The 70649-nt window shown below is 28.8% G+C and overlaps 2 protein-coding genes across 5 annotated transcripts; both read left to right on the top strand.

Annotated features, from left to right (window-relative positions):
* Nucleotides 1-10684: 10684 nt before the first annotated feature.
* Nucleotides 10685-30956, top strand: SmydA-9 (SET and MYND domain containing, arthropod-specific, member 9). 3 transcript variants are annotated; one of them, XM_065509120.1, is made up of 3 exons: nt 10685-10749; nt 14240-15178; nt 30314-30956. In XM_065509120.1, exons 2-3 carry the CDS (start codon nt 14327-14329, stop codon nt 30749-30751), a joined length of 1290 nt encoding a protein of 429 aa, XP_065365192.1. In that variant the 5' UTR covers nt 10685-10749; nt 14240-14326; the 3' UTR covers nt 30752-30956. The 3 variants fall into 3 exon arrangements, with proteins under 3 accessions (XP_065365192.1, XP_065365191.1, XP_065365193.1); XM_065509119.1 differs by having other exon boundaries at nt 10685-10817; XM_065509121.1 differs by lacking the exon at nt 10685-10749 and having other exon boundaries at nt 14225-15178.
* Nucleotides 30957-41437: 10481 nt separating this feature from the next.
* On the top strand, nt 41438-70093 carry SmydA-8 (SET and MYND domain containing, arthropod-specific, member 8). Of its 2 annotated transcripts, XM_065508970.1 has the most exons (3): nt 54218-54671; nt 54771-55298; nt 69535-70093. In XM_065508970.1, the coding sequence occupies exons 1-3, from the start codon at nt 54273-54275 to the stop codon at nt 69970-69972; spliced, it is 1365 nt and encodes a 454-aa protein (XP_065365042.1). In that variant the 5' UTR covers nt 54218-54272; the 3' UTR covers nt 69973-70093. The 2 variants fall into 2 exon arrangements, with proteins under 2 accessions (XP_065365041.1, XP_065365042.1); XM_065508969.1 differs by lacking the exons at nt 54218-54671; nt 54771-55298 and adding an exon at nt 41438-42454.
* Nucleotides 70094-70649: the final 556 nt, after the last annotated feature.

The following is a 70649-nucleotide window of genomic DNA, read 5'->3' as shown; positions in this document are numbered from 1 at the left end:
ACAAAATTATTTTTTTTCCAAAGTTTTTTGTAATTTTTTGTTAAAAATGTTTTTTGAATTGTTATTTTAAATATTTTTTTTTTAAATTTTAAAAAAAAATTTTTGTTTTTTAATCTTTTTTTGGTGAAATAAAAAATTCCGCTTAAAATTTTTTTTTCCAATTTTGACCCATTGTAGGTCCAACTTTGAAATATGAATCATTAGATATCCATATTGTCTATAATAATGACTTAGCCAAAAATAGGTCAAAAATCGAGGTTGTCCTGGTTTTTTGCTCATATCTCAGCCATTTGTGGACCGATTTTGCTGATTTTAAATAGCAAACTTCTCGAAAGCATGTCTGACAGAATTATTGAAGATTTTGATCCCGAAGATATCTGGGGTCTTCAGAAAATTGATTTAAACAGACAGACAGACGGGCGGATATGGCTATCTATAAGGATCCAGAACATATATAGTTTAGAGGGTCGGAAATGAAAAATATAGAAATTACAAACGGAATGACAAGGGTATAAGAAACAGCAGTTTCAAACAGTATAAACAAATCGTGAGACAACATTTGGGAGTAAGATCTAGTAAAACTACACCAAGACTTTAGAACAAGAGAGTTTTAGAACTATCCAAAATGACGTTCCAGTTGGTTATCAATAATCTAAAATTGGAAATTTGTTCTCGGACTTTTAGTCGCAGGGTAAATGTCCCAATATTTTATGGGATAGCAAAAAAATAATTAACACTCCATCAATAGTAAATAGTTTAATTCGCAAATTAGAGAGTTTGCAGGTTATAAAGTCTTGTGGAAAGAGCTGTAGAGTGCCTACAATTCGATACTTTTAATTTTTTCAAAAGAAAATAAATTTATTGTTTGTTTAAGAGATACAAACGATTATCGCAATAATAATTAAAAGTTCTTAAAAAACCCGTAAATTTTCCAGATTATTGGCTTAATTGTTCATTGGTGTTATTTATTTTATTTGAGCTAAAAGATTTGCAATATTAATGGCTGAAGTGTGTGTCATACACATCAAATACCCAAAAAAAACACAATTGAAATTTCTCACATATCTTCTTGTTTACTACTTTATTTTGTATAAGCAGACAAAAAATTGCATAAATAATTTACAATTTTTTTTTTTAAAATACTAATTAAATGTAAATAATGGAAAATTATTAATATTGACTTGGTTCAGCTTTGATCTTAAAATCTTTAATTTTTATAATTGTTTTTTTTTTTTGTAAAAAGTATTTAGCATTTTGTTTATAAACAATTCCAATACAATCAAACGAAAAGTAATTAAAACGCTTTTAATCAAATAAATACAATCTTAAAGAAATTTAAGAAAAACAATTTTCTATACAAGAAATCAATTCAACAAATTGCCCACAAAGACAAATACATGGATGGTTGGTTATTTTTAAAAATATGCCATTTTTTATGGCATATTTTTAGCATTCCCAAACGAACAAACAGACAAAAACAAAAACAAAAATATGCAATTAAAAATGACACATAAAAAACAGCAAATAAATTTGCCTTCGTGATGTTTTTGAAAATGAAATTCGGTGGCGCAGTCATGCCAATCCAACTTACAGATGCCTGACAAATGTCATGCAGTTTAAACATTGTCATGCTCATGTCAATATAAATTTCAATATAATGAGGCTAACAGCAACAAAAACAACAACATAATCACAATGATGCCCAACACACTCAAAACAATAATAAACATTTGTGTTTTTGCCATCATTTTGCGTTTCTCATTTACCGTTATAAAACGGAAATTGTATGTTTGTTCACACGAGTACTCAAACTAATGAGTGAGTGAGTACATACTCATGCACACCCACATGTCCTCACTCAACAATTTGTTTTTGTTGTTTTGCATATTTTTTGACATTTGATTGTTTGTTTTTGCTGTTGTTTTCTTTGTATAGCAATGTTTATTTGGAAAATAAATAAAATTATGAATGGAATAACAAATTGTATTTGGAAAATGAAACGATCATTAAGAAAATATTATTTTAATATTATTTGTTAAGCAGCAATTAATTGCTTTGATTGAGGGGTGGTAGTTTTTAATTTGTTTGAACAATTGCTGTAGAAATAATTCTAATTTAGAAGTAAAGTGCTAGATTTAAAAAAGTTATTTGTGATCTTGTTTAACTAACATTTAAATATCTTTAGGATTAACTTTACAATAATTACAGTAAATAAAAACATTGCAATTATTTTAAAAATTCCATTTTCAAATCAAATTTTAAACTACGAAATACATTCCATATTATTTCTAATTGTAACACAAACATTCTTTGATCTTTTAAAATAAATAAATTCAAATTAAATGTAAAATGCATCTAGAAGAAAAGTAAACAAAATTGTTTACTAAGTAGTTCTATTTTGATTAAAATTAATTATTAACAATGATCTTAATTGTCTGGTTTTACAAACATAAATCATGTGAATATGGGAATTTTATTTAGTAAATTAAATTTAGTAAATACATATTTGCATGGTGGCGCTGTTCGAAGGAGGACAGTGTCTGACCGCCTTTTGGGTGTAACACTTTATATGCTCAACCAAAAAAGATTTATGTTTTGTGGGAGTACATGATATAAATAGAAAAATGAAGAAGACTATTGTAATATGTAAACAAATAATAAATTTAAAAAAAAAAAATTTAAAAAGGAATGTAAAATTGCTCTTTATGTGTCAAAGTTATATAACATGCTTTTCAATTATTACTAAATATCGTCTACATTACATAAAATTAGTCTATTAGTGTTTTGGTCACGTCTCTTTCAAACCATTAAACTTATGTTAGATTTTATATCTGTACACATTTGTTTGGTACTTTTTCATAAAATGTTTTTCTATACACAGACATATGGATATTTTATTGCAAGCTCTCACGACGATCCTAACGGAATACAAATTTTATTACATATTGTTACGTTTTTACCTTTTAAAAATGGTGGTTTATTTATATAAAATAAACCGTATTCTTTTACTTGCAAATAAAAGCGATCAGTAGTTTAAAAATTGTAACAATTCTTTATTTATTCAAATTTAATACACAAACTTATATTACATACTTTAAAAACACACTGGTAATACCCAGCAACTCGAAGTTACTATTTATATACACAGTCCCAACTTCTAGTAGTATCATGAATTATATAACGGAAAAAACTAGAATGTTCTATTTCCACAATGATCATCTAGAGCTTTTAGCAGATTTAACAGTTAATATTCATATTTATAAACAATGTTAATAACAGCATGCTATCAATATTGTTGATAAGTAGAAGTTTCTACAGATATAAATATTTATTAACATGATGCATGGTGCAAGATGTCGTTACAAACAGTTAAATTCAAATTGATAATGTAATTTCGTTATAATATATCACAAAATACCAACAAATTTATAATATTCCCAATAAAATTTGAAATTGATTCCTTCAGTAATGTACAAAATAAACAACATGGTTTTAAGCCCGGGCCTTTTGAATGAAACACAAGTTTTTGGATAAAAATGTAAATGTAATGTGTAATTTGTTTATATATTAGATCAGGATTAAAATATTATCGTTAAAAAAACGCATAAAAACATACTTTTTAATTTTGTTTGTAGTTTTCTTCTTTGTTTTTTAAAATGGTTTTATATCAAACATCCTTAACATTTAATGTGGTGACTTATGGCAGTTAGATGTATCTATTGATAAGTAAGAAACTTGTTACCATTTCCTGGTTCGTGCAGTTTTTTAAGGGGGCAAAATAAATATAACTCATTTTCCCAAAAATTTGAAATGTGCGAAAAATTACCTTTTGTTCTGCGGCTCCTCATATGATATGCACATATGCGGGTTCTCCAAACCTCAAATGAGTGAAAATATTCACCATTTCTTTCAATGATTTTCCTAGAACTCGGGCCGCCAAATTTTCATTATTTTGAAATATTATTTAAATGTTCTTTCTGCTGCCATACAAATTTTTTTGAATGGCAACACTTTACTGTAGAAATGGCGACAATTTCAAATCTTCTGTTTATAACTTAAATACATTATTCATCAATATATCGGGAATTCTTCCGGCTCGATTGCTATTTAAAATTGACAAAATCGTTTCAAAAATGGCTGAGATATAAGGATAAAACCGGGACAACCTCGATTTTTGGATATTTTTTTTTATATATATCTATACTAAGTCATTAATATATACAATATGGATATCTAATGATATATATTTCAAAGCCTATTGCAACGATGTATATAATACTGTAGTAAGTTGGACCTACAATAGGTCAAAATCGGGAAAAATATTTTTAACCCGATATTTTTTTCATCCAAAAATTTTTTTCGTCTTATCTTCTTTTTCCAAAAACATTTTTAAAAAATTAAAAAAAACTTGGAAAAAACAATTTAAAAAAAAAAATTTTAAAAACAATTTTAAAGTATAATTTGGTGAAAATCAAGAATATTTAAAAAAAATATTTTAAAGCATAATTTGGTGAAGGGTATATAAGATTCGGCACAGCCGAATATAGCTCTTTTACTTGTTGTATATAAGTTTGACATTCTTTTTTGTAATTTCTACAAAATTTATTTGCAACCCTATAAGGTATTTATTATATATGCTCGATCTTTATAGATATCGAAGTCTGTCCGTGTGTTGTTTGAAATAGGTATCCCTTAGACTCCAGGATTCCTAAAAACTTAATCATGGTTGCCAATTTAGCCATTTTCCAGCTAGATCTAGTGATTTTATTTTCATTTAGCCATAAAAAATGGCTAGATTTAATCTAGCCGGAAGATTTAGCCATTTTATTTTAGCCTAGCCTTTTTTTATTTTAAACTTTTCTTGAAATTTTTTAAAAAATATACCAATATTTTTAATTAAATGACAAAGAAATAGTCTTTTTTAAAAAAATTCTTACGTAGTGGAGTTGATGAGAAATCATATTCAAAAATCAATTTTGCATTTATTTAATGGATCCGATTTTGTTTATAAGTGCCCAGAAATTAGTTTAATTTATCAAAAAGGAACAAATTTATATTGATATTACGATTTTTTAAGCTGCTAAGAAATGTAATATTTTATATACTAGTAAAGTCGATCTCACTAAATAGAAAGACAATATTTATGAATTTGTATTCAGTCATTTTGGGTTTTCTGAGCTGAAGAGTTGGCAACCTTGAACCTAATACTGCTCTTATCATCTCAAAGAATTCTGACATTCTTTGAAACGATTTTCTTAGCAACATGTTGCTGCAAGAAAAAAAGTTACTGAAACAATATTTCTAGCAAAAAGCACATAAATATTGACAGTTACATTAATTTGCTTTATTTTATTGGGTGTATGACTTAAAAATGTGAGATTTACAATAGATGGCGTATCTTTGTTTTCAATAACTTATATCTGTGTAATTTTGAAGGGTGAAAACTTCAGCCAGATAGCTCCTTTCGTTTGGGCCCAATTCTGTTTTCAACAGACTGACAGACAGACGGACGGACATAGCTAGATCGTCTTTGAATTTTATGAGGACTTATAATATACATATATACATATATGTACAAATGTGAGTCTGCCACAAATATTTTGATGTGTTACAAACTGAATGACAAAATTAATATACAGCTCATCTTTTTTGATGGTGGGTATAAAAATATGTTGATGGTGGGTATAAACCAAATCGGGTGTTGCAGATAAATACAAAATATACAAAAATCTGTATTATATAGTCTTAATTCCATTTTATACTGCTTCCCAAAACAAACTTCTCCTTTAGACGACTTGAATTAAAAATCTATGTTTATTATAAATTTTTTAAAGGCGCCATATTTATTTTAAATATATGTTTTTTTAATAATATATATGCAATTCTAATGTTTGTATTTAGACATTTAGTTGTGACACCTACATTAATTGGCAACGTAACCATAAAACTACTACAAATTAAAATCATGCAAAAAAAAATTTAAATTTATTTAAACATTTGTTTAACATTACCTTACTACGTAGGATTTTAAAAATAAATTTTTATTTTTTTTACTAAACTATCTCTATAAAATATAAAAAAATTAAGATAAACTAAATTTTATTCATTTTTAAAGAGAATGATTTTATATTAATAAAACTTAGAACAAACATAACTATGTATTTCTAAATACCTTTTTATACTCAAAATATGTGTATCTAGTTGTTGATGTTGTTCTCTGAAAATATTTTGAAAATAAGAAAAATTTTAATTTCTGTTTTTTCGCTTGGTAATAAAATAAATCAAACTGGTTGGCCCATACAGATTTGCATATAAAATTTAATTAATTACGAATGAAAATTCATTTTAAATATAAAAAGTTAAATATTTTTTTCGTGTTGTGGCTAAAATTTCCAATACGAAGAATACAGTTTTCAAGAAAAATTTTGCGTCAACAAAAATGTTTCTGAAAAATAATTTCTTATGTTCAATCAAGCGTTTTTTGTTTAGTGAATTAGAAATGTGGAATAATTATATGTATGTGTGTGTATATTTGTGTGAAAATTGTAGTTTATTTCTTTTTCGCTTTTGAGGCCAAAATTTAGAGTGTTACCTACGATATACATCCGTTGTTGTTTGCGATTTTTACACGCAATTTCCATTACAAAGTGTTGTTAAATTTTAATTTAAAATGATTCGTGTAATTATAAGAAATACAGGGTGGTGTAACAAGATTAGTTAAATAAATATTTATCGTTTTAATTGTTAATCCCGAATTTAAAAATAATAACTTCAACAATCAGAAGATCAGAGCAATTAAAAAAATGGAAATTAATTTATAACTTCTAAGCAGATAGTCCATTTTTAATAAGACTCCAACTTTATGTCATGGATTTGGATCTAATAAACTAACGGCGAGCAGAACCATAAGGCCAGTTTATTTAATAACACCATTTGCTTTAATACTCTGTACTATTGTAATTAACATAATCATTATCACCCACATAATGATCATCAGCCATTTTGTTAAAAAATCCTCTTGTGGGGTGCACTCGTGTGTACTCGTTCATTTGTAAGTGGTTGTTGTTTTACAAATTTACATTTTGTTTTTTTTTGTTTTTCTCTCATTTCATTTTATTAGTGTGGTTGTTTTTGTGTTTGTTTATATTTAAAACACAAGCAAGCACCTGTCTGTTGTGATGTTTTCTCTCCCACTGGGTTAATTACTCGCCGAGTGCTAAAAGATGTGGGAAGAAGATGTTGGTGATAAATTTTACCTCAAAAAATCTAGTTGAGACTTTTCAATATTTTATACTTGGTAAGCAGGAAAGTAAAAAAGAATGCAGTGAAATTTCTTTTATTTATAATATTTAGTTTTAGAAATTATGTATGTGCCAGTCTTTTGGCAGTTTGTTTCTCTGCAATTTAGAGAAATAGAAGTAAAATAAGCATATAAAATAGCAATTTATATTATATTTTCTTTATTATTTATTATAATTGAAAAATTAATTTTATTTTCTCATAATTTATAGTTGAATAATTTAATATTTATGGTTTACATTTATTTACTTCCTGTAGCCATTACAAGTTTATTGCCAAAGGAAATTATAATATTGCCTGTTAACTGTGCATTTTCTTAGGAATTTTAGAATTTATTTAAAATTTTAAATATTTAAATAGACTATTTATAAGTACTACATAAATTACTTAACATGTCTAGAGAATACGAGTGTCCCCTTTGAAACTCTTCCGAATGTATGACTTAAAAATGAGGGATTTACAATAGATTTTTAATAATTTAAATGTCATTTTGAAGGGTACATTTCTCTCATTTATTCTCACTTAGTTATTGAACAAAGTTTTCTTAGCTTCGAAAATGTCGAATTTTGTAGCAACAAAGCGTTTTATGCGGGAAGTTTTGCTTTACTTCTTCAATTTGAAATAAAAAGTGCCGATGAAGTACACCAATTGGTCGCCAAAGCTTATGTTGAATGTGTACCATCGCGATGGATTGGTTTCAACGTGCGAGAGATAGTTTGTTCCGTTCAGAAGTGGTGATTTTGACACGGAAGATCAAAGATCTCACAGATCAGCCAAAAAAGATTGAAGACCTAGAATTGGAGGCATTTGTCAATGAAGATTGTTATAAAACTCAACCAGAATCTAGCAAAATTTTTGGGAGCTACTCAATCACCAATTTCAAAACGTTTGCAAGCAGCAGAATTCATCCAAAACCAGGAAAATTGGGTAATGTACGAGTTGAAGCCGAGAGAACTTGAATGTCCGAAATGATGTTAGATATCTATAAAAGAAAATTATTTTTGCATCAAATCATTAATTGCTATGAAAAATGGATCCATTACGATAAACCGAAGCGTAAGAGATCGTGAAGACCGGCCAACCAGCCGAATCGACACTAAAGCCAAATATCAATGGGGCTAAGGTAATGCTATGTATTTGGTGGCCCTAAATAGGATCCTATCTATTATGAGCTGCTGAAATCTGAATAGACCATCACAGGGAACCTGAACCGAACGCAACTGATTCGTTTGAATCCATCATTGGATGAAATTCTCCCAGAATATGCTGTCAGACATGAATCCGTAATATTCTTTGTGGACAACGCTAGGCCACATGTAGCTATACTTGTTTAAAGTATTTAGAATGAAGAAGTTTGGAAGTTTTACCACATTCCCCTTATAGTCCAGTCCTTGCTCCGTCCGACTATTATTTGTTTCGATCGATGCAGAATGCTCTAAAATCTTTCAAAATAAAAGCTGAAGATTTCATAAAATCCCGCATTTTTAAGTCATACTCCCAATTTTGTATTGGAATTTATATTTTAGTTGTTCATTTCTTTTTAAATATTGTTATTTTAAACCAAAACTTGAAACTTCAGCATTTTGTTTTCGATAACGCAGAACAATTTTATACATTGGATGCATTGAAGTAAACCAGATACTTTTGATTACAAACAAAAGCAGTTTGGAAATTCAAAATTGTAACATTTATTCAAATTTACACAACAACAGTTGAAATATTACTGTGTTTTTAATACACACATACTTAAAATACACTTAATAATGTGCAAGAATACAGTTGATGTTATCTCTAACAGCGCCAAGACAAACTGACTAAAGACTGCAACCGCAGCCATTATTTATACGCTGCGTTATCTACCTTCGAGTAGTTTCATGAAAGAACTTAACAGACAAAACTAGAATATTCGAATTCTAAAGCTTTTATCAGTTTCAATGTTAATGTTAGCAGCTTACATTGTTGATAAGTAAAAGATTCTACTGATGGACATGTTTATAAACATAATGAATGTTGCAGGCAGCCGTTACAGACCATTAAATTCAAATCGATAATGTAAATTCGTAACAGTATATTTTTAGGAAAATTAACCACAACTCTGGCCATTAACAATCGATTAAAACGAATGATAGCTTATGCCATTCAGAATAAATCGATTTTTAAAACACTGCACTTAGTCCTTTATTCTTCTACTGTAGCACAGTGTTATTAAACAAAATTAAATACGAATATTTCAACTAAATCTTACAACATTAAAACATAAATTTAAAGTAGATGTATTTAATAAAACTAAAAGATTTTTATTTTAGCAAACATTTTCAAATAACAAAAACAACAAGAAAAAAATGTTAATTGTTATTACTCACAGAGAAGAATCGCCGGCGATGTTAAAATAGACAACCCAGCAGTTAAGCAAGTATTCATTGAATCCCTTTATAGACAGTAATTGTCATTAGTATCTGATAACTTGGCTGACTTCAATTTATATTTTTTTGGGTAAGTTGACACGTATGTTATATTTGTAGTACGGAGAATCTCTCGTGAAGATAATTGTCACTTAAGTGTCTCCAAGTAATCTAGAGTGTAGTCACTGTTAAAGTTTACTATACTTCAATTGTTTGTAATTGCTGGTTTTATACAAATTGTGTTTATATAATTCTGATAAAGTTTATTTTCTTTTTGCTTAAATCCCATGTAAACTAGCGTGAAGTCAATTGTCACTTTAGTGTCTCTAAGTAACCTAAAGTGTAGTCACTTGAAGCATTTATATTGTACTGCATTTTAGAAAGTAGTTTTGTTACCCACCAGAAGTAATATATTGTAGAGTTTTCGGAGGAAAGTTTGTTTACAAGCAATCGGTTATTGGACTGCCTTTTTAACTGACTATTTGAGGTAAATTAGCACCGGTACTTGTTAAAATTACTAGTTATGTAGCAGATCAAGTAACCAATTAGGTAGCTAGTAAGATAACTGACTCTATATAACCTGTATGTCAAGCTTATGCGTTGACTACTTTGGATCAGCATTCAGATGCACGTGTTTAAATAACTAGTCACGTAACTACTCCTAAGTGATGTGTAAAATCACTAGTTCAAGACAGTCACCAAGAACTGCTGGGAAATCAAAAAGAATGTTAATGTATATAATGAAATCAAAAACAACAACATTTATTTAATATGTGTATAAATTTATTAAACACATACACACTATCGGTGAGCGTTTTATAAAGATTGAAAATCAAAAACGAAAAGAATTTTTGCCAAACACAAAATTTTTCTTTTCTTGTTTTTTGCGCAAAATTTTCAGCAGACTTTTCGTGAAGAAAAACAATTTCTTTTCGAAAAATGTTTAAATATAAGTCTTGTAAGCTGGAAAAAGGCGACAGTTAGTCAGCGATCGCGTAGTGCATAAGAACAACAAAAATTTTGAAGAAAATCGAGAAAACGAAAAAAAGTGAATTTTTGAAATACTTATTAAATTAAAAAAATAATAATTTTAATAATATTGAAATATTTAATAGAGTAATGAAACTTATAAAAAATTTAAACTAAGGATAAAACTAAAAACTATTTGAAAACTTAAAAAATAATAATTTAAAATAATATTGTGTTTTAATTGATAATTGCTATTTAAAAATTAATTTAATTGAATTTTATTGAGCCAAAAGGATATTACTTCGATTGTGAACTAAAAAAGATCAATAAATTTAAATAAAAAACAAACAAATTAAACATATAAAACAAGGATTACAAATTAAATTTTAAAGGACATTTTAAACATTTTAATATTGATAATAAATAATATTCAAATAAATAGAACGACAAAACAATGGAACCTTAAAAGAAAATATTGTTCAATGAAAATTAGCAATTGTGATCTATAAAAATTTTAACCTAAAAAGAAAACTGTTTTTAAAAAATGGCAACTTTATAAGCTGAGTGACAATACAATGGAAACTTTTACGAAAATTATAAAAAAATAATATTTTTTTGAATAAAAATTTAGTTTCAGAAATTAAATTAAATGGTTTTAGAAAAAGATGAATAAAAAGATAACTCTATAAAAATTTGATAAAATTATCAGTCGATATGATTTTCTAATATGTATAATATGTTGAGCAAATGTGAGATAAAATTATGTACTTTGATCTAAATCATTAACTGGTTTTTCTCGGTTTTTGTAACGATTACAAAATAATAAGAAAAATAAAACTCCTTGTTAATTTCAAACAATAGAGGAAAACAATTCTATACGGATAGACTGATATTATTAAAACTTCCCACGGTGCTATCGATTCTAAGTGTTGAAAGGGGCGTGGTCGCAAGGTTTACAAAAAAAACTTACAGATTATCTCTTATAGTTTAGAAAATAGTATAAAGTTTATAGTTTATTAGCCGTATTTTAAAATATATATTAAATTCTTTAGGTTTTTAACTAATACTAGATCCAAATCTTTCCGAATTTCCTTGCATTTTTCTTTATGGATTAACACAAAGAATTATTGAAAATCGGTACTGAGTCCAATTTTATGTGCATTGATTTTTCGATATTTTTGGATATTTGTGGAAAAAAATAAATTATTTTTTAATTATACGAAACATTTTTAAAAACAGATAACTTTATAAAAAATATTAAAAACTAGCTGATCGCCCTGGCTTCGCCCGGTAGCATTTACTAATGTTAGTTCTTCAAGTTTCTCCAACCCACAAACACCAGTCTGTTCTTATTTATTTGCAAATAAAATATCTAAATTTGTACTACATACTTTAGGGAGGAGCTTGTTTTTACAGTTTTGACTGGACTCACAAAAAAAGAATAACCGAGTTTAACCCGGAATTTTTGAATTTTTTTCTTTACAAACCATCTCCTGAAAATTTCGAATCGAATAAAAAAAAATCAGCCAAATCGCTCCAGCCGTTCTCACGTGATGACATTACATACATGGACCATTTCATTTTTATATACATATATAGATTACTGGGAGGACCACAGTTCGCCAAATTAGACATACTTTTTATATAAATTTGTATAAATATGAATTTTGAGCCAATAGAACTTTTCATCTTTTGAGGCAGAGAGCGTTCTGCATCTATCGAAACATATAGTAGTCGCAAGGGGCAAGGTCTGGAATATTCTAAATAGTCCACTATTCTAAATAGTTTTTAACAGGCAGAGTCTTAGGTAGAAGTCTTAGGTTTCACATATTCTGGGCGTTATTTCGGCCAATCCTCTCTTCAAACGAATCAGTTCTTGGGTGAATCCTACCACTCGCAAACGTTTTGAAATTGCTGATTGAGTATATCCCAATGACTTTGCAAGCTCTTCACGGAGTAATGCCTCCAATTCTTGGCACTAATAATAAATAGTCGACGTTTTAACTTTGTTGGAATAACGAAATCGATTGTTTGATTTTTTCGACCAAAAAGTCTTTTAAAATTTGTACATTCATTTGCGATCCCATAAAGAATATTCTGGATCTAGCGGAGTCGATATAGACATGTCCGTATGTATGTTTAAATCAACTTTTCGAAGTCCCCTAATAACTCACATACATGATTAATGAGTCAATATATCCGCTATAGCCCAACTTAGGTTACTATATTAAATTGAGAAAATCGGACCACACGCAGAGAAAAAATATAGTTGGGCATGGTTACTGTAACCATTTCAATATTGTTACAAGTTTTTTAACTATATTATAGTCACAGTAACCATTTACATGATTGTGGTAACCATAATATGGTTAATTTACGATTCAGATGATTGTATCAACCATATATATGGTTACAATAAACAAATATATGTTTGTGACAACCATTTATATGATGAAGGATTTATCATATTATGGTGCTCTCGGCTTAAGGCTTATCATAATCTGAGAACAACATATTATGATAAAATTATTCATCATAAATATGGTTGCCACAAACATATATTTGTTTACTGTAACCATATATATGGTTGATACAATCATGTGAATCGTAAATTAACCATATTATGGTTACCACAATCATGTAAATAGTTACTGTGACTATAATATTGTTAAAAATCTTGTAACACTATATAAATGGTTACAGTAACCATGCCCAATTATATTTTTTCTCTGCGTGCACCCATGAAGACATAAACAAAAAACCTGGTCAATATAAGGAAAAAACTTCATCAATATAATTTCCCGACCCTATAAAGTATATATATTCTGTATCCTTATAGATAGCGGAGTCGATTAAGCCATGTCCGTCTGTCTGTTGAAATCAATTTTCTGAAGACCCCAGATATCTTCGGGATCCAAATCTTCAATAATTCTGTCAGACATGCTTTCGAGAAGTTTGCTATTTAAAATCAGCAAAATCAGTCCACAAATGGCTGAGATATGAGAAAAAACCAGGACAACCTCGATTTTTGACCTATTTTTTACCTTTATCTGGATTACTAAGTCATTAATATAGACAATATGGATATCTAATGATAGATATTTCAAAGACCTTTGCAACGACGTATATAAGACCTACAATGGGTTAAAATCAGAAAAAATATTTTTAACCCGAATTTTTTTTCACAAAAAAAAAAAAAAAAATTAAAAAAAAATTTTAAATTTTATAATAACAATTCGAAACAAAATTTTTTAATCTGATATTTTTTTTTGTTTGTCATAAAATTTAAAAAAAAAAATTTCAAAAATATTTTCATTAAAACAAATTTTTAAAATTTTTTTTCTTCATGTTGAAATAAAATGAATTCCTGTTATAATTTGAAACATTTTAAAAACAGATTAAAAAAAAACAAATATTGAAATTTATTGAATGCTTCCATAGTATTGTCCCTCAAAGAGTTTCAAAAAACTTAAGACAATAAAAATACAAAATTATAATCACAAAATAAAATAATCTAACTAAATCTATTAAAAAATAGTTAAAAAGTGTTTAAATTTTATTTCTTACAGCCTAAAAATATCGCAATAGATTTATGAAATAAAAAACAATTTAATATAAAAAATTTATAAAATCAACTTAAGAACTTTGCCCTCAAAATGATTTGTCCCAAACGCACTACCGAACTAATAGAACTCCATCTAGAGCCCTTAAAGGACAAAGATCCGGCATGGGAAATAACCGTCTCAAAAATTGCCGGTCGCGGTGTATTCGCTAGTCGCAAATTGAAACGTGGTGATGTTATTTTTCGCGATATTCCCTTGTTGATCGGGCCGTCGGCGCGTCAAGAGGAAAATTTAAATTCCTGTTCGGTGTGTTACAAAATGTTGCCCGACACCAAGTTCATGTGTCGTAATGGTTGCGGTCTACCCGTCTGCTCGTTGTGCGGTAAAAAGAAACAACATAAACAGGACTGCACGCTGTTCAAGTCCTGGGAGCCCTGTGAACCAGATGTGGCCAATTCGCTACTTATACGTCTGCTGTGCGTAGCCAGAGCTATTAATTGCACTAAGGAACAAAGAGATTTAATCTATTGTCTCCAGGCTAATTTAGATAACAATCATCGCACTGAGGTGCGTAATGGAGCCAAGGGCTTTAAGAAATTCCCCAACGACAAGAAGATAATTGAGATTATGAATCGTACTGTGGCCGTTTTGCGAACGAATGGCTTTGATGAGACCGCTGATCGTACCAATGATAATCAGGAGTTTTACTATCGTGCTTTGTTTCCTTTGTTTGCTTTGATGAATCATGATTGTGTGCCAAATTCGTATTATACTTTTGATGAGAAAACCCAACATATGATTGTAAAGGCGTCGGTGGATATAGCAGCGGGCGAAGAGATTACCACCACTTATACGAAATTGTTTACCACCAATATTGCACGTCATTTGTTTTTGAAAATGAAGAAGACTTTCACTTGCAAGTGTCCCAGATGCTCGGATCCAACTGTAAGTAATTTTTGAATTTCTTTACTTAAATTTTGAGAAACAATTAAAATGTATTGTATTGTTTCACATGACTCACAAAACATTGTCGTGCTATGCTTTTCAAACATGCTGGACAGGACTTAGTATGAAAGCCATGTCAAACTCAACTTTTACATAAATTCTTACAAAAACATATTAAGATTTCTTACTCTCTGCTACACTATTTGCAATTGTATTTCAGAAAATTCTAATAAAAATACAAATAGAAATTTCTGAAATATAATTCAAATATTCTAAAATACAAACGAAAAATTCCTTAAATTCAATTAGAAATTCCTGAATTACAAGTAGAAACTTCTAAAATACAATGGGAAATGGTGTAGTGTTTTTATTTCAATTATTTTATTAGCACATTTCATTAATTCATTCATTTCTTGCCAAAAAAATATTTCATTAACCGTTGAATGCAAAAATGCAATTATATTTTATTGACATTTTTACTGCATTTTCATTACACATATAATTAAAAATGTAATTACAATTAAACATTAAAATTTGGTCTGTGACCACGTTTTGACAATAAATTATTAATATGTTTAAAGAAAAACAATATTAACAAGTAGAAAAATTATGAATGTTCAAATCATTTTATGAGGGGGACCTTGAAGGGGGATCAGGGCAAATTTTTGCGAATTTTCGCTAAAGTTTACAGTATAATTTCAGAGTACTTAGAACTAATTTGTGCAAGATCTCCTCAGAATTGCCGCATAATCAAAATATTTATTACTGATCATACAGTATTCCGGGGGGACATTTGTATGGGAGCTAGGTAAAATCTAGACCGAGACTCGAAAGAGTCCAATAGCAATTTGTTCTGCACTTTCCAAAGTTATAGAAAGTATTGTAAACTACCATCTGCATAAATATTTGAAGTACAACAATTTATTTAACAAACGCCAGTATGGCTTTCCTATCGGAAAAATAGTGTCATTCCATTCACCGTTTTGGCGAAAGTAAAGTGGTGGCTCTAGATATTTCCAAGACGTCCGATAGAGTGTGGCATGGTTGTTTTTTATCAAAACTTATTGCTTTTGGTGTCGGTATTAACTTCTCTCGATTTATATCGAGCTTTCTCAGAGATCGCACTATACGAGTTGTTATAAGTAGTTGAGAACTCATCAAACGTTCTGCAAGGCTTCATTCTTTCGCCTACTCTATTCCTTATTTTTCTAAACGACCTTCAACGTCAAACTTCCAATCCTATCCATTCTTTGGCAGATGTCAGCAATATTTGCCATTCACATTCATTCAGTTACGGGACAAGCCTGTTTGATTGGGGTAATGAGCAAAACTTGACTGATTCCCTTAATCGTGATCGTGAGAAGACAAGACTCAGTGTTGCACGTTGACACAAAAACGAACGATAGACCATGTCGCTGCATCCGTGTTTATGGGTGGTGTAAATATTTAGGAATGAGACGATCTTGATGCTCTGGGCATGAGAGTTCAATGATATGTCCGCTTGTCTAAACACATTTTTCAAGTTTCGAAAGAAGCATTCAAGTTTCTGGGTTTTCTGAAACGGTGTAGGAATTATTTCACTCCTTCTGATCTCCTTACTATTTAAACCACCGAAAATGGAATACAACTCTCATGTATGGACTGGTGATTCAAACTCTATTTTGTTTGTTGTTGTTAAAATTTTTGTTACAATAACAAAACACATGTAAAATTTACACTCAAAGTACACGCTTATAAGCACTTACAATTTTCTGAAAATGAGCGAATTCACTTAATTGTAAATAAAGTCGAAAATAATCCATCGATTTTAATGGTCGATATCTCATTTTATTTCTATTATATGTGGCTTTACGATAACGTAATAAATCTAGACAATTTCTGACGTTTTGGATTTTTCATGATTTTTTTAAAACAAAAAAATTTGCAATTTTCACGTAAAAAAATATTTTTTTTCTTCAATTTGTTGTTATAACTCCGAAACTACTGAGCCGATTGAAACGCAATATATATATGAAAATTTGTACATAGCATGGGGAAAATGTTTTCAAAATTCAATCAATCGAAAAAAGAACACTAATTACTCAATTTTATGTATATCAAACAAAAAAATAAAATTTTGTGAAAATGGGCGAATTCACTTAATTGTAAATAAATTCGAAAAGGATCAATTGATTCTTATGAGCGATATCTCATTTTGTTGCTATTATATGTGGTTTTGCGATAAAGTAATAAACCTGAACAATTTATGTCGTTTTCGATTTTTCATGAGTTTTTTAAAACATAAAAATTTGCTGTTTTCAAGTAAAAAATATATTTTTTGCTTCAATTTGTTATTATAACTCCGAAACTACTGAGCCGCTTAAAACGGAATTTATAAACGGATTAAAGGCTATGTAAATCTTAACTTTCCTAAGTTTAGTTTAATAATATCGGACTAACGCTTTTTGAGTTATCATAAATTATGTGGAGAAACGTCTAAAAAAATTCACAATTTTACAAAAAATAAAAAAAAACTTCTCCATAGAATTTAAAATTTGAACCATATTTGTACTACTGGAAAATACATCAAAATTGTGTAGTGATTTAAAAATCCTCTAAAATTTTTTCGATTCTGTTGGCCTGTTTAATCTAAAGAAAAAAAAGTTTTTTCTATTTAATTAAAATGTTGACTAAATTTCGGGACACCATTTAAGAACATTTTTTGTAAGAATAATTTTCCAGGAACTATTTATAAGATTTGTACAATATAAAATTATTCAAAATATTGACCATTGTTAGCAATGACCTTTTCCCACCTTTCTGGCAACATATGGATTTCGAACCAATAGAGCTGCTCATCTTTTGAGGCCAAAAACGAATCAAGCCAATATCGGATACTGTGTTCTGAAGTGAAGCGTATCCCAGAGAGTGCGTTCCGCGTCAATCGAAACAAATAGTATTCGGATGGGGCAAGGTCTGGACTATAAAGCGGGTGAGGCAAAACTTCCCAATCACTTCATTGTAAATACTTATTAATAGGTATCAAATGAATCAGTTGCGTTCTGTGCAGGTTCCCTGTGATGATCTGGTCAGATTTCAGCAGCCCATAATAGATAGGACCCTTTTGCTCCCACCAAATGCAGATAATTATATTTAGGGCCATGGATATTTGGCGTTGGTGTCAATTCGGCTGGTTGGCCGGGCTTCACATTCGATCTCTTACGCTTCGGCTTATCGTAATGTATCCATTTTTCATCACAAGTAATTATTCGGTGCAAAAATTATTTTCTTTTATAGTGATCAAGTAGTATTTCAGACATACAAAATCGTCTTTCAAGATCTCTCAGCTTCAATTCGTATGGTATCCAATTTCGCCTGCAAACATTTTGAAATTACTGATTCAGTAGCTGCCAAGCTACTGAATCAGTAATTTTTGCAAGCTCTTGTTGAGTTTGACAAAAATCTTCATGGAGTAATGCCCATCTCTTTCTGGGAACTAGTTCCAAGCATTACAAGATCAAATACTAAATCCGTTATAAAGAAGTAGTGGCTGTTATTTGATTCCGCAGAACTAGTTTAGAAGGAGCAAGATTCAAGCAAAAAAACTATTTCTGGGAACTTCTTCCAAGTATGACAAGTTGTTGCAAACGTTAACGGAAGAACTTATTCTAGATCCTTTATAAAGAAGTAATGCTTGTTATTTAACGATTCCGCAGAGCTAGTTTGGAAAGTGCCAATTTCAAGCAAAAATCTTCGAGAATGACTTTCCATTGCAAATATGGGATGCTGTCGCAATGATTTCGTATAACTTATTTCAAAGATGATAATTTCAAATAAAGATCATTGATCGTAAGGCCAAACTATTTGTGGAACTAATACCAAATGTCATTTAAATGGTCGCAAATTTAAATGCCACAGTAAAATAAGATTTGAATTCTTTTTATTTTTTTTACTTGTTCTATGTTTTGAATGAGAAATATTTCTAAAATAGAGTTCAAGTTTTTGTTGTTATAAATGATAAATGGAAATATTAAAAGAAACAGTTTACTAATAAATCAAATAAATGTGAACATAAGTTAAATTTGGAATTTTAGTTCCAATGATTAATTACCTCTACAAAAAACAGTCCAAAGGGTGTCATGCTGCACAGTGGGAGAATTTGAAAAAAAAACTAGTAATTAACATGAAGATACAATTAGTTCAATCATTAAAAGAATAACGAACGATAGATAAGAAGTCATAAAATGAGCTAATAAGCTGTCAAAAATGTTCAAGCTAAATAGATCAAAGAAAATATTGAAAAATATAAAAAAAATTTGCAGATGTTGATTTAACATTTTATGACATACATATCTTGCTACAATACCCTGTTGTTTTTAAAAAAACTTTATTATTGTTGTTTTTTTTTAAATAAATTAAAAACAAATAAAAATGTTCACCCACTAAAAAAAATACCAACTGTTTTTATAACATGCCGAGATTTATTTATATTTTCAGAGATTTTTCAAAATAAACAAAACATTTTCTTAAATATAATACGGATTTCCGAATAATAAAATAAAATCAAACAATCGAATCTAATAAAGAAAAACAGCAGCAATATGAATTGTTTAAACATAAAAAATCAAGAGAGACAGAAAAAAAAACACAAATTAGCCAAGCGATCTGTTTAAATAAATCAAACAAAAATTCAATTATCAATAAGAAAAATAAATAAAAAAACATTAAATCTAAACATTAATGGCTTAAAAAAACATTAATTTAACAATTAACACACTTTCTTTTTTTATTAGCAAGATTTTTTAAAATTTTTAAGAAATCAAAAGGCGCCTTTTGAAATAAGAATAATTTCTTTAAAATAAACAAAATATATTTTGCACAAAATGAAAGCTAGAAATGTTTTATGTCAAAAAATACCATAGAAACTATTAAATACTTGAACTTGAAAAAGCTTTTAAAATTTATACATGCTGGCATTTCTTTTCATTAAAAGAATTTGTGATCTATTTTGTTTGAAAAAAATGCCTAAGAATTGTTAAAATTTAAAAGATTTGGAAGAAAATAATAATTTTTTAAACAACACAAGGCAACAAAAAAGTGGTTTTTAGTAAAACAATTTAAAGAAAATGATTCATGAAGTTGAAAACAAATGGGATCAAACTTGGCACACTTACTATTTGGGGGTTAAAACAATTTGGCTAACGAAATTTAAGTTATTTTAAAGGTCGTTTATAATATTTAATATGATTTTTTTATAACTAAATACATACTTTGAGGATTTAAATTTTGATTTATATTTCGCAATTTAATAGATGTGACAAAATTTGTGGTTTTATTTAAGATTTTAAATTTTAATTGACTTGACCTTACCTATAAAGTTTTCGGGATTATTTAAAACATTTAATTTCTTTTCTGCTACAGATATTCTAAATTATATATCTATACAAATATAAAATAACAAGTAAGAAAGTATGGTCGGTCAAGCCCGACAATATAATACCCTACACTAAGTAAAAGAGCAAAAACATTTTTCTTTTAAAATTTCAATAATTTATATTTTTGAGTGATTCTTGGAAGCGGGTCTATATGGGAGCTATGACTAATTATGGACTGATCACCATGACATTAGGTCGTGTGATTTATGTCTATATGAAAGTTATTTATGTTGAATTTTGTGTGTTTGCCAACATTTTTAAGAGATTTATGCACTATGAAGTGATTTTTGGAAGCGGGTCTATATGGGAGCTATGACTAATTATTGACCGATCCTAACAAAATTTGATGACATGAATTTCGTATATATAAAACTTATTTCGAGCGAAATCTGTGAAGATACATATATAAATTAAACATTTATGACCAATAAAGTCCAATTTCGGGAGGACATTGTATGGGGGCTTTATGAAATAATGGACCGATTTCAGCCAATTTCAATAGGCTCCGTCCTTGGGCCGAAAAAATTATATGGACCAAATTTGATCGAAATAACTTCAAAATTACGACCAGTACTTTGCGCACAAGGTTTACATGGACAGACAACCAGCCAGCCAGGCGGACGGATGGACATCGTTTAATCGATTCAGAAAGCGATTCTAAGTCGATCTACCACTATGGTGGTGTAGGGAATAATAACGTTACTGAGAGACTGACTGAAGCTAGAGACATGAAATTGGGACTATAGGTTTCCTTCTGCCTATGTATATCCACCAAGAAGGGATTTATGAAACTTTACAGGGTAAAAAGGGTAACCTTACATCTTCTAAACTAATACAGATACAAACAAAAAGTTTAAAATACATCTTCATCTAAATAAAAAAGTATACAGGTGTTTGGTACTTTGATTGCAATTTGAAGCCTTTAGGGGAGAAGACGGTAAAAACAAGGTTTTGGTATTTTTTTTTAAACCAATAAAAATATAAATACATTTTTAATCGATTTATTTACTTACCAAAAAATACCTAATACAAAGTTGGTACTTTTTTAAAATTCGAACCCTTTAGAGGTAAAAATTGTTAATCCTATTTTGTTAAAATTTTAAACATTTGTTCCTATAGTCATGAAAAAATAACTAAAATCTGGTTGGTACTTTTGAAAAAGTAAACAAACAATTTTGTCAGAATGGAGTACTTTGAAATTAGAAACAGGGAAAAATTAAATTGGTACTTTTTTAATGTAGTAAAGTATTTAACTTATATATAGTTAGCTGAAAGAATTAAGACTTAATAGGAGAACTAATGGTACTTTTTGAATTTCCTACAGTAAAGGACATAAAATCTAGGAAATTAAACAGATACGATCGTCACTGAGTTATAAACTACAGTAAAGGGAATTACATGTGAAAATGAGAAAATTCACTTAACTATGAATAAATTCGAAAAAATCCATCGATTTTTATGATCGATATCTCATTTTGTTTCTACTACATGTGGCTTTACGATAAAGCAATAAACCTGAACAATTTCTGGCGTTTTCGATTTTTAATGATTTTTTTAAAACAAAAAAATTTTCTATTTTCACTTAAAAAATATATTTTTTAATTCAATTTGTTATTATAACTCCGATACTACTGAGCCGATTGAAATGCAATATATATGTGAAAATTTGTACATAACATGGCAAAAATGTTTTCAAAATTCAATCAATCGAAAGAAGAACATTACTCAATTTTAGGTACTATATCAAATAAAAAAGTAAAATTTTGTGAAAATGAGCGAATTCACTTAATTGTGAAAGTATGGATGGATTTTTATGATTGATATCTCATTTGGTTCCTACTACATGTGGCTTTGTGATAAAGCAATAAACTTGAACAATTTCTGCCGTTTCTGATTTTTCATGAGTTTTTTAAAACACAAAAATGTGCTATTTTCACGTAAAAAATATATTTTTTACTTCAATTTGTTATTATATCTCCGAAACTACTAAGCCGATTGAAACGCTATTTATATGTGAAAATTTGTACATATCATGGGAAAAATGTTTTCAAAATTCAATCAATCAAAAGAAGAACATTAACTACTCAATTTTATGTATATTAAACAAAAAAGTAAAATTTTGTGAAAATGAGCGAATTCACTTAATTGTGAATAAATTCGAAAAGTATTGATCGATTTTTACGATTGATATCTCATTTTGTTCCTATTACATGTGGCTTTGCGATAAAGCAATAAATCTGAACAATTTCTGCCATTTCAGATTTTTTTAAAACAAAAAAATTTTCTATTTTCACGTAAAAAATATATTTTTTACTTCAATTTGTTCAATTTGGAAAATGTAGTGTTTTAGTGTAATTTTACTTATCAAAATAAAAATTCTATATTTTTTGCTATAAATTCTTATGACATTATTAAGATATTTTTAAAAATTGTATTAATAATTTGTTTGTTAATGCAATACATATATTTTTTTGGTTTGTTTTTGTTGAATGCTTTTGGTGGTTTTGTTATTTTATGTTTTTTCCGCAGACATGAGAAATGTGTCAATAAATTTCTGATATTGAATATTTCATGTTGGAAAATAAAATAAAAAACGTATTTTTATTGTTGTCGCTATCTGTTTCTAAATTTTTCAGACAGTGACAAAAATGTTGTTTACATTCGAGGTGACCAACATATCGAGGGTTTATATTCAAATAGTGCTATACGACATTTTCTCGAAAATGCGTTTTTTATAGCAAAGTATTCCCTGACTAATTTGTCATCTGTCATTTTAATGTAACAAAAAAAAATATTTCCAATGGTTTTTTTTCATAAAATTTGTATTCTGCTATCTAACATACAATTGCTATATTCATATGAAATATTCGTGTATATAAAAAAATATTAAAAGATTTTTTATAAAATCTATATCTATATATCTATATAAATACTAGGGTATTCATTCGACTAATGATCGTTCGATTAATCGAATAATTTCTTACGAATAATTATTCGAACAATTTAAAAATGTCCATTTTCGAATAACGAATAATTCGAACAATTTTATGTAGAATAATCGAATAAAACGAATAAATGTTCATATATATTTAAATTTATTAAGTTGCTTAAAATTTTTCATAATTTCAAATTTAAATAATAATGACTCACAAAAATTGAATTGTTTCTGAAATTCGACAAATAACTAAAGACAAAGGGACTTTGGATGACTGTAGATGAGTGTTCCGATAGCTCCTTCTATAAATATATAAATATTACTGCAAGAAGTTACAATTCTAAAAACAAATCTTTAAAAATTTTTAACTTAGGACTTGAACCAATGAAACTAAAAGGTACGGAATAAAATATTTGTTATTTAGCTGGCGAAATATTAGAAGAATCGCAATTAATAATCAAAATATTAACTTAGATTAAAGTAGAGTTGAATGTGATGGAGAATGTGATTTGGAAACGGTCATCGAAAGTGATATTGAGGATGAAGGCCATGATCTTAAAATATATGTATATAAGTGATATTATTAATCGCGTACGTAAGTGTTGCAAAATATTTAATAAATCAAATGATAAACACAAATATTGCAAACTAACGTTTTGTTGCAAGAAAATCATGGAGTTCGTATTATACATGATTTTGAACATCGTTCAACATCTTTGTCTAACATGGTAATATACTTTTTGCGTATTTGTAAATGCGTCAATCATGCACTGCCTGACTTCAAATTAGCCACGTTCACTGACAATGATATCAAACTTTGGACAGATTCCCTTTATTGTGTAATTCCCCAAGACCACTTTATTAAGCAAAGATTCGGCAACGTTGATAGAGCTTGATGTATAATACAATTTATTATAAATAATTTAGAAATAGTGAATAATTAATTTACTAAAGAATTAGTTACTCAATTTAAAACCCGAATTAATGAACGACATAAAAAAGTTTTTAATACGTATATATTGTATTTGAATTCAGGTAGTTAATCTGATCAGAATATTTCTGTTGAAAATTTAATGATGGACTTTGTTTTCGAATGTTTTTAACATTATCAATACTTAAATTGGTTACTTTAACGTTAGTTTTTGTTTTTCTTTAACAATAAAATATTAAAAAACCGACATCAAAACTTCATGCTTTACATTTTTAAAAAAAATTTAAATTATTCGAATAATTCGATTAATTTTAAACGTGTGATCGAATTATTCGAACAAGTTAAAATCTCTTATTCGAATTATTCGTTTTATTCGAACAAGAGAAAAATCGAATAATTCGAATACCCTAATAAATACATATATAAATGTCTTTGTAAGTTTGTTTGTTGGTTTGTTTGAGCATCACGCCTAAACGGCTGAACCGATTTTATTTAAATTTGGAGCATAGATAGATTCTTACTTGGAAGCGTCAATAGGCTATATCTTTTTTTAATACTTGGACCAAGAAGAGATTTAAAGGGGGAAAACCGGTCAAAATTGGTACCTTTAGTTCTTAAACAATCAAGAGTAAACGACTGCACCGATTTGATTGAAATTTGGAACATAGATATTCCATTACTTGGAAGCAATAATAGACTATATAGTTTTTCTTAGCTTGGACCACAAAGGGATAAAAGAGGGAAAAATTTGTACCAGCCATACAAAGTAAATAGTTATTTTCGAATATCTGCAGAATTAAAATTGAGACTATCTTCAAATTTTACACGAATCAATTTCGTATCACTGTTTGAAGTTTAACTGAAAATGGGACGGGTCGGAACAGGGGGTGTGACACCTCCCATACAAAGTAAATAGTTATTTTCAAATATATGGTGGACTATAATTGTGGAAGTCTTATCTTATCATTCTACATGGTTTGGCTGAAAATGGCCGGTATTAAATTAGTGGGCGTGGCACCTACCATACAAAGTAAATTGTTATTTTCGAATATCTGGAGAACTGTAAATGTGAAAGGCTTCAAACTTCATATGAGTTAATTTCTTATCAGTGCAAGAAGTTAATAAAAAAAAATGGGAAGGACCGGAACTCGGGGTGAGTCACCTCCCATACAAAGTAATTAGTTATTTCTAAATATCTTGAGATCTAAAATTACTAGATTCTTCCAACTTTGTCCGAATAGCTCTTTTATCATTTTACATAGAATAGCTGAAAATGGGCGGGAGTGGATAAACGCCCGTAACTTCCCATGCAAAGTATATAGTATTTTCAAATATCTGCGGAACTATTATTGCGACAGCCTTCAAACTTTATACGAATCAATTTCTTACCAGTACATGAAGTTTATCCAAAATTGGGACGGATGGGAACAAGGGGTGTGGCACCCCTTCTTAATTTCTGGCATAAAAGGACACTGGCATCAACGTAATTTACACAAAGTTTAAAGACTCTTACAATTAGATTCACTTGATATTCGAATATTTATATATTTTATCTACAATGGTAACAAAATAACTCATTTGAAGCATTAATTTAACTATTATAATAAATAGCTTTCATATCATTATAAGGAGTCTGACTAAAAATAGGCGAATGTCTTAAAAAAAGCTTCAACATTTTTTAAAATCACAGGATATTTTTAATACCTTCAACGGCTAATATGCAATTAATCACAATCAAGAAATTTCGGTATTAATTATATTAATTTATTTGCTTATAAAATCTTTTCACATTTTTTTATTTTACTTCGACAGGGGTAGCGAAGCGCACCGGGTCAAGCTAGTAATCATATATTTTTCTTTAACACCGCGTATGAGCAATAATTTAATTCATAAATTTTATATCACTCATACGTTCTGTATTTTAAACAACTCGACCCTTTTGCGCGAAATTATCGTATGTTACATTTTTACGTAATAAAATATTATACCGATATTCGCTATATTTATGGAAATATTACTACTTAAGTTAATTTTAATTATGTGAAATTTAATTTACTAAATCGGTTATTGTATCGCATGTAAAATTTGGTATTTGGTTTTTGTAACATACGATAATTTCACGCAAAGGGGTGGAACTATATATAGTCAATGATATTTCTAAACGAAAATATTTATAAAATATCATTAAAATTCCTTAAACACAAACTTTTTACATTTTCTATATACAAACATACATAAATCTTTTAATAAATTGTTGAATTAAAATATTTATTATTGTTTTACACCTTTGCCACTTAATATCAAAACGTTTTCCATCTTTTTTTTTTGAAACATAAACAAATTTAACAAATATCTTCTATAAAGCATTAAATAATTTAAATTTAAATGTTTGCTAATCCCCCCTAAAATAAATATATATTTAGCTAAAAATTCTTTTGAAAAATTTTTAAAATTCAAAAAATGATCTAGTCATTTAATAAAATACCTTTCTTTTTGTTTTGTTTGTGTTGTTATTTATAAACTGTGGAGCAAAATTAGAAATATATTTATACACACTTAAATATTTTTGCAGATATGTATATGTAGTTATTTTGTATATGTCATATTTTAACTTAATTTTGTATTTTATTGTATTAACATGCATAATTCAATCATACATACTACTTATTCAAATTGAGAAAAATAACAAACTCGTAAAATTCATAAAATATCGTATAAAATAGAAAATAAGTAAAAGTATATTAGTCGGCTGTAACGAATTTAATATACTCTTTTCTGTATCTCACCTTGAATTTAAACAGGATGCTCACAAATTTCATTTTTTGAAATTTGGAAGAAACGGTAAATTTTAAATATTGAAAAAAAAGTAAACAAATATTATATAATAAAGGTGTTAAAACAGATATCAAAGCTATATTATAAGAATATATTTATTAACCCTCTAACCCGCAAGAGTGTCTCAAGGCATGCATTACTAAATACCAATTAGCTCAAAAAGTAATTATATTTATACCCTACAACACCATAGTGGGGAGGGTATAATGCGTTTGTGCAGATGTTTGTAACGCCCAAAAATATTAGTCTTAAAGTATACCGATCGACTTAGAATCACTTTCTGAGTCGATTAAACGATGTCCGTCCGTCCGTCTGGCTGGCTGGTCGGCTGGCTGTCCATATAAACCATGTGCGCAGAGTACAGGTCGCAATATATTTCGATCAAATTTGGTACATATAATTTTTTCGGCTCAAGGACCAAGCCTATTGAAACTGGCTGAAATCGGTCACCTAGCCCCCATACAAATGTCCTCCCGAAATTGGGCTTTATCGGTCATACATTTTTAATTTATATATGTATCTACACAAATTCCACTCCAAATCAGTTTTATATATACAAAATTCATGTCACCAAATTTTGTTACGATCGGTCCATAATTAGTCATAGCTCCCATATAGACCCGCATCCAAAAATCGCTTTAACGTGCATAAATCGCTTAAAAATTTTGGTATATACACAAAATTCAACATAGTTAACTTTGATATTGATATAAATCACACTACCTAATTTCATGGTGATCGGTCCATTATTGGTTATAGCTGCCATATAAGGCCCACTTCCGAAAGTCACTCAAAAATATAAATTATTGAAATTTTAAAATAAAAACTTTTTGCTCTTTTACTTAGTGTAGGGTATTATATGGTCGGGCTTGACCGACCATACTTTATTACTTGTTTTTTTTTAAATTTAACTGTGACTTTAGTTACAGATTTGTTAACATTTCCCTCGAATGTCAAAATGCATTCTGACTTTTAGTTTTTGTTCTGTCAGCTGTTTTGTGAGTGATGTCATAATTTTAGCACGTGAAAATTTGTTTGAGATTTTTTTTTTTTTAAATCAAAATTTTACTAACTTTTTGTCGCCCGATATATCCAAAATATTTTTTATTTGTTCTGTTTCATTAGTTTTGCAATAAAATAATTTTAAAAATATTTTTTTTCACCTAAACCGGCAACAATGCCCTGAGGCACTCTTCACCTTTTTGCACATGGTTCCTAAACTAAATTTGGAAATTAGTTTCTGATGGCTGCTCTGAGTTTATTGGGTCATAATTATCCCAAAATAAATTATTCGAACACTTTTCTTAGCTTTCTAAAGTTTGCGGGTTAGAGGTTTAAAAAATAAAATATTTTTCAATCAAAAAAACATGTGGCTTGAATTTATGTTTCCATTTTACTGGAGAATGTTATTGATAAAGGTTGTTTTTTAAGCTCGATATAAATTCCGAAAAGGTTAACTGTCAAATGAACTGTCATACTCCGCTCACTTTTTGACATTTCTAATCAGTAGAATCTGGCAAATCATCATGTATATAATTGAGCTTGAACAACGCTACCTAATTATCCAAATTTAGTTTTAAAATCAGATAGTTCAGCGAAGAGACTCATTTTTGGCTTAAAGGGTTTGTTAATAAACTAATTTGCCGAATCTGGAGTGAGACTAATCCACAACAGACCCTACTGATTCAATTAGGTGGAACAGGCGCGGATCCTGGTCAACCAATTGGGGGGGGGGATGTTAAATTAAAATTTGTTCTACATTTTTCTTTTTATTCCTTTATTTATATGAAACATTAACGGTTTTGGTGGGGGGGGGGGAATTTCCTATTTCACCCCCTCTAGATCCGCGCCTGAGGTGGAATCATCAGACCTTATTTCTTTAAGTATTAAGCCGGAGCTCGTGTTTCGGTCATTGGAGATTCTTATGGCACCTTGATCAATGATTTTTTCTTTGAAAATATCGATGTGATTTCATCAGGCGATAACTTGATTTCGAGAAATGGCCCCCAAGGTCATGTGATTTGACACCTCTCGATTATTTCCTGCGGAGCCTCGTGTATTCACTGGTATATGCTGATAAACCAGCAACAATTGACTCTTTGGAGTCCAACATTGTTCGTGTTATTCGTGAAAAATTGGTCCAAAATTGAAATTCAACATGAATTTCAGAAAAAATGCTTATTGGGAATATAAAAATCTTAACCCCCTGTCTATACTTGCCAAATATTTATCATGACAATAAATGACATTTGTTGTCAAGACAAAGTTGTCTTAGCAAAAGCACTAACAATTTTATTATAACGAAGCAATAATACTAATAAATGGGGACTATACCCGATAATTTTTTATCTAGACAACAATTTTGAAGTTTATCATGATAAAAATATGTCAGGTATAGACAGGGGGTAAAATACTTAGGCAATATATTACAATTAAATTGTGAATGAGAACTGAAAGAATAAAAACATGGAATGAAATGTCAATAAAAAAAATTAAATAAAATTGCTCACTTTTCACACATGTAGTTGTAACCATATAGAGAATAGACATAGAGCGGAAACTCTCTTGTCAAAGACCTAACTCAGTTGGCAGAAACCTAAGTGTTGAGAATTATTAGTAGAAAAAAAAACTATGTGAAAACAAAAACAACAGTCGTTTGAGTTTTTTTTTTCTAGTTTCACATACTTTTTCTTACTAATACATTTTCACCACTTAGTTTTTTGACAACTGAGTTAGGTTCTTAATAGGAGAGTTTCCGCTCTATGGTTGCAACAATAATAAAATACATAGAAATACACTATCATAATTTAGGCTTTTGGCTCTCAGTTACCTATTTAGTTGTCTACTATAACTGAGAGTTTTCTCAACAATTTAGTAATAATGTTTAAAATTTATTAAATATTTTACAATTTTTTATATGATTCATAATTTGGCTGCTAAATATACGCCTTTAATTATTATATTATTATTGCTAAATGCAATTTGTTTCAAAACTTTTCCTTTTCTTCTTATAATTGCAGGAAAGAGGCTCTTTTATTTCTGCCGTCTATTGTCGCGACACCAATTGCACCGGCCTGGCCGTGCCCGAAGTCACTGGTATGCCACATCCCAACTGGAATTGCTTGGAATGCAAACAAAAGTCCACACATGCCCAAATGGTGAAAGCTCAAGATTTTGCTTCCGGTGCCATTAATGCCAAAGTCAATTCACATTCATTGAAAACGCTCATCGAATATTTGAACGAGAAATGCACCAGTTTTATACCCGAAAGTAATTACGTAGTCATTGAGGCCAAACTGCAGGTCATAGCACGTCTCAGCAAGAGTGTAGAGGATTGCGGTGAGGAGTCAGTGGGCACCAAGGCCAAATATTGCCAGGATATATTGGATATAATGGATAAATTGGGTTTGGGTGATTGTGTAATGCGCACATATCTGGAAATAGAGAAAGCCAAATGAATTTAATAATTAATAATTATATGAAAATAATATAAAACAAGTATTTATTAATTAAAGAAAAATAAAATGTTCTAAATTTTGTTAAAAAATGTTATTGTATAAAACAATTACCAACAATTGTTTTATTTTGTATTAAATTTTATTTATTATATTTTAAAAAAGAAAACCTTAAATTAATAAATTATTTATGTATTTATTATACAAATTGTTTTAAACATTGTTGAAATTTTACACAAATTTGTGTTTTTCTTTTCTTACATTTTGTTAAGAGTGCCAACTATAATAAATAATTATTAAAAGGAATTTAAATTAAAATTAACAACAAATAAATAAATATTTTTCTTGTTTTTAAGAGGGTGCTTTCAATGCAATTTAAAAATGATTTTCTAATTGTTTAAATATTCTGTGTGTCAATTTTAATACGATATTTTGTTAAGCTGCCACTTGCTATAAATTTTTAAATTTGTTCAACAACATGTGTTTCCTCAGGGCTTACTTACGGTGGCATCGAAGATGTTTTTATGATGTCAGATTTTTAAAAAATACTTTTAGTATATTAAAATAGAATAGTATAAGAATTTTATATTAATTTCATTAAAACTCATAAATACTTTTTACCTCCATTATCTTTAATACCCATCGACATGAGGATATTATGATATAATTTTTCTATTTTATTATATCCACCATCTGTCTGTCTGTTGAAACACGATAGAGCCCAGATGAAAGGAGCTAGCGCACTGTGGTTCCAAATCAAAATCTAGGTGGACAAAATTATTTGGCGCTCTTTTATATAGAATTGATATCTCCGATTCCAAAAAAAATAGGTTTCATTAATAAAAAATTAAAAAAATCTGTATTTGCTATATTTGAAGTTACAGTAGGGTCTAGATTAGGGTTTTTAATTTCCCAACCTTTTTTGATTCCCGAGAATCGGGAAGTTGTTTTCTACATTCCCGGGTACCCGGCTATTCCCGAAATATATAATGATTTAGTAAATTAGGAATATTATAGCCAAATTTCATACAAAAACTTAGTGTTATAATTATTAAATATCAGATCATCGAATTAATTAGTAAAATTTTAGCTTAATTCACTAAAATCTTAATCGCTAATTAAAAAATATCAGCCTTTTATTCCATAAATCCCTTCCTAATATTTAATTTTTTAGTTTCATGCCAAAGCCTTTGTTTAAACTGAATAAATTTTTGAGAATTTATTCAAACTTTGAATGATTAAATTTTTGTTAAATCATTTCCAAAATTAATTGAAAAAAATTGTCTTAAACCTTTTTGTACTAGATTTTAATTGAAGAACAATTTAATCATTTAATAAATTTTTGAATCTATTTTATTATGGATTTGAAGAAGAAATTTAAAGAAATTAGAATGATTCAATAAGAAATAAATTCTATAAATAATGAATTAACTTTTTAAATTTTCATACGAAAAACCCCAGATAAATAATAATAATAAGCGGTCTATTTTTGCCAAGATATAAGCAAAAAACTTTTCACTGTTTTTTGGTAAAAAAAAACAGAGTTCTAACTTGTTTTCTATGTATTTTCGTCAGTTTTTAAATCCCGGGATTACCGACAAAAAATCCCGGGAATTGGGTAGTGAAAAATTGGCAAAATTCCCGGGAAATTTGTACCGGGAATTCCCGGGATAAAAACCCTAGAAATATTTCTAAAAATTCCATTCCGTAAAAATTAAAAAAAAGTATTTAGAGTAACTTCGGGTATTGTGGACTATGCGTCTAATGTGGACCAGTGTCTTTTTTCAGAAACTATTGAAGGTATGATAAAACTGATTTGTCGTACATTTTACAATTTGTTTGAAACGACAATTGCACATTTGCTTTCATGTGTTATTGATATGTTGACTTTTTATTCTTGTATTGAAATTAATGCGCCTGCTCAACATTTTTTTCGGCTCAAGTAAGAAACAAAATTTGGTACAGTTACTTGGTAGAATTTAATGTTTGGTTGTTTTATATAGTTAAAGTGGACACGTAGTTTTGCATATATTTGGTAAGAATTTAAGCACATTTAGATAATTAGGTAAAAATAACTTTTTACCACTGTAACCCAAGTTCGTGTAATGTGGACCACTTAAATTACTTGATTATGTACTAGTGGTCCATATTACCCGACAATAACTATGTACTTTGTAAGCAATCTATCTAAGCCAAGAACGCGACTTTTTAGTTTGTATTAATAAAAATATATTGAAATTAAATTTTTTAATCATTCATGATTAGCTGGTTCATGAATTTTATGTATTAAATACTAGTCCACATTACCCTCATATAGTGGTCCATATTACCCTCCAATTTTTTTAATGCTGATTTTTGGGTTCCTTAAAATATTTTCACATAAATTTTTTATCCTTTAACGGAAAAAATTTTCAACTGCAAAAACCATTAGAGAATACATTAGCTAATTTATTGCTTCACAACTCTTTTAATATCCATATATATTGTGGCCAAAATTTAGAAAAAACAAAACGGTAGTCCACATTACCCGAAGTTACTCTATATTTTTACAAAGACATTCCCCAGAAGTTTCTTTAAATGATGTATTAGTCATTGGACGGGCTTCGACGGTCTTTTTTTGGCAAGCTATATAATAAAAAAATTAGAAAAAAAATATCAGTATATTTGAGACCCGAGTTTAAAGCACTATAACAGGAAAATGGAGAGGCCCATAAATATAAGATATACACTTAATAAAAGCCTATACCAATGTTTATCTATGTTTTGAAGTATGAATTTCTATATGGTAAAACAATTGAGATATATATAATTTAGTAAAGCAGTAAAATATTAAAAAAAATTAACGAAAATATGATTCAAATACTGGCGCTTCTGTCGAGAAAACGAAATGTCCAATTGAAAAACCCATTTGTATTGGAGGAGAGCAGATTATTAGCTTTCGAAAAAACTTAGTTTTTCCAAATTCTGAAGATACCGATTTTCATAATTTTGTCCACCTAGATTTTGATTTGGAACCACAGTGTAGCGGGTGAAATTTACTTTCTGTTGAGAAGGTTTATTGCTATTGAAAATGGGCAAGTCCACATACAAATGTTCCCCCGGAACACTGTTTGAGTAATGTCCGTCTGTCTGTTTTTCGTATAAACTTTCGGAATCACCAAAATAACTTGCAAACTTTAGTGTCATATCTATATATATCAAGTATAGTCTTGATTCGTTTGCTCGGGAAAATTGTCCCACAAATAGCTAAGATATAATCAAAAAACAAAGACTACATCAATTTGGAGACCTACATAGACAACAGATTCGTAATATTAACCGAATTTGTTGACAATCGCATGATTCTGCCTTAGTAATCGAATTTTTTTATTGTAGCTACGAAATTTTATAAGTGGTAACCATAGTTTGGTTGCTTCAACCAAAATTCTTCTTTATTAACTGATTTTCTGTTACTAGAATCGAAAAATTCAATGTGTGCAACCGAATCATTCGATTCGCAACAAATTCGGTTGCTATTACGAAACTGTTTTATCTGTTTATGAATGATATATGGAATGAAAGTCATTTCCAACGATGAAAATATTTCAAAACTTTAATACAGATTAGTCGATTCTTGATATTTGATTGATCATTCTTGTGACATTTAAGGCGTTTAGTTCTAACTAGGTGAAGTCAAAATGTTTTCCTTAGGTTGGTCTCCATAATGTCGATCTAAGATATTTCACGGGACCTGAAGAAATTCGTGAGAACGATAGCCCACTTTGGCATGGGAGAGGATGAAGACAGTCTTGGTAAGTACTCGAGCCTACACGCAGAGAAAAATATAGTTGGGCATGGTTACTGTAACCATTTCAATATTGTTACAAGTTTTTTAACTATATTATAGTCACAGTAACCAATTACATGATTGTGGTAACCATAATATGGTTAATTTACGAATCACGTGATTGTATCAACCATATATATGGTTACTGTAAACAAATATATGTTTGTGACAACCATTCATATGATGAAGGACTTATCATATTATGTTGCTCTCGGCTTAAGGCTATCATAATCTGAGAACAACATATTATGATAAAATTATTCATCATAAATATGGTTGTCACAAACATATATTTGTTTACTGTAAACCAGTGACTTCAAGTGGCCTCACAAGAAATAATCGAGAGGAGTCAAATTGCAAGACCTTGAAGACCAATTGACAGGTTCATTTCTCGAAATCGTCAAATTTTGATTCCAATAAATCAATGGTTGCGGCATGTAGCGTCACCACATCTCGGCCGGATCAATGTCATCTATATTTTCAAACAAGAGATCATTGATCAAGGTAAGGTAACGATCTCCATTGACAGTAATGTGAGCTCCGGCTTAATTATTGAAGAAATTATGCCACCAGCATGTAAACCGCACTAAACAGTGCATTCTGGATGTAAAGCGAGTTTGCTTTGGATAATTTGGATAATTTTTTAGCGTTTTTTAAGCATCAATATATTCATGATGATTTCCCACAGTATACCTATCATAAATGTCAAAAAGTGAGCTCAGTATGATAGTTCGTTTGATAGTTAACGCTTTCGTAAGTACTATTGGGCTTAAAAAAACACTCTTAATCGTGATATGTAGTGACTCAGAGAAGTGTGGCTTCTAGATCTATTTAGATTTCTCTAGGAATCGCATGAATTGAAATTGAAACTTGTGTGTGACACAAACATTTACAAGAGATCAATGATCGTTAGGGGAGCCAAGATCGATTTTCATAGAATTAGTTTAGCTTGAGTTGATTTTGAAATTGATACTAACGTATTGAAGAGATCTATGAATGTTAAATGGACTTTCGGAAGTGATCTTGTATCGGAATATTACTGGGTCTGTCAATTAATTAACTCAGAGGAACCATTATTATCATTATAGCATAAAACTATTACGAATAACATTGTTATCATTGGTAGCAGTTATGATAATTTCATATCCCTTAAGAGACAGGTTTTCTCAATACGAATTTCTTGACTAAACATTCTGCGTTATAAGTCTCCAAATGTGGAATATTGAAGAGGTTTAGTTGTCCCCTCTTATTCCTCGTTGTTACAGCTTCTACAAAAGTTATTGTCAGGAATTCTCAGTCATATTAGGCCAGAGTTTTCTGTTCTCCTTCTCTGTCTCTCCTATCATTCTCAAAAGAGGAATGCCAATATCAGGACTGAGGGTCTCATTTTATAAAACGAAACGTTTGGAAGCGTAAGCAATTTGTATGAAGAATACTGGGAAAAGGTTTGAAACTTGAATATTTTCCATACAAAATTTTGCTAACGTTTGTCGTTTCGTTTTATAAAATTATATATAAAATGTCGTTTCGTTTTATAAAATTCAACTGGTCCAAATATATACCAAATCCATGATACATATCAAGATTTGATCATGATCAATCAGTGAATATTTGGATGAAGTTCTTGAGTGGTGCAGCCCATTATCATAGTTAGATCTATAAATAAACCCAATCTAAAATCGAATATCAATTGTATGCAACAATTAAATATTCAATATTTACTTAATACAAAATTCAAGTTCATTATCAACAACTTAAACAACCATTTTTTTCTTGCCAATTTAAACAAATCAGCAAAACTCATTAAATTACGTGCGATCATTCACAATATCAGCAAAAACTAAAATGATCTGCTTTACATCAGTTCGCTTACAAAACCATTTAAAATTATTTAAACAAAATAAATAGACAAGAAAAATAAATAAGAAAACCTGGGAAAAGAAAACAAATCCAAAATAATGCAAAATATATAAAAGTATTTTTACAATTAAAACCCTCAAAAAAAAAAAACAACAAGAAAATTCTCTAAATTCATTTCACACACGCTCAAATTTAAGAAATTTTGAATGGAAGAAAATCTTTACGTCTAATTAAAAATATTATTTATTACATGCTCTGGTTAAAATCTTTTTGAATATCGCAAAAAAATCAGCAAAACTAACCACTAGAAAATAGATGTTTAATACAGCCAAAAATATGTTTTTTTTTTGCTTAAAAGCTGAGAAAGGCGAGATAAATCGCATTAAAATATTAAAAATACGTATGTAAATAGAATTTTCACTTTCAATTTATGACAAGTTAGCAAATAAATTGCAACAAATAGTTTTGTGTGGTTTTGGTTTTTTGAAAATTTAATTTGTTTTGTTTGTTTTCCTCAACATTATTTAACGCATGAAGTATAATTTTAACGCATTGTCAAAATAATTTTACAAAATTTGGCAACAACAAAATTTTTTTTATAATTAACTAATATGCGACAAATTAAAAATAATATTTTTAAGAAAATTTAGAAAACGAAAAATTTAATAAACAAATATTTTAATTACAAATGACTACAATTTGTTTACAAAGTTAAATGTTGCGGTTGTATATTTTAATGAATTTACTACAATTGTAGGTGTTTCGAAAATAAATATAAGTTTACCTCAAGCCGAAATATATACACTACACATAAATGTCTATAAACACAAAAACAGCAAACTTTACTTGACCCAAAACGCTACATTTACACAAATCCAGTGTTTTGCTATATGTTTTTCCTAACATTTTACGTGAGCAAAACTCTTTAAATTATTTAATTTGCTGCAAAGTAAATATACTACTTTTTTAAATATTAGTAAAACTACTACTTTTTTCAGCAAAGTAGTAAAAATTAATACAACTCTAAAAAGTATTACTTCTTTCTTAAGAAGTGGTAAAATTACTACTTTTCTAAAAAGTAGTAAAATTCTAATTTTTTAAAAAGTAGTAAAATTCAAATTTTTTAAAAGGTAGTAAAAATACTACTTTTTAAATAGTAGTAAAAATACTACTTTTTTGAAATGTACTGAAAATGCTACTTTCTTTAAAAGTATTAAAAATGCTACTTTTTTAGTATTTTTACTACTTTTTAAAAAAGTAGTATTTTTAATACTTTTCGAAAATACTACTTTTTAAAAATAGTAAAAATACTACTTGTTTGAAAAAAGTTTTTAATACTTTTAAAGAAAGTAGAATTTTTAGTACATTTCAAAAAGTAGTATTTTTACTACTATTTAAAAAGTAGTATTTTTACTACTATTTAAAAAGTAGTATTTTTACTACTATTTAAAAAGTAGTATTTTTACTACTATTTAAAAAGTAGTATTTTTACTACTATTTAAAAAGTAGTATTTTTACTACTATTTAAAAATACTTCTTTTTAAATAGTAGTATTTTTAATACTTTTAAAGAAAGTAGAATTTTTAGTACATTTCAAAAAAGTAGTATTTTTACTACTATTTAAAAAGTAGTATTTTTACTGCTGTTTAAAAAGTTGTATTTTTAAAAATACTACTTTTTAAATAGTAGTAAAAATACTACTTTTTTTACTACTTTCCAAAAGAGTAGTATTTTTAGTACATTTCAAAAAAGTAGTATTTTTACTACTACTTAAAAAGTAGTATTTTTACTACTATTTAAAAAGTAGTATTTTTACTACTATTTAAAAAGTAGTATTTTTACTACCTTTTAAGAAATTAGAATTTTACTAGTATTTGTAGTACTTTTCAAAAAAGTAGTATTTTAACTATTTTTACTTAGTGTACTTAGTATAGTATTACATACTACTAGTGAAAATACTACTTTTTTGAAAAGTACTAAAAATACTACTCTTTTGGAAAGTAGTAAAAAAAGTAGTATTTTTACTAAAAGAATTTTACTACTTTTTTAAAAAGTATTACTTTTTAAAAAAATTGTATTTTTATTAAAAGCATTTTACTACTTTTTTTAGTATTTTTAGTAAATACTTTTTAATAAAGTAGTGTTTTTACTACTTTTTAAAAAATTAGTATTTTTAATACTTTTTAAAAAAGTTGTATTTTTATTACATTTCAAAAGAGTAGTATTTTTAGTACTTTTCAAAAGTATTTTTACTATTATTAAAAAGTAGTATTTTCAATAGTTTTTTGAAAAGTATTACAAATACTACTTTTTTAAAAATAGTAAAAATACTACTTTATTGAAAAGTGTTTACTAAAAATACTAAAAAAAAGTAGTAAAATACTTTCAGTAAAAATAATACTTTTTTAATAAGTAGTATTTTTACTACATTCTAAAAAAATAGTATTTATATTATTTTTAAAAAAAGTATTAAAAATACTAATTTTTACTACTTTTAAAAAAAGTATTTTTACGACTTTTCAAAAAAGTAGTATTTTTACTACTTTTCAAAAAAGTAGTATTTTTACTACTTTTTAAAAAAATTATATACGATTTCAAAAAGTAGTACTTTTAAAAAAAAGTACTTTCACTACATTTTCACTATGTTTAATAAGTTTTTAAAAAATTGGTATGTTATAGAAAAAAAAAAATTAATACATTAATTAGTATTTAGAACTTTTATTTTTTATTTTTAGACTTCACCAGGAGTGGTAAGGATAAGTTTGTCATTCCGTTTGTAATTTCAACATTTGTCATTTACCATAAAGAATATACATATATAGTATTCTAGATCATTATAGAGTGCGGAGGCCATATAGACAATATGAATACCTACTAATAGACATTTCAAATACCTTTAAAACGACGTATACTAATTCCGGCCGACATTGGGTCAAAATCGGGAAAATTATTTTTTTAACCCAAGAAAGTAGAGTTTTAACAATTAGTAATTTTGGTCCTTTTTTTAGTAGTACTACTGTTTCTTGTTGTTATCAAACAAATTTTTGAAACGAATTTATTTTGAATTTATATATGAATATTTATAGACCACAAAAAGTTTAGTGTAATTCAAAAAGCTCTCAAGCTATTTCAAAAAGCTTAATTAAAAAGCAATCATGATCTTTGCTAAAAAAAACTTTCTCTACAATACCATAATTCCATAAAGCTTTAAGAAAAGTTTCTTTCTTCTTTTTTAAAAATAAAGTAAAGCATATTTTTAGGTGATTTTATTTAAAATATTAGATCTAAATGATAAATTTTTAAAAACAATTTGTCGCCGCATTTCTCTTTGATTATTTGATTAATTGTTTGCATAAATGACAATGTCATGTGTAGTATTTTGTGTTGGCGAATGGTAAGACATATTTTAACAAAATGTGTTGAATGTTGTACTTGTTAGACAGTTTATAAATGTTTTTCTTTTTTTTTGATTTTTCTCTATTCTATGTCGTGTGTTAAACAGTTGTTCAATTAACTAAAATGGCATTTAAATTGATTAACCCCTAAGTTATGTTTACTATAGAGAATACTATCACTATCAATATTTTCATAATATATTTACAATATATTGCTGTAGTACTGATGCTACTACTGCTATTAATATAACAGCTCCTTACTTCATGTATATATGGCACCGCAAGGGCACGTTTGCTATTTGGTCACAATCGCCACTAAGCTTTTAGAAAATAAAATTGTGACCATCCTGTTAAAACTCAAAGTGAAATACAGAGTGTCAAAGTCGATCACCTCTGGTTTGAAAAACTTTGTACAGCTCGCAACATAATTTTGCAATCGTAACTATAGTTTAGAAGATACAGAGTTATTATGACTTTTTTCTGATTACCCCATTCTAATATGATCATGAGATTCTAATACATGCCTTGTTCCACTGTCTACTCTGCTTAATCACTGCCTACGATCATTTGAAATAAGCGTGCAGCTAAGAGTTACATAACAAAGTTATTTTGTGACTTTAAAAATACAAATCCATCTAAAACAATTCTTATTCAACGTAAAAATAAAAGTTCGCATGAAACTCAAAAAAAAAGTTTTAAATTGCCTTCATAATAAAAAACTCATTTGAGGAGTTTTATTTTTCCCGTCAGAATATAAAACTCAATTGAGGAGTTTTATTTTTTCCGTCATAAAATAAAAGTAATTTTATTTAAATTGACACCTAAAGTGGGAATTTAATTTGTTATTGTTGCATTCCTATACTCAAATTGTTGTTGTTCTTTTTTTTTAAACAAACAAATAAATTACTACAAACATTATATCAGATAGGCTCAATAAAGACAGATACTGAAAAAAGTAGAAAATAAACGAAAACTGTTTTATTTTCTGATGGGAAAAATAAAACTCGTCAAATGACTTTTATTTTATGAAGGAAAAAATAAAACTCCTCAAATGAATTTTTTTTCTAACTGGAAAAATAAAACTCCTGAAATGAGTTTTTTTTTATGACGGCTATTTAAAACTCTTTTTTTAAGGGTTTCATGCGAACTTTAGTTCTCCGTTGACTCTAACATAGATAGTTATTAAAGTACTATTTTATAAATTGTATTTAAGAATATTTTTTGCAATCGGAAATTCACCGTTTCTTAATGGGTTAATTTTAATTGTTGAATATCAGTTTTTCCACACATTTTTCCTAAAATCAAAACAATTTTTGAGAGCATTCATATAATCTAAATACTAAACACATAATTCCTCCCACCATTTCCAAATTTTAGATAGTTTTCCACACAATTTAATGCATTTAAAACAGCTTTGATTTTGTTGTTGTTTGTTTCTTTTTTTTATTTATTTTGGCTGATAAAAATGTAGTATAAGTTGAATCTTTTTTATTAGCTGAGCATGTAGCGAGAGATTTGCTTTTCTGATTTTGATTTTCTAAATAAAAATTAACGTGTTTTTTTGGTATTGTGGTGCTTTCTTTTTAGTTGGCAATATAATTTAAACGGAATCGGTAGTCGGGGAAATGTGATTAAGTTAAAGATCTAATTTAAAAAAAAAAATAAAAAAAAATTTAAAACAGAAAAAAAGAAATACAAAACTATTACGCAAAGCTTTTATAAATAAAATTCCAATAAAAATAAAATATTTAAAAAAACAAAATGTCCATGCCCATAAGTGTCTCCACCCAGGAATTGGCCGAGTTAATAAATGTGCATTTAGCTGAATTTTTAGAAAAAGATCCAGCCTGGCAGGTTTTAGATTCTCCCATCTCAGGCAGAGGTATATTTGCCAGGCGAGATATAGCCGCGGGAGAAACTATTTTAAGGGAACATGCTTTATTGGCAGGACCCACGGCCAATCTATCCTCCAAACTTAATACCTGCTGTGTGTGTTATTGTCGCCTGGAGGGCAGTGATCAGGAAATGATGTGTAAAAATGGTTGCACTATGCCGGTATGTGATAATTGCATTACCTCCGAAAGACATGCCATGGAGTGCCATTTATTCCGCAAATGGCGTCCCAAAGATACCACCAAAGTTAATCGCCATTCTTTGCGCATAGTCTCCGTAATACGTTGTTTCTTCCTAAACGAATTGCAGCGTAAACTTTTGTATGCCCTGCAAGCCAATCCCGATAAATACTATATGATCGAGATTCAAAGGGCCTCTGAATGTTTTGAATATTTTCCCAAAGAATCCGATATGTTGGATTATTTCTATCGTACTGTTTGTGCATTTAATACAAATGCATTTGAGGGCAGAAGTTGTGTGGGTGGCCATGAGGTTCAGGTGCGTGCTTTGTTTCCATTGGCTGGTTTGTTAAATCATCAGTGCACACCGAATGCAAATCATCATTTTGAAAATGGTGAAACTATTGTAATAACTGCAGCGCGGCCCATAGCCCAGGGTGAGGAAATTGTCTCTACCTATGTGAAGTTGCTGTGGAGCACCTTGGTTAGAAAGACGTTTTTGGCAATGACAAAACAATTTATTTGTACGTGCAAGAGATGTTGTGATCCAACGGTGAGTGTAGATAATGAATTAATTTAGAACATTTTGTATTCATCTAAAAATCAGAATTTTACTTTTATCTATATAAATAAAAATTAAATGTTGTTCGTTGATAATTGCATCAGTAGAGAACGGCCGGACCGATTTAGACAATTTTTTTTTTAAAATGTTGGTCATAGCCCAACATAGGTTTTTACGGAATGAAACATTGACACGCGCTCTTTTACGCCCACTTCTTTCGATTTATCTAAAATCGCAAAACGGCTTTTTTGGCTAATTTTTTGTTTAAATGATCATAGTAATCCAATTTAAGTTTTTACTGAAAGAAAAATTGACCACGCCAATTTTTTTTTTCGATATATCTAAGATCGCAGGACCGATTTAACAAATTTTTTTTTAATGTTCGCAATACATAGTCCGCAAAAGTTTTTACATAAATAAAAATTGTCCACGTCCACTAATATGCCCACTTATTAAATACATCTGCAAAATACATCTGTGTGTGATCAATCATATTTCAAAATATTTAAATTCGCTAATATCACCTCGATCTGTGATCACTCATATTTGCAAATTTCGATTTCTTATAACTTGGAGAAAAGGTGCTCGATCTGTGATCACTCATATTTCTTAACTAAAATCGATTTTTTATATAAAAACTCAAAATATCTAAATTCGCTAATAACTTGGCCAGTAAGCGTTTAATCAAGAAGATGAGCTCGATCTGTGATCACTCATATTTCTTAACAAAAATCGATTTTTTTATACTAAAACTCAAAATATCTAAATTCGCTAATAACCATACCCTATGTTCAACTTAAAGTATCTGCTGTGTGCCAAATACTACATAAGTATCTAGTACATATGTCTATCAAAGTAATAGTCAAAATTAAACAATTAAATACGAAATTATCAAACAAATTTCATTCACATTTTCACAATTGTTAGCCACTCAATTATCTGTTTTTCGCATGAAATCAACAAGTAAACGTGACAGAAAGGGCGCGTGGCAGAAATATATAAAATTTTGAATTCTATTTGATAAATCTATCAACGAATATCAAACAAATTTGATGAAATTTTAATTTAAGAGCAAAAGTGATTTTTTAAAAGAGAAAAAGCTCGTAAAATAAAAGTTTTTAGGAGAAAAGTTTTTTTTTGCTAACATCTATAGCATGGGATATATTTTTTCATTTGGTTGTTTGCCAATATTTTTCACATGAATGAATAATAAAATTAATGATATTTGAGAAAAAAATTAAGTCTATTATTATAATAAATTGATCAACATAGTAATAGGTATTTATGAAGTGATTGAAAATAAATTTAAAACTAATTTTAAGGCAAAGATTTTAATTTGCAATACCGATTCAGAAGTGATGGACGAAAGACAGAGATCTCTCAGGCCAGCCAAAAATGTTTGAAGAACAAAAAAAATACATGGAGTAATGACTCCAAAATTTCTCTGGTTTGTAAAACCCAACAAGAGCTTGCAAAATCATTGGGAGCTACTCAATCAGCAATTTAAAAATATTTGCAAGCAGCAGGATTCATTAAAAAGCTGGGAAATTGGGTACCATACGAATTGAAAGACGATTCTGTATATTTGAATTGCTTCAACGCTATTAAAGAAAATAATTTTTGAAACCGAATCATTATTTGAGATGAAAAATGGATCCAAACCGAAGCGTAAGAGATCGATACGATAGTGTATGTCTGAAATGTTGCTTCAACGCTATAAGAGAAAATCATTTTTGCACCGAATCATTACATGCAATGAAAAATTGATCCATTACGATACCCGAATCATAAGAGATCGTATTGCAACATTAACTGTCATAGCTGCTAACATGAACATTAAAGCAGCCGAAAGCTCTAGAAATAGAGCATTCTAGTTTTGTCCGTTAGATAATTCATGAAGCTTGTAGAATATGTAACTGTGTATATAAATAGGTAACAAAAACAAAACACATGCAAAATGTCCACTCAAAGTACACGCATGTAAGCATATACAATTTTGTGAAAATGAGCGAATTCACTTAATTGTGAATATATTCCAAATGAATCCATCGATTTTTATGATCGATATCTCATATTGTTCCCAGTACATGTGGCTTTGCGATAAAGCAATAAATTTGAACAATTGCAGCCGTTTTCAATTTTTCATAATTTTTTTAAAACAAAAAAATTTGCTATTTTTACGTAAAAAATATATTTTTTGATTCAATTTGTTATATAACTTCGTAACTACTGAGCCGATTAAAACGCAATATATAAGTGAAAATTTCTACATGCTATGGGAAAAATGTTTTCAAAATTTAATCATTCAAAAGAAGAACATTAACTACTCAATTTTATGTATATCAAACAAAAAACTAAAATTTTGTGAAAATGAGCGTATTCACTTAATTGTAAATAAATTCGAAAACAATTAATGGATTTTTATGGTCGATATCTCATTTTATTGCTATTATATGTGGCTTTGCGATAAAGCAATAAATATAAACACTTTCTGCCGTTATCGATTTTTCATGATTTTTTAAACAAACATTTTTTTTATTTTCATGTAAAAAATATATTTTTTGCTTCAATTTATTATTATAACTCCGAAACTACTGAGCCGATTAAAACGCAATATATATGTGAAAATTTGTAAATAGTATGGAGAAAATAGTTTTAAAATTCAATCATTCAAAAGAAGAACACTAACTACTAAATTTTATGTATATGAAACAAAAAACTAAAATTTTGTGAAAATGAGCGAATTCACTTAATTGTAAATAAATTCGAAAGTAATTAATCAATTTTTATGATCGATATCTCTATTTGTTGCTATTATATTTGGCTTTGCGATAAAGCAATAAATCTGAACAATTTCTGCCGTTATCGACTATTCATGATTTTTTTAAAACGCAAAAATTTTATATTTTCACAAAAAAAATATATTTTTAGCTTCAATTTGTTAGTATAACTCCGAAACTACTGAGTCGATTAAAACGCAATATATATGTAGAAATTTGTAAATAGCATGGGGAAATGTTTTTAAAATTCAATCATTTAAAAGAAGAACAATAACTACTCAATTTTATTTATATTAAACAAAAAACTAAAATATTGTGAAAATGAGCGAATTCACTTAATTGTAAATAAATTCGAAAGGAATTAATAAATTTTTATGGTCTATATCTCGTTTTGTTGCTATTATATGTGGCCTTGTGATAAAGTAATAAACCTGAACAATTTCTGCCGTTTTCGATTTTTCATGAGTTTTTTAAAACGCAAAATTTTTTTATTTTCACGTAAAAAGTATATTTTTTGCTTCAATTAGTTATTATAACTCCAAAACTACTGAGCCTATTAAAACGCAGTATATAAACGGATTAAAGTTTATGTAAATTTGAACTTTTCTAAGTTTTTTTGAATTATATCGGACTAACCGTTTTTGAGTTCTCATTAATTATGTGGAGAAAAGCCTACAAAAAAAACTTCTCCATAGAATTTAAAATTTGAACAATATTTGTACTACTGGAACCACAATACATTGTGTAGTGGTATAAAAAGCCTCTAAAACTGTTTTGTTGGCCTGTGTTATTGGCTTTTTTCCATTTGCACCACTATCTACTGACTTATAGCGCTTATGTACCAGTTAATTTTAGTATGAAAAATCGATTTTGTATTGAAAATACAAGTGATCACAGATTATTGTCCTTATTCTATTTGGACCACTATTTAGCGCCTTATGGCCACGTTTAGTTTCGGTTAAATTTCATATAAAAATTAATTTTTGGTTGAAAATATAAGTGATCACAGTGTTGATTGTCCTTCTTTCATTTGGACCACTATATGTTTCAGTTAATTTGCATTTGAAAAATAAATTATGGATATTATCTTCCTTTTTCCATTTATCAACTTATATCCAAGACTATATTTCAGTTAAATTTGGTTTAAAAAATCGATTTTGGATTAAAAATATAAGTGATCACAGATTATCATCCTTTTTCAATTTGGAACACTATTTATCGATTCGAATGAAAAATCGATTTTGTTTCTGTTAAATTTCATATGAAAAATAGATTTTTGGTTGAAATAATAAGTGATCATAGATTATTGTCCTTTTTTTCATTTGGAGAACTATTTACAGACTTATAGTCACTTTAATGTTTCAATTAATTTTCGAATGAAAAATCGATTTTGGGTTGAAAATATAATTGATCATAGATTATTGTTATTTTTCCATTTGGATAACTATTTATAAACTTTATGTTTCAGTTAATTTTAATTTAAAAAATCGATTTTGGGTTGAAAATATAAATGATCACAGATTATCGTTCTTTTTGCATTTGAACCACTATTTATCAATTTATATTCTCGATTATATCTCAGTTGAAAATATAAGTGATTACAGATTATCGAACTTTAGCCCATTTTAAGCCCATTTATATTTCAATTCATTTACAAATGAAAAATCGATTTTGCGTTGAAAATATAAGTGATCACAGATTATCGTTCTTTTTCCATTTGGACAACTATTTACAGACTTATAGCAACGTTTATGTTTCAGTTCACTTCCATTTGAAAAATTGATTTTGAATTGAAAATATAAATGATCACAGATTATCGTCCTTTTTTTCATTTGGAACACTATTTTTCAACATATAACCACAATTATATTTCACTTAAATTTTATTTCAAAAATTGATTTTGGGTCGGAGAATATCGTCCTATTTCCATTTGTACAACTATTTAGCGACTTATAAGCTATTTTATGTTTCACTTAATTTTCATTTGAAAAATTGATTGAAAGTACAAGTGATCACAGATTAATGACCATTTCTCATTTGCCCCACTATTTATCGACTTATAGCCTGGTTTAGTTTCAGTTCTACTTTGAATTCTTAAAAAAATATAAAACAAGTTCATTTTATAAAAACTTGTTTTTCATTTCCTTTGGTTGTTTTTCTAAGTGCATTTGGTTTTTTTCTTTATTATTTACAAATGCAATTTATATTGTAAAATTTTATTAATTTGACAAAAATCATTATTAATGAAGTGCATTGTAATTAAATGTGTATATTTTAAGTGTAAAAGTGTGTAAAGATGTGTGTGCAATTAAATATTTGAATGTGAATTATTTCGTATTTACATAAATTCATATACATAAACGTGTACATACATTTTAGCTGCACTCTGAAACAATGTAATGAAAGAAATTTATTAAATTATTTAAACTGACACAAACAAATTGAATTTTTAGTGAAAAATAAATAAATAATAAATGAAGAATGAAAGAAAATTTAATTAACAAGTTCATTGCAATGAAACTGAAACAAATGACAATGAAATGTTAAGTGTTGAGAGAGAGTATGTATGAAATATTCATATAAATAGGAGGACAATTAAAAGATCTACATATTTATTAAACTTTATACATATCCCTTACTAAAAAGGTTTTTGTAAAATATTTCAATTAATCCTACTTTAAAAATATTTTTTTTAAATAAATTATTAATGTTAGTGATACAATTTGTATCCATTGTAATAATTAAGTTTTTTTTTTGTAAATCACTACTCCTCATTTTGAGAAATTTTTGTAAAAATAGTTTTCGTCTGTCAAAAATTTATATTTTCAAATTTATGTATATGGAAATATTTTAAATTTTTTTTATACATTTTATTTGTTTAAAATATTTTTTTATTAAATCTATGGAATCCCCCATAGTTGTAGTCATTGGCATGCACACATGCAGACCTGTCTATCATGATGTATGAATTTTCCGCTGTGACGTTTTACTCTTTTCTAATTTATTATTGTATTTGTTGTTTTGTTCTTTTTTGCTTTTCGTTTGCCTTCAATAAATTAGTCTAGACAACAACCCAAACATAGTAGGCATAACAACAACGTGTTGGCTCAGTTAGCATTGGCTAAAAGAGCGCAGTAGCAGAATTTGTAGCAAGATTTGGTCGGTCAGTCAGCCAGTCTAAGGGTAGACAAACACAAATACACATATAATAGCGCACAATGGTTTAATATTGGTTTTTTTTGTGATATTAAAACAATTTTTGAATTATTAATTTAGTTTTTTCTCTTCCAATTGATAAATTCTAAAATAATGTTTCATACCTCAATTTTATGCATTTGATTTTCTTTTTTCCCCCGGGGCCATAAAGGACCTTCCGACCCATTTTGTTCTGCTTATTGTCAGCATTGGGCATTCGCATAGAAAATGTTCAGAGGTTTCAGCTTGAAGTTCACAAGCTGAAACCTCGGGCTCGTATGTATTTTGTATATAATCTAAAATATATACAAATATTGGGTATTATTGAAAACCTTAGGAGCTTAGGGTATATTGATTTTGTCAATCCGTTTGTAACACATCGAAATATTCATCGCAGATCCATAAAAGTACATATTCTGCGTCATTATGAAATTCTAAGACGATTTAGCTATGCTCTCTGTTGATAAAGTTTATTTGGTATTGAAAATGGTCCATATCGGTCCATGATTTCACCTAGTCCCCATAATTAAAGAATGTCAGTCATTCATTCCATAAATCCATTCATAATATTGAATTAGATTCATTCCAAAGCCAATTTTTGATAAATCAAATCATTTACAAAATTAATTGTAAACATTTTCTTAAGCCTTTTTGTACTAGATTTGAATTGAAGAAAAATTTAATGATTTAATAAACTTTTGAAGCTATTTTGTTATGGCTTTGAAGAAGAAATTTAAAGAAATTAGAATGATTCAATATGAATAATGAATTCACTATTTAAATTTTCATACGAAAAACCCCAAATAAATAATAATAATAATAATAAGCGATCTATTATTACCGAGATATAAGCAAAAAACTGTAAGAAACTTTTTACTGTTTTTTTGGTGAAAAAATAGAGTTCTAACTTGTTTTCTATGTATTTTTGTCAGTTTTTAATTCCCGGGATTCCCCACTAAAATCCCGGTAATCGGGTAGTGAAAAATTGGCAAAATTCCCGGGAAATTTATACCGAGAATTCCCGGGATAAAAACCCTAATTACAAGGTCCCCTTTAGAAAATTACTTGAACTTTCATAATTGTCTAATAATAATCAACATCGTATTGAAAATGAAATAAACAAGTTTTATAAACCTAAATCATTCTACCAAATTTTGTGAGGATCGGTCCATAATTGAATCTTTCCCCCATATAACCTGCATATCAGAAAAATATTTTATTGTCACATAAAGAGTGTGTCAGAGAAAATTTGTACATACTATTCAAGACAAAACTTATCCTTGCTCCAACAAATTATTATTATACCCTTCACCATGAGTGGCAAGGGTATATATAAGTTTGTAATTTCTACATTTTTCATTTGCGACCCCACAAAGTATGTATATATATTCTGGATCGTTATAGATAGCGAAGTCTGTATGTCCGTCTGTTTCTCTGTATGTTGAAATCAACTTTCCGTAGACCCCAAATAACTTACAAACATGATTGATACATCAGTATATCGGGAATCCGGGCTCGGTTGCTATTTAAAATCGAGAAAATCGGCCCAAAAATGGCTGAGATATACGGAAAAAACCGGGACAACCTCGATTTTTGGCTTAGTTTTGAATTACTATGACATTTGTATATGAATTACTAAGACATTAATATAGAAAATATGGTTATCTAATGATAGATATTTCAAAATCCATTGCAACGATGTACATATTACAATGTTGACCTAAAATGGGTCAAAATCGGAAAAAATATTTTTTTGTATTTTTTTTTAAATTAAAAAAAAAACAATTTCTAAAAAAAAAATTAATTTTGTTTATGTCAATCCACCTAACTGTCTAGAACTTCGGCCTGTGGAATAGTATTGGGTTGCACAGTGGGGCAGAATAAAATTTTTTTTCTAAACGGATGGTCCGATCGGGATAGAATTTGACGCAAGCGCAGAGCCAAGGAGTATTCGAGTTTAATATTAAAATGGGACCTACAAATTCTCCAGGGGCGGCGCTGTGGAGGCTCAAATTAGGATACCTTCGACATGTAAAATTTTTAAACACATGCCATTTCTTTGTTTCCCATCCGATTTCAAAGATTTTTATATTTTTGGAAACGCAAGCATATGTTTTCATTTACTATCTCTTATAAATTCCGAGTTATAGGCATTTCAAAATTGAAATTTTAAAATTTGGACTTACCTTCTTTGTCCACATTTGTAAAAAATAGGGCATACTTTTGGACCGAATAGACTCGAGTTTTTTTTGTTAGTTAGACAACTAATTTGCTAATAACATACAATAGATTTCAGAGCAATATCGATTATGGATCCAAAAATAAACGATTTTCAATTAAAATATTAAAAAAATAGTAGATTTTTGCTGTTCTTAACTCTTTTTCAATTTAAAAGAAAAACTTTCTTTAATAACATATAACCGTTTTATAGTTTTCTGTAAGGTATGTTTACGGAGAACATTTTGGTATAAAAAACATGTAAATTATTTTTTTATATCGCCCCTACCTCCAACAGAAATTAACCTATTTTTTATCAAAATTTCAACTTTGGGCCACATGTTCTAAAATCTCAAAGCAGGGATTAGAAAACGGAAAGCAGCTTTGATAAACTTGATGTGTTCTCTATTTAACGCCAAAGTATTTTCCCAGCCCCGAAGGAAATATAGACCCTATGGGCAAAATTTTAAAAAATACCATTTTTGGGATTTTCGCTTAAATTTTTAGGAATTGCGGGAATCCCTTAGACCTTTTTGACAAATTTTTTTACATTTTGTTATTTACAATTTATTACATATTTATTGAGTTTCTAAAACCAAAAATTTTTATCAAAATTTTAATAGAATGGCAAATATTAGGAGCAATTTGATCCACATTTATTACGAATTATTTTTTTTGTTTATACAAGTTAATTTTTGTCTTCCAAAAAAAATTTCAAGTCAATATCTCAATTAGATTAAAAAATATGCCACTTTAAAACTCAGTCCTTCAAAAAATGTTTAATTTTTACAATTTGGATACTCACACGGTCTGCTATTAGTCATATTATCATAATGTCCTAATATATTATAATAGTTGTTGTATTTTAAACAAAAAAAAAGTATTATTTTATGGCAAAACAATAAACCTACATTGAGCCTCAAAAATGAGTAAACACCAAAAATTATTTGATTTTTTTTAAGATAATGAAAATCTTAAAATCTATCTATCGATTCAAATTTAAAAGTTTCGGTTTGTTGGAGACTGAGTTGAATAATAGATTCGGTTCTCAAAAAAAAAAAAAATTAAGTCGGAATATAATGATTTTTATGATCTTAAACAAATCAAAAAATCACTGGTGTATACTCACTTCTGAGGCTGTGTGTAGTTCAAATAGTCTTATTAGTTTGGAACTTTTTTGTTTGACACACGACAAAAATTTGATTAAACTATCATATACATTAGGACATTGTGACAATATGACCAAATAGTGGACTTCTTTTTGAGAATTTTTATATTGAACGGTTTAAGTTTTATTTAACTTAATGCAAGTATAAGTTTTTTTTTGGCTCACACTTTACAATAAAAAGTTGCGTTTTCATTTTTAACTTTTGAATTTTTCTACTGAAAGGAGTTCAAAAATATCCAACACGAAACTCTAGATTGATACATTAATATATAAGGTATATACTTTGTTCAGATGCTATTTAGGATATAAACAAAAACCTCGACTATCACTTTTATTTGGCCTATATCTCGATTACTAAGTCATGTTCATAGACAATGTGGATATAAAAAAAAAATATTTAAAGACCTTTCCAACAGCGTATATCAGGAAAATATATTTTAAACCTCATTTGTTTACTAAAGCTGAGTTTCCGCATACACCGTAATCGGCGCCGATAACGAAAACTGAAACTGAGAAACGTTGGTGTTCGTCATCGTCTCGTTTCTGAATTGTTTTCGTTTCAGTTTGGTTTTTTAAGTTGTCATTTGGAAATTAAATAGAATTTCATTATTTTTTACAAAATCTGTTATTTTTTCCTCCTCTAATAAAGAAAATTTATTTTTATACCCTTCACCATCAGTGGCAAGGGTATATATAAGTTTGTCATTCCGTTTGTAATTTCCACATTTTTCATTTGCGACCCCATAAAGTATATATATTCTGGATCGTTATAGATAGCGGAATCGATATAGCCATGTCCGTCTGTCCGTCTGAGTGGTGAAATCAACTTTCCGAAGCCCTCAAATAACTTACATACACGATTCATACATCAATATCTCCAAAATTCTTCCGGCTCGGTCGCTATTTAAAATCGAGAAAATCGGTCCACAAGGAGATATAAGGAAAAAACTAGGACAACCTCGATTTTTGACCTATTTTTGACCTATATATGGATTACTAAGTCATTAATATAGACAATGTGGATATCTAATGATAGATATTTCAAAGACCTTTGCAACGACGTATATAAGACCATAGTAAGTTGGACATATAATGGGTCAAAATCGGAAACAAATATTTTTTAACCCGAATTTTTTTTTCATCAACATTTTTTTTTGTCATAAATTCTTTTTACAAAAAAATTAATTAAAGAAATAAAAAAAAAAATTTTTGAAAAAACTTTTTTTAAAAAAAATTAAAAATAAAATATATTTTTAAGTATAATTTGGTGAAGGGTATATTAGATTCGGCACAGTCGAATATAGCTCTCTTACTTGCTTTTATTCATTTTGATTTTCTTTAAATTTGAAATATGACAGGTTTTTCGTTACTGATCGGTGCCGTTTCGTTCCCAATTTTCGTTGCCGATTTCTGAAACGAACTTTTTTTCGGTGCAAATGTATGGAATTTCGTTTTCGGTGCCGATTACGGTGTATGCGGAAACCTAGCTTAAATCATGTAAATAGTCGTAAATAAAAGTACGTCGGATTCACTAGGGACCAATTTCGAAAAAAAAAATAATGAAAATGAAAAATTTAAAAATGTAAATCCAAAATATTCAATTATGGTCCCTTGTGCATTAGAAATGTTTGCTTCTTAGCCACAATAAACTGCCGCGGCATGCCTCTGCTGCTGCCAATTTTCAAAACATTGGAAAATCATATTTAATTTAGAAATTTTATGAATGTGTCTGTAAGTTTCTCTATGATTCTTTATTATTTTTTAAAGAAATAAAGTAAAGAAAACACGTTGTGCGGTAATAGTTCTTAGACTAAAGAATACTTATTGTGGCTGTTGGGTTTTTGGGAATTTTCTTTCGGTTTTTCACGCGTAATTTTTCTGCACTTGAGCTAAAGCACACATATTTATGAGTAAAAAGCAAAAAAGCAGATAAAATGAAAAAAATAAAAAATCATAGTGAAATACAAGCGTTTTTGTACCACAGGCTAGACAATTGTTGAACAAGTACTTTGGGCCGCTTTAGTTATCTGTTGCAACTCGCAATGAACGGTGCGGTTTTTTCAAAAAAAGAAGACTAAACACAAAATAATAAAGAAAATATTAAATGAAAAAAATAATAATAATAAAACGAAGAATTTAATAAACCTTTAAATTTGTGTTGGTCAGTGTGTGTGTGTTTTCATCAGTACGGTTTGAAATTGCAACATTCTGTTGCCTGAATATACGTATTTGTCGTTGTTGTTGTCATCATTGTATAGTGTATTTGTTGCCTGGTGTTGTGTTGTATTGTATTGTTTAACGGAGTGTTTGTTTTACAAAAAGAATAAAAAATATCCTTACTCACACTTAAATCGCAACACACAAACACACACTCTCTCCAAAACAGAGCGAAGAGAGATTTACATATCTACATACAGACATTCATCTACATACATACACAGTGTAAACAATGGCGACACCAGCTGAGCTGGCTCGCCTTATTGACCTGCATTTATCAGATTTACGTGACCCTGAGCCTAACTGGACAATAGGCCCTTCAAAAGTGGCAGGACGTGGTGTGTTTGCCACACGCGATATACAACAGGGCGAAACCATATTTCGCGAGAGAGCATTGGTTGTGGGGCCGACAGCACGTAAAGGTTCTATATTAAACACTTGCGTATGCTGTCATAAATTATTGGGGGTCAAGGATTTTTTATGCAAAAACAAATGCACACTGCCAGTGTGTGATAAATGTGCCGATTCGCCGGAACATCACAATGAATGTCAATTATTTCAACGTTGGCAACCGATGGACATGAAACAGATAAATGCCAACAGAAACCACAACATCACCAACAATGGCAGTGTTAAAGTCAAAGGCAAGGAAAATGGCCAACTCAATGCAACTGCGACGAATGGTAATGCTAAGACAGAGGAAACTCGTGAAAAATCACCGGAACAGCAGGCTAAGGTAGAAGAGGAGGAGGAGGATGCCTATCCCCCGGTGAATTCAATGTCCCTGCGGCTTCTAACCGCCATCCGTGTCTTCTTTCTCAGTGACAATCAAAGAGCCTTAATTAATGCCATGCAGGCCAATAACGATCGTGGCTATCGCCAGGAAATTATCAAAGCTGCTCAATGTTTTCGCAAATTTCCCACCACCGACAAACTCTTTATGGATCGTTTGTTTCGCAATGTCGGTGTCTGCAATACGAATGCCTTTGAAACGCCGTGCAAGGTGGGCGATCATGAGACCTTGTTGCGTGGCCTCTTCCCTTTGACTGCGGTCATGAATCACGAATGTACTCCCAATGCCAGTCATTATTTTGGTAAGACCTGTATGGTTTTGGTAAGAGCTGCTCGTTTCATACCCCAAGGTGGTGAGATTACAACAACGTATACGAAAATTTTATGGAGTAATTTAACAAGATGTATTTTCTTAAGAATGACCAAAAATTTCATATGTGATTGTGTCAGGTGTAACGATAATACAGTGAGTATTGGAAGTAGGGTGCGGAAATGCAAACAAACAAAAAAAAAACAATGAAAACATAATAGGAAGGTATAATTGAATTAGATGACCAAGAACTTGAATATTCGTATTCATAACTAACTAATAAATTTGTAAGGTTTCTTTAGATAAATTTTAATTTCTTAAAAGGGGTTTGTTTGTGTTCTCTAGACAAACAAACAACAAATTTTTTAATTTATTTGAAAAGTGTTAGTGTAGCAATTTAATAAATTTCCTAGGAACATTTTTGGAACTTGTTCCAAAACAACTACACCATTTTTCATTGAAATTGAGAAAATTCCAAATGAAATTGAGAATTGAGAAAATTCCAAATGAAATTGAGAATTTCCATTTTAAATTGAGAAAATTCCAAATGAAACCCAGTATGCAAAATGATTCGAAGTTATGTCGAAAATTAATCATTTTTTCGTAAAATTTTATCGATATCGACTTCGATATAATGTCGAGAATGTGCGTGTTTTCCTAAGTAGAGTGCAGAGCGATAAAGAGTCGAAAATTATTTATTATTCTGATTCTAATTTGTATCGATATACTATACCTTTTTCGGTATTAAAAATGTTCTAAATTGATTCGATTTCGATGAAATATATGAACAATTTCGTTTACTTTATACCATCGAGCAATTTCTTCTTGAAATAATGCATATTCAATACCTTTATTATTATCTAATAATGATGCGTTAGATGTGTTTTCATTTTCAAATGCAATAAACTCTGCACATATTTCTGATGTTTGCTAATTATGAGATTCGAATTGTCAAAAACAACATCAATAATTGGCTGCGTTTTTCTTTTAAGACGTATTTGATCCATTTTTCGTGTTAAACTATATTTTTATGAATATGTTATTGATAGGATAAGAAATAAAATTTTATTTTCTCACAAATTGACAAAAGAATAATATGTATGTATATGAATTTGTCAATTTGTGCAAAAATAAAATTTGACATTATAAAAAAACTCGAACATTATTAGCCATTTCTATAAAATATTAAAATATGATATTCTAAAAAATGTAGATTGGATAGAGCATCATAATAAATTCATATTTTCGATTTTAATTCGAAATAAGTTCGATAAAAAGAACTGACTCGAAATGTTGCATACTGGGAATTGATAATTTCAATATGAAATTGAGAAAATTCCAAATGAAATTGAGAAATTCCAATTGAAATTGAGAAAATTCAAAATGAAATTGGGAAAATTTTAAATAAAATTGAGAAACATTATATAAATTACACTAGTTTACAAGGTTTTTGCTCATGAATTGAAACATATGGGGATTTGTGTATTAAGGTCTTCTAACTTTGGAAAAAATATAAAAAAAAATCCTGGACGTCAAACTTTTGAGATATTTATTAAAAACGAAACATATAAAAATGTACATTAAATTACTACAAAAAAAATAAATGTGAAGTGTTTAGTCCTCTTTTTATAATTATTTTCATTTGTCTCCCTCACGACACTTCAACAGTAGTCTCCTAGCATATTCTGATCCCAAAAACCTTGATAATTCCTCTCGAAAAACTTCAAATCTTAATGGAAACGCTCTCCATGTTCGTCACTCATGTGTCCGAGGTTTTCCGGGAAAAAATCCACATGAGAATCTAAATAGTGAATCTTGAGGGATATATTTACACCCATCTGTTCAAAATTATGTAATAAATTTGCTACAATATCTCTGTAATTTTGACTTTTCTTATTCCCCAAAAATTCTTGAACAACAAGTTTAAAAGAATTCCATGCTGCATTATCAACACCGGTTAATAGACACTCAAATTTGGTATCAACCAAAATTTTTCTTATTTGCGGACCCACAAATATCCCATCATTTAGTTTAGCCTCAGAAAGACTCGAGAACACGCTGCATAAATATTGAAATGCTTGTTTTGTCTTATCTAAAGCTTTTACGAAATAATTTAATGTATGTAAATAAGCATTTTGCAGTGTTTGTGTTATAGGAAAACCTCGATTTGACTGAATAATTTTTCTGCAAATAAAACAAAAATGGTCTGGGTTTATTTTACACTTTCTAGAAGACATTTTGAAAGAAAGAAATTTGTATTTAACAGCGATTTATTAACGTTTATCTACAGGAAAGACGTACTTTTAAACCGTATTTATTTTTTTCCCGTTCATTTTTTTTGGAATTTGTCAAAAGAATACAACTCTGAAAGTATCTAGCAGCTTCACCAGAGTGTTGAGTACCCAAAAACGATGTAAATACTTAATTACTCCAATTCGGTACACTACAGTATGCATTAGTAGTACTCAGGGCAGGTGAAAAATAAAAACCCATATATCTCAAAATTTTGACGTATAGGTGGGAATAAAAAATGGTCAATTAACAAGCGTCCCTAGCTCTTCTCAAAAATATAAGTTTCATTCCATGAGCAAAGAAAAATGTTTGATTTGTAAACTAGTGTTATTTTAAACTAAAAATAACAAAATTAACGATTATAAGAGATGTGGAAAGATGTGGTGGTCTGGATAGAGAGACCAATTTCAATTTATTTTGTCGTAAATACATGGTTGGTCTTGTATTGGATCCCGAACAGTTCTTTTGATACCTACTTCCCGCGGCCCCGACATCCACCTGATAGGTGCAATTGAACAATGCCCCTTGCCACATTCGTTTATGTGAAATTTTCGACAACTCTCCAACTCACCAATACTTAACCCTATTGAAATAATTTGGTCCAAAATCAAAAGAATTGTGAAGTCAAGGTAGAATATACCAACCGTAAATCCTCCTAATGTAGGAGAGCAGAGAATTTTATATCTTCAAGAATTAATTAACGATTCCAAGTCCTGTATAACTACTGGAGATTGCAGTAGAGCTATACAACATACAATATCATTCCACCAAAGCGCATTGGAATTGCAAAATATGTTACATTAAAAAGCACCTCATTCCAAGGTTTTTTGTAGAATGAGGTGGTTAGTTTATAAACCACCGTGGCGGTTGGCATTAAAATTGCATTGAAATCTAATAATTTTGACTAAATTTTCTGACCAAATATCAAAGTAACACAGAATTCAATGAACAATAAACACTCTATACATTTTTTATTAAATGCGTGAAAGTCTCTTGGAAAAATTAATCTAACCAGAGCACCCTGACGGCAAATTTTTGCAAAAAACATGAACGATGACTTCAAGACATTTAATTGTTTTAAAAAATGCCAATAGAATACCAATAAACTATTTTTTAAAGACTATGGAAAAGGTGGTTAGTAAAGTGACCACTAAACCGTAAAGAGTGAAGAGCTTCCTATCCTTAAATTTAAATGAACAAATTTGTTATTCGTTTGAATGACTATCGATGCCATTATGTATGCAATATAACGTCGTGGAAATGTTTGCCGTATTTTTGTATCCGAAATGTTCAATTTTCCATGACTCTGGCGCATAAATCAGGCTGAATATGACTTATGTCATGTGTTATGTTGACTTTAAGAACCACTGTGGTTTGATAGCTTATTTGATAGCTTAAGAAAACACCACAAGAAAAATCTAACGGGGTCAAATCGCACGATCTGGGTAGCCAGTTCACATCACTTTCCCGTGAGTTGATCATTCCTTCAAATTGCTCATGGAGAATGACCAATGTGGCATTAGCTGTGTGGTAGGCAACGCCATCCTGTTGAAATCACATGTCGTTGATCTCAATATCATTGAATTCAGGCCAAAAGAAGTTACTAATCATCGACCTATTCTCACAACAAACAAAGACTTTATCGGAATGCATTGGATGTTCTTGGATCTAATGTGGATTGTTATCTTCCCAAACTCAACAGTTTGCGACAGCTCCATTAAATTTTATCATTTACACGTGTTATTGAACGCTATATCCGTCCATTGTGATTTGACAAACTGAATATAGGACAGCCAATTCAACATATAGCTTCAACAATATGACCCTTTATTCATTTATAAATGAATATATATTATCTCAATGGCTAGACTTTTGTCTTTTAATATTTTTTTTATAAATGATAATCAATTTAGAAACAGCATATTGCATAAACTGTTATTCGCTTCTTTAACAAAAAGCTTAGTAAAAACAAAATAAATTGTATTTTAGTAAAATTGTTTTATGTTAAATTCCCAATTTTTAATTTGATAAATTCACTGAAATTAATTGTTGGGGGATAAGCTAGTTCCTATGCGCATTTCACTGGTTGCTTAGGCCAGATCATCAGGAAACCTTTTCCCAAAAGGCTTTAGAAAAACTAAAGATATTATACAAATAAAACTATATAGTGTTTGAGAATTACAGACACTCAAGCTTTATTTGTAAAAATATCAAAGCTTAAACAAAACACCAACAATAAACCGTGATTTATCTTTTCTTACAGTTAGGAATTTGTTAACCCAGTGTATGAATGATGTATCGTATACTTAATATTAATATTAATATAATAAATAAATATTAAGTATACGTCTTGGATAAAATTTATAACTAGGAATTTTAGTATCTATTATCCTTTATAATACGAAAAAGTTTAATTAAAATTAAATTCTGACAAAATCACATAAATCCAGAGTTAGTACATCTTTTCTAGTTAAATTATTTCCTTAAAATTACTAGAACTTTATTCAGCAAAATTTTACTTTTAAATCAAGAAACATATGTATGAGTAAAATTTTGAAACGTAAAACTAATTTTAAGATCATTTCATGTTTAACAAACACAAAGTATAATGCATATTAAATGACAATTCAATTTTTGCTGACATTTAAGAAATACATATTATACAGGGGGCAAATCACGGCATTTGAAAAATTTCGATGGCTGCAATATTTTGGATCACGGTAGTCGATCGTAATTTATATTACCTACTACTATTTTTTACATTGTTAAAGCATATGACAATAAGAAAACAAAACAAAAAAGGAAAACAAAATAAATAAATTTGTGATAAATTGTTAAATTGCGAAAAAACATGCAGAACACTTTTAATAAAAATGGATCCAAATGTTTTTTTGTATTCCTCATCATCGGCCAGTGGCAAATTTCAGAATGTTTTTTACTTTGATTAGCACAAAGTACCATGTGCAAAGTTGTGAAAAATGTAAACAAAATACAAAACAAATTGTGGACCAAAATTTTACAATTTTAAAATAAAATTTGTATATTTTTTACACAAATTTTGAGAAAATATCAGAAAAATACGTATATTTTTATTTATTTATTATTTTGGTTGATTTGTTTAGTTTTACCACAAAACGGTAGTGTTTGTTTCTTTTCGATAAGAGATTACCAATCGAGTACAACTTCGAGTAAATACGTTTCGATAACGACTGCCGTGATCCACGTTAACTACATTTCGATGACAAAGTACTCGATTTCGAATGCGGTGATTTGGCCCAGGTCTTATTTTTAAACCCGATATAACTTGAAATTTTAAAAATTAACACAAAAAGTAAATTTTAATAAAAAAAAAATTTCTTCAGAAGATCAGATTTTGGTCAGCTGAGGAAGCACATTCTGGACGTCCAATTTTGGTCCAATTTTTAGCGCATTGATTTCCGTATGTCCGTTTAACATGAGTAATGTTGGCCTCTAAGGCTTCAACTGTTGCTGGTTTACTGTTACAGGAAATAATTGAAAGATGTTAAATCGCACGAAATTGGTCTCCAATTGACTGGTCCATTTTTAGTAAAATCGTAACACAAATAGATAATTCACCCATTTTTGTCGCCAAAACTATAAGGAATCATTGAACAAGAATGAAAATCGGTATACTGGGGTTTTCAAGATTGCTGATTTCGAATCTGAGATTCAGAATCTGAATGACTTGTGTTTTTATAAAAATTCTAAAACTTAAAAAAATATTTTTTTTTAAATCCAAGCCAAGACTGCAACATTTAATTCTCTAAAAATTAAAAAAAGTGCAACATGAAATTGACAAATTAACCTTCGCTTTACCAAAGGTTTTTTATGTACATGGTTTACCAATACCCACCCGGGTGACACTACACTTCTATAAATATATGCGACGAACGAAATTTTAAAAAATTGAAAAAACCTTATAAAAAGTTTAAAATGGTTCTATTAAATTCTATAAAACTCTAGAATTTGTTCAGTGAGTACAAATTTCATTTAAATCGAAACAAAATTAAAAAAAATATTAAACCAATAAAATCGTGGGTATTGGTAAAGCGAAGGTTAAACTCAAAGTTCTTCATTTAACACGTTTCTGATTGCTTAAACCCGGACAAATTCGGCCAACTTTTTAAAAGCTTATACAAAATACATTTTTCTAAAAAATTATAAAACTAAAGGTTGTGTTAGAAGTATGAGTTTTTTTCATCAAAAAAATTTGTTGTTTTCAATATTTAATTTAAATTGATGATTTATTTATTCAAATAAACTTAAAAATTCAACCAAATTGCACTGCAAGGAAGAAAAAAATATAGTTGTTTACTGTAACCATTTCAACATTTTTAACAATATTATTGCCACAGTAACTATTTATATGATTGTGTTAACTACAATATGGTTAATTTACTATTCACATGATTGTATCAACCATATATATGGTTGCAGTAAACAAGTATATGTTTGTAGCAACTATTTTTATGATTTTTTTTTTAAAGGATATATAAGATTCGGCACAATGAAATATATTTCTCTTACTTGTTTTCCTTAAAATGTTATTGCTCTAGTGATAGGTTTTCAAATAGTGCTACCCTTTAGGAGACTCACAAACCTTGCGACTTCTTGAAATTTAATATATTTTGAACTAAAAATAAGTAAGAGAGTTATATTCGAATCTTATATACCCAAATTATACTTAAAAAAAATTATATTTTTTAAAAATGTTTTTTCAATTTATTTAGTGAAAAAATTTTATGGAAAAAATACCAAAAAAATTTTTTTTTTTTTTAAATTCAGGTTAAAAAATATTTTCAGCTCAGATTTACTTTGACCTTATATACTGTTAAAGGTCTTTGAAATATCTATTGTAGGAGATATCCATATTGTCTATATTAGTGACTTAGTAATCCAAATATTTATCAAAAATCAAGGTTTTACTGATTTTTTCCTTATAAGTATCTCAGCCATTTGTTGAATATTGATGTATCAATCATGTAGGGTAGAAGGGGGACTTTTTTTTAGGCGATCACAAATTAAAACCACAATACATATTCTTAATTTGTTTCTTGTTCCGGATACTTAGATATGTTGGCTTTAGTTTTTATCATTGAAAGTGACTGAAATCGCTCTATTATTTCACCTAGCACCCATACAGATGTTCTTCCGAAATTATACTTTATCGATCGTAAATGGTTAAGTTATATAGGTATCTACACAAATTTTGCTTTAAATAAGTTTTATATAAACTGTATTAATGTCACCTAATTTTATGATGATCGGTCCATAATTAGTCATAGCTCCCATATAATGCCCGCTTCCAAAAATAACTTTAACGAGCATAAATCTCTTAAAAATGTTGGTATAAACACAAAATTCAACAGAAATAACTTCCATATAGACATACACACAGCTTCAGAAGTGAGTATACACCAGTGAATTTTTTGATTTTTTTAAGATCATAAAAATCATTATATTCCAACTTAAATCTTCTTTTTTCAGAACCGAATCTATTATTCGACTCAATCTCCATCAAACCGAAACTTTTAAATTTTAATCGATGTATAGATTTTAGGATTTTCATTATCTTAAAAAAAATCAAATAATATTTGGTGTTTACTCACTTTTGAGGCTCACTGTAAATCGCATGACCTAATTTCATGGCGATCGGTGCATAATAAGTCATAGCTCCCATATAATGCCCGCTTCCAAAAATCACTTTAACGAGCATAAATTTCTTAAAAATATTGGTATAAACACAAAATTCAACAGAAATATATTCCATATAATACCCTACACTATAATTTATTTTCGTGAATGATTTTCGGAAGAAGGCATTATGTGGGAGCTATGACTAAATATAGTCACTTTTTTATAAGTAAAGCTGATACAAAAAATAAAAAAATCCGCTTTTTCATACTAAATGCTATAAAAAATTAAAAGTTCAACTTTAATCTAAATTGCTCAACAACTGCTGAACCGATTTTAATGAAATTAAAACTGGAGAAAAACTCAAGAAGATATCTGTCCATCAAAAAAAATGTCTGATATATCTCTATCGGTGCAAAAGTTACAGAGTTTTGGCCGATGAAAAACGATAATGAGCCACTGTGCAACGGCGAATACGCCAAAGGGTTGGGGCAGATTTGTTATTTGTAAAATAAAACAAAAAAAATCCAAAAATATAAATGTATTTTACTGTTTTATACCTTAATTCACAAATCAAAGTATAATAAGCTAGATTTATGCATAAACAATTTTTAAATTTATCAAAGTTTTATGAATCAAATTTTGTATGGAAATTTTGTTTTATAAACCTTTGATAAATTTAAAAATTGTTAATGCATATGGGGGTTATTGTTTATTTCACACAACTTAACAAAAAAAAAAAAATTAAACAAATTGGGACTGAATTTTTCTATATTTTATCAATATTTTGCTCTACATCAAAGGGAATCCTTGTATCTGGCGAATGTGCCCCAGTACGAGTTATGAGGTTTAATATAAATTTGTTTCGTACTTCAAATTACATGGTTGAAAAAACTATTGTCACTTATTGTTCATTATTATTGACATTCTATCACCAACCAATATATTTTTTTGTATCACAAAAAATAAAGAAGTTAGCACAAAAAAATCACACGCTGAAATATTTTCAAAGCTTGTTGAAAAACCATTAATAGCGTCTGCCTCACATTATATGTAAAATTAAACTTTCCAACTTTCAGGGATGTTAAATAATTGATAAACGAAAACATAACATGATAATGTAACAAAATAGATTACTCGGTTTTTAAGTTATTCGGTGTTGGCAGATGTGCCCCTATGGCGCATGATCCCCCTTCTACCCTATGTGCCGAATTATTTCCAAAATAAAAAGTTTCTAAACCACAGTGTGTCCTCAAAAAAGTTTTCCTCTGTATTCTCTTATTAGTTTGTTTATTTATGATTTTTGAAACTGTTTCTGGTTCAGATTTTTGGGAGTTAATCAATTTGCCTACTGAGACATTTATATGTTGATTGCTACGTTTTAAGTTTCAAACAACTTGTTCCCTTTTAAATATATTTTCTTAAAGTACCTACAAAATTTTGTAATTAAAGAACATAAATTTAAAAAGTTCAACGTACCTTAAATTAAAAATTCTTTGTCAATGTCTACTAAAGCAATAAAAACAAAAAACAACAAAATAATTAATACATTAAAAATGTATTACATTTTTAGGTTTTATTTTGAGTTTTTTGCATTAAAATTAATTTCATTATTTCAACACAACACAAAAAACAATTTTAAATTCATTCTTTCGACTACGACATAAACAAATAATTATTTTGTATTTTTTTTTTTTAGATTTCTTCTAGTGTTAATGGTGTGTTTATTCTTAAGTTTAATAAATTATCATACATTTATCTACAGTGGAAAATGCGTAATATAAGTGTTTGAAAAGATTTTCGATTTTAAAAAAAACATTAGGCATACAACGAATTTTAGACACGCTTCAAATATAAATACATAAGAAATCAGTTTGACTTAATTTATATTGAAATTAACTCTAAAATAGGGTACTCATCAAACATAAATTCTCATCGTTTACACACACTTTTTGTCTCGTGTCAAATGGCCTTTCACTTTTTTGTGTTGAAAATCTTTTTGATATTTTTATAATTTATTTAGTGCAACTTAACTAAAAAATTTATTAAAAAAAAGAACGCACACTCAATTTCACATTCATTTATTTCGCCAAGCGTAAATGTTTTGAAATTAATTTGGTTTTATTTCACTAAAATCTTTGAAAATTTTATATTTTTCATTTTCATTTCTTCTTAAAAGTCTATTTATGTTGCTCTTAAATAATTATATATAGTTTTTTTGCTTTTTAACTTTTGGCTTTAAAACACACAAAATCAATTTATAGATTTTTGAATTGTTTGCAACAAATTTCTAATTTGTTTTGTTTCCTTCTTTCATTTGTTGAAAGAAACACATTAGAATTATTTATTTGGTTTTTTTCTGGGGGTGTACTGGAATTTTGACACTTCAACCGCAGCTATTATTCATTTAGATTAAAACGGACCTTATGCACAATTTAAGTTATTGTGGGGGAAAGTTTTTTTTGTTTGTTTTAGTAAATATAATTGTTTTAAAATTCAAAATACTTTTGTTACTTTTCATGTGTGTTTAGTTTATTGATTCTATTGCTACAAACTTAAGATTATCCAATTTACTTTTGTTAGAAAAATATTTAGATCGCAGTTCAACATAATAATATTTATAATGGTTACCACTGACGCACAGTGGCTCATTATCGTTTTTTATCGGCCAAAACTCTGTAACTTTTGAACCGATAGAGATATTTTAGAAATGTTTTTTGATGGACAGATAACTTTCTGAATTTTTCTCCAGTTTTAATTTCATTAAAATCGGTTCAGCAGTTGTTGAGCAATTTCAGGTTAATTATACCCTACACCACCATAGTGGGGAGGGTATTATGCGTTTGTGCAGATGTGTGTAACGCCCAAAAATATTGGTCTAACACCCACCTTAAAGTATACCGATCGACTTAGAATCACTTTTTGAGTCGATTAAGAGTACAGGTCGTAATTTTGAAGATATTTCGATAAAATTTGGTACATATAATTTTTTCGGCCCAAGGACGAAGCCTACTGAAATCGGTCCATTATTTCACCTAGCCCCCATACAAATGTCCTCTCGAAATTGGACTTTATCGGTTATAAATATTTAATTTATATGTATATGTATCTACACAATATGTATCTACTCAAATTCATGTCACCAAATTTTGTTACGATCGGTCCATAATTAGTCATAGCTCCCATATAGACCCGCTTCCGAAAATCACTTTAACGTGCTTAAATCACTTAAAAATGTTGATATATACACAAAATTCAACATAAATAACTTTCATATAGACATAAATCACACGACCTAATTTTATGGTGATCGGTCCATAATTGGTCATAGCTCCCATATAAGACCCACTTCCGAAAATCACTCACAAATATAAAGTATTGATATTTTAAAAGAAAAATATTTTTACTCATTTACTTGGTGTAGGGTATTATATGGTCGGGCTTGACCGACCATACTTTCTTACTTGTTTTTGTATAGCATTTAGTATGAAAATGCAAATTTTTTGTTTTTGAATCAGCTATACTTATTAAAAAAGTTATCAGCAGATAAAAACATGTAAGGAAATATGTTCGGCCAAGCTCGACCATATAATACCCTACACTATAATTTATTTTCGTGAATGATTTTCGGAAGAGGGCATATGAACCTATTGCCATGAAATTAGGTCATGCGATTTATGTCTGTATGGAAGTTATTTCTGTTGAATTTTATGTTTATACCAACATTTTTAAGAGATTTATGTTTGTTAAAGTGATTTTTGGAAGCGGGTCTTATATGGGAGCTATGACTAATTATGGACCGATCGCCATGAAATTAGGTCGTGTGATTTATGAGTGTTATTTCGGTTGAATTTTATGTTTATACCAACATTTGTAGGAGATTTATGTTCGTTAAAGTGATTTTTGGAAGCGGGCCTTATATGGGAGCTATGACTAATTATGCACCGATTATCATAAAATTAGGTGACATTAATTCAGTTTATATAAAATTTATTTAGAGCAAAATTTGTGTATATACATATATAAATTAACCATTTACGACCGATAAAGTATAATTTCGGGAGAACATTTCGCACTCGTTCAACAATACTGTATTAACTCAAAATTTTAAAATATTCAGTAGAGGGCAAAAACTGTTTGTGATTACATTTTAAGAGAATTTGAAAATCCGAATACATCATAGTAAGCAAATTCCATTTGAAAATATATTTATATTGTTTTTCTTTAAAATTGTTCCAATTATTGCAAAATTAATCTATTTTTCGAGTTACTACCATTTTTCTGGAACTTCTCGATATTTTTTTTTGTATTATTTTATCAACAAAACAGTATCAACTCAAAATACAACAAAATTTAAATAAAACAATTTGATTATTTTTAACTTGAAGAAAGGCTCAATTCAAAATTATAAATTTTTTATGAAAATATACGATGTATTTCTATTTAAATTTGTGTATTAACTCAAAATAATACCTTTTTGTTGGTACAAGGTAGTCACTAATTATCACGAAAATGGTTTCAAATGTGGTTTTCAAGGTGAAATAGTAATCGAAATACTTTGAAATTTTTACAGTAGATAGATATTGATGTTGCTAGTTGATTTCTTGCAAAAAGTGAATTTTTAAAAATTTTGAGTTAATACAGTATTGTTGAACGAGTGCGATTTGTATGGGTGCTAGGTGAAATAATGGACCGATTTCAGTAATTTTCAATAGGCTTCATCCTCGGACCGAAAAAATTTATGTAACAAATTTTATTGCAATATCTTCAAAATTGCGACTTGTACTTTGCGCCAGTCATATGAATGGGTAAAATAAAAATAGAAAAAAATGTGGCAGTAATTTCATTCAAATGAAATAAGTGTTCAACAAACATGTCAAAACAGGTCAACAAGTATATTTAGGCTTAAAGAGGATACTTTGGCCTTTCTCCTGGTAGTAAAATTTGTTTAACCCCTTTTCATCCTAAGCACTTTTATTCCACTGAAATTAAAATTTGACTAAATTATAGCACCTGAGAAAAAAATTAATAACACATTAAGTATAAACGGTACAGTGACAAATCATACCAGTTCTTAAAGACTATTATCCTATCAATATAACAAAAAAAAAATCATCCAATTATCGATAATGGTTTGCGAGTAATGATAATTTACTTCTGATCAAATTTACAAAAATCAAATTTTTTTATAAAATGACATAAAATATTTGACTTTAACAGCATACCACGCACACAATTGACAATATTTTTATATAATTATTTGGCTACCTTAGTTTCAAAGTGTTTACTATTGAATGGCATTAACATTTTTGAAATCGGAGTTAACAAAAAGTTGGACTTTTGGCCGATGAAATTGAGATATGAGCCACCGTGTGAAGTAGCAAGAACATTTTTCTAATGGGGGAAAAAACTATTTATACCCTACAAAAAATATTGTGCCTGTTTACTGTAACCATTTCAACAATTTTACATGTTTTTGAACAATATTATGGTCACAGTAACTATTTATATGATTGTGATAACCATAATGTATTTAATTTACAATTCACATGATTGTATCAATCATATATATGGTTACAGTAAACGAGTATATGTTTGTGACAACCATTTTTATGATGATGGACTTACTATATTATGTCGCTATCGGCCTATGGATATCATAATCTGAGAACAACATATTATGATAAAAATAGTTGTCACAAACATATACTTGTTTACTGTAACCATATATATAATTGATACAATCATGTGAATTGCAGATAACCATATTATGGTTACCACAATCATATAAATAGTTACTGTGACTATAATATTGTTAAAAAACTTGTAATAATATTGAAAAGGTTACAGTAAACATGCACAACTATATTTTTTCTCTGCGCGTGCGTCTTCTAAAAAGCCAAATCGAATAACTTAGGTTTTTGACAACTGAGTTAGGTGTTTGACAGAAGAGTTTCCGCTTTATATATATTTCTCTATGACTGGGGGCCTGATTCAGAAACATTTTTACATATTTTTTTAATAGAAAAATTTTAAAACACAATCGTATAGTACACAGAGAAAACTGATTCGTGATAGCAACCGAATTTGTTGCCAATCGAATGATTTTACCTTAGTGATCGAATTTTACAATTGTGGCTACAGAATTTTGAAAAGGGTAACAAAAGTTTGGTTGCTTCAGCCGAAATTCTTCTTTATCAACTGACTTTCTGTTGATAGAACTGAAAAATTCTATGTGTGCAACCGAATCATTCGATTGGCAACAAATTCGGTTGCTATCACGAATCTCTTTTCTCTGTGTGCTTCTGAATCAGGCCCTGAGTTTTATTCAAACAAATTTTCTAGCTCAAAGTATTGTGGATTTATCTATAGATTTTTACATAACATATTTTCAATTTACATATAATTATTTTCTATTCTCTCTCTGTCTCCCTTTCTACTCTAGGAAAATGGCACTTATCTCTCGGCTCTCTTCTGTCGTGAACAAAATTGTAAGGGTATTGTGATACCGGTACAAACAAAAACCATGCAACCCGATTGGCGTTGTCTGAAATGTGAAAATATCTTTCCACACTCGAAAATGGCACGCTATCAGGATTTTGCCTTAAACACCATCAACAATCGTATAAATGTCAGCAGTGTTAGTGATATGATCACTTTCATCAATGATGTCTGTCCCAGATTTTGTCCCTCATCCAATTACGTGTTACTCGAAGCTAAACTAAATGTCATATGGCGCATGTCAAAAGTTAATCCCGAGGAATATACCGAAGAACAATTGCAATGCAGAGATCGTTATAAGGAAGAGATCTTGGGGTTGCTGGAGAAACTGGGAGCGGGTGATTGTACTTTAAGGAAATTGATAACAGAACAGATACAGTGATTATAAAATAAAAATGTTTTACTTTGTAGGCAAATATGTTTTGTGATTAGAATTTTGAAATATTAAAATAAAAATGTTTAAATTATTAATAAAAAAACAAATATTAAATTAAATGAAATAATGTTACATTGTTTTTAATGACAAATTAAAATGTATTTAATAAAGTACACAAGTTTTAGACAAGTTAATTGACATTTTTAGACAGCTGTCATTATTTCAGTGTTTTCATTTTTTTCTCAAAGAATTTCTCACAGAGATTTGTTTTGAAATGTGTATAGAAACATGAAATGGATGTATGAATGCAAGTATGTAACGTTTGTGTGTGTAAAATATTTTTGTAATTATTCATTTTTACATTTTGTTTTAGCAAATTACTCAGGGTGAAATTAGGTCTTTAGTTATTTGCTTTCATGACTTTTTGTTTCTAAATTATTTCATTATTTATATACTCGTACATACATACATATGTACATTTGTAGGTAGGTATGTAAATATTCTGTGATAGTTTAGAAAACTAAATTATTTTCTTTTTCTGCTCATTTAACAAGCCTTAAAGATTCGTTGTCATAGATTTTGTGCATTTTTTCCTGTACACTCTGCGAAATTTATGGTTTTATCGACCATATAAAAAATGTTAATTGCATTTTTAAGAAATTGGCACAAAACTTTTATAGAAA

This window comes from Calliphora vicina, chromosome 4 (assembly GCF_958450345.1).
Source record: "Calliphora vicina chromosome 4, idCalVici1.1, whole genome shotgun sequence".
Taxonomy (NCBI): Eukaryota; Metazoa; Arthropoda; class Insecta; order Diptera; family Calliphoridae; genus Calliphora; species Calliphora vicina.
The sequence above is the reverse complement of the archived record's forward strand: the minus strand, read 5'-3'. Positions and strand labels throughout refer to the sequence as shown.

Coding starts and splice junctions, on each gene's coding strand:
- SmydA-8 (XM_065508970.1), top strand. CDS start 54,273: ATGGCGACACCAGCTGAGCTGGCTCGCCTTATTGACCTGCATTTATCA. Junction 54,672..54,770: donor ACATCACCAACAATGGCAGT/GTTAAAGTCAAA, acceptor CCGGAACAGCAG/GCTAAGGTAGAAGAGGAGGA. Junction 55,299..69,534: donor TCAGGTGTAACGATAATACA/GTGAGTATTGGA, acceptor TTTCTACTCTAG/GAAAATGGCACTTATCTCTC.
- SmydA-9 (XM_065509120.1), top strand. CDS start 14,327: ATGATTTGTCCCAAACGCACTACCGAACTAATAGAACTCCATCTAGAG. Junction 15,179..30,313: donor CCAGATGCTCGGATCCAACT/GTAAGTAATTTT, acceptor TTATAATTGCAG/GAAAGAGGCTCTTTTATTTC.